Genomic DNA, 72,089 nt, shown 5'->3' with positions numbered 1-72,089 from the left:
AAAACAGAAAGAAACATCAGTTACCCAGAAGCTAAACAGATAGCTTCTGTTTCGAGTGATCCTCTAGTTTCGAACAAACCATCGTACGCCAGCAAAGTTGGCCGCTCATTCAGTCATGAGAATACACAAACTCGCATGACGTGGCCAATGGATGCTGAAACTTTTACAATGTTGCCTGTTCAATTAGAAACTTCCGGTAAATTAATTATTCTAAGAAAATCAAAGCCTTCTAAAACCAGTACTCAGTCAACTCAATCTTCCTTACAGAGCTCAATGTCATCATCTAAAACAAATGAAAAAAAGAAATCAGATAAAAAAGATGCAGTTAAATCAGACAGTTGGGGCGGTGAATCTGTCTGGGATCTTCCCAGTGACATAGATGATTCCTCCATCTCCAATAGTTTTCCTTCATCTGCATCTAAAAAGTTATCTTCTACATCCACTACAAAGTCTACTAGAGCCCCGTCTCCTCTTCGTTCTCCAGAGAAGAAGGATGTCCAAAAAAAAACAGTAAATACATCCTCTCAGAAGTCTTCTGATTCGAGGTCGCGGGGTAGTGGTCGAGGCGGAGTAAAAGCAGCCGCGTGTGGTCCTGGAGATCGACGACTCTCCTCACACAACAGATTTTCAACACTTATCGACGAAACTGAAATGGAAATCGAAAGTGTTCCGCCACCCGAAAGATCACAATCTCAGGGTGAGCGAAATAAGAATGCTGGCAAACTCGACAGCATTCGCCTTTCTATTATCAAATCATGACTAATATCATCCAATGGAATTGCCGAGGTCTTAAAATAAATCTTCTCGAGTTAACGCTTCTAGTTCAGTCATTGAAACCTTCTGCATTTTGTCTTCAAGAAACTCATTTAAAAGAAAGTGACAATGTATCTTTAAAAGGATACAACATGTATAGCACATTTTCTAAGGTAGATGAACGTGCTGCAGGCGGATCATCCATTTTTGTGAAGGACAACGTCATTCATAGCACAGTCCAACTCACCACGGATCTGCAGGCAGTTGCAATTCGTTTATCATTAGATAAAACAATTACATTATGTTCTATCTATATTCCACCCAATTCAAGTATAGATAAAGCTAAACTCAAAAACCTCACTGATCAATTACCCTCACCATTTATACTTATGGGCGATTTCAATGACCACAACCCTTTGTGGAGAAGCAAGTCTCATAATATCAAAGGTAAGATCATTGAGGACTTTGTCTCTCAAGAAGGATTATGCATTTTTAATGATGGATCTAATACTTATCTTCATCCTGGAAACGGGTCTTATTCTGCTATTGATATCACTATTTGCGATCCCTCTCTTCTTCTGGATTATTCATGGCGAGTTCATGATGATCTATGTGGAAGTGATCACTTTCCAATAGTACTTGAACATCTTTTTATTTCTGCCCAACAGAGAGTACCACGTTGGAAACTTGACAAGGCGGACTGATTCTTGTTTGAGAATCTCTGTCAAGCGGAACTTCAGTCAAAGATGTTTGAGACTGTACAAGATCCAATTTTAACTTTTAATACAGTTTTAACGTCAATTGCTGACAGAACTATTCCTAAGACCTCGGCAAATCCGAAACATCCCAGCAAAACATGGTTTGATGATGCTTGTGATCAAGCAATAGGTGACCGTAAAAAATCTGAAAGACGGTTCAATCAACAACCAACGACGGAAAACTTGAGTAATTTCCGTGTTTTTCGCGCTAAGGCACGGCGGACTTGCAGGCAAGCACGACGAAAGTCTTGGAAGAAATTTGTCTCGGAGATAACATCTCGCACTTCGATGACAAAAGTATGGAACATGATACAAAAGATAAAAGGTACAAATTCTAAAGCCGCAGTTAAACATTTAAAAAATGGCAATGATTTATTAACATCTGAAAAGGATATTGCCAACAAGCTTGGTGAAACTTTTGCGACATCTTCTTCTTCTAACAACTACAGAGAAAACTTAAAAAAGTTAAAAAAAACAAAAAGAAAAAATTAAATTAAACTTTAAATCAAAAAATGGTGAAAATTATAATAAACTCTTTTCTCTTGAAGAACTTAGAACATCTCTGTCAAAAGCCCATGATACAGCTTGTGGGCCTGATAATATTCACTACCAACTGTTAAAACACTTGCCAGATTCCTCGCTGGAAGCTCTTTTGCAGCTTATGAATAACATCTGGGAATCTGGTGATTTACCATCAATCTGGAAGCTTGCAACAGTCGTGCCTATTCCAAAACCAAGTAAAGATCACACGGATCCTATTAATTATCGGCCAATTGCTCTTACCAGTTGTGTCTTTAAAACACTAGAACGGATGGTCAATGATCGCCTTGTTTGGTTCCTGGAATCCAATGGGCTTTTAGCCAATATCCAGTGTGGATTTCGCCAAGGTCGCAGTACTCTTGACTATCTTGTTCGATTCGAATCATTTGTCCGTAATGGTTTTGCGAAAAATTAACATGTAGTGTCGGTCTTTTTCGATCTAGAAAAAGCCTATGATACTGCATGGAAGTATGGTATTTTAAAAGATCTCTTTGAAATGGGGTTGAAAGGCAATATGCCAAATTTTATTTCGAATTTTCTATCTAACAGACAATTTAATGTTAGAGTAAATTCAACCATGTCTGATCTGTATGATCAAGAGATTGGTGTCCCTCAGGGCAGTATTTTATCTGTTACATTATTTAGTCTTAAAATCAACAGCCTTGTTGAAGTTTTAAAAAGTAATATTGAAGGTTCATTGTATGTTGATGACTTTTTAATATGTTATAGAGGCAAACATATGAATAACATAGAAAGACAATTACAGTTATGTCTTGGAAGAATTGAAAAATGGGCCTCGGAAAATGGGTTTAAATTTTCCACTTCAAAAACGATCGGGATGCATTTTTGTAACAAAAGGAAATTGCATCTTGATCCAGAACTCACTTTGTACGGAAACCCAATTAAAATGGTTGATGAAACCAAATTTCTTGGGTTAATTTTTGATAAAAAGTTAACGTTTCTACCCCATATTAAAATGTTAAAATCGAGATGTTTAAAAGCATTAGATATTTTAAAAGTTGTCGGCAGCACCGACTGGGGTGCTGATCGCAACATTTTACTTAATTTATATAGATCTCTAATTAGATCTAAACTAGATTATGGCTCTATAGTTTATGGCTCTGCAAGGAAGTCCTACATACAGATTCTTCCTGCTGTGCATCACCAGGGTTTGCGTCTCTGTCATGGCGCCTTTAAAACCTCACCAGTTGAGAGTGTATGTAGAGGGTGATGAGCACTCACTCTATAACAGACGTTTGAAGCTTGGACTTATGCTGTCAAACTAAAAGCCTATTCAGATAGTCCTGCCTGCAGCTGTGTTTTTAGTCCAATTTATGAAGATATTTTTGCAAAACATGAAAATAAAATTCCTCCGTTATGTATACGTTTAAAACCACATTTAGCTACTTTTGATTTAAAATCTGTTGCTCAAGTTGAAACTTGCAAATGTCCTCCATGGGAACTTCCCAAACCAAAAATGATATTTGATCTCCGTGAACACAATAAAAATGAAACAAATCCTCTTTTAATTCAGCAACACTATGCTGAAATTAAAGCCATTTATTCAGATTTTTCAACTGTCTATACTGATGGATCAAAAGATTGTGACAGAGTTGCATCTGCTGCTGTCCTCAGGGACAGAGCTGCAACTCTCCGTTTGCCATCTGATGCATCCATCTTAACTGCTGAGGCAGAAGCAATAATTTTGGCTTTGAAACACTCTCATGCTTACAAGCTATACATAATACTAAAATTAAAAACCCAACAATTCTCAAAATTTTATATGTTATGAGAAATTTAAAAATTCTTCTTAAGGTTTCACTAAAGTCAAAATATAGGACACCTCATAAACATCTAAACTTTGCCTGTATTTTTCAACCTATAATGAGTAAAGTCCTAAACTATGAGAACATATGTTCATTTAAACATACTTAACATATACACACTGTGTAAATTGTAAATTGCAAATTTTAATTTGTTTAAAATTGGTATGGACGAATACTGTTATATCTAATGCAAGGCAAGCTCGTGTTGATTTTTCAGAAAATGTATTGATTTTAGAGTTTCAGTTAATTTCATGTATCTAGGTGAACAAATATCGAAGTTACAATACAGAGATTGGACAAATATGCAATTAAAACATATGTATGTGACAAATCAACATGCGCTTGCCCTGCATTACATGTAACAGTATTCGTTCATACCAATTTCAAGCAAATTAAGTCGTCTCGCAGGCCTCCAGACTTTTTTGAAAATTTAGTGTTCACCCCAAGAACCGGTTTGGCCACAGCATAACAATTTCAAGTCTATTTACAATTTACACAGTGTGTATATGTTAAGTATGTTTAAATGAACATATGTTCTCATAGTTTAGGACTTTACTCATTATAGGTTGAAAAATACAGGCAAAGTTTAGATGTTTATGAAGTGTCCTATATTTTGACTTTAGTGGAACCTTAAAGAAATAGTATTTCTATGGGTGCCGAGTCATGTTGGAATTCATGCAAACACAGCTGTAGACTTTGAGTCAAAGAATGCCCTGGGTGACACTTTATCCAACTATAATATACCATATACCGATTTTAAATCTAATATTAGAGAATATGTTTTTAATATTTTGAAAAATGAATGGAGTAAGAGAGATGGTAACAAATTATACTGAGCGACAAAAGAAAGGATACAGTTTTATATTTTTAATATTTTTAAAAAGAGTAAAGATATAAAAATGAAACTTGACACACGCATTAATTAGGTAAAACTATGTTCCATACATATTGATTTTTTATCTGTACAACAGGTGAGTTCTTCAATTTAAATTCTAGTTTTGGAAAATTTGCACGTGCAGAAAAATCTGTTCGCAAAATACGACTTAATTTAATGTTGTTCAACACCTGTTACTGTATCCAGTTGTAAGTTCGAAAAATTTCAAGAAAACTTTTCAAAATGCCCCGTATTACGCCCGCATTACGGGAACGTGCAATTGGCATGATTCAAGCCGGCATGGGTATGACTGCCGTGTCAAGAGCAATCGGCTGTAAACGTTTGACATTATACCGGCTACAGCAGAGATTCCAAGGGACTGGATCTACGGCGGATCGACCTCGGTCTGGGCGGCCACGGGTAACAAATATTGCTGACGACAGATTCATTCGCATACGGCATTTGCGGGATAGGTTTATGCCTCCTCGGGCATCGACTGGTGTTTATGGCAGACGTTTCAGTGCACAAGCAGTCCGTAGAAGACTCCGGTCTTTTAATCTACGTCCTAGCACGACAATGCCCGTCCCCACACTGCTCGTGTTTCAAATGCCTACTTGCAGCAACAAAACATCGATGTGTTGCCACGACCATCGAAATCTCCTTACATGAATCCCATTGAGCACATATGGGATGAACTGAACCAGAGAGTTCGCTCAAGGCAACGCAAACCTGTTACACTGCAAGAATTGTCCCAAGCATTACAATAGGAGTGGAACAACATGCCTCAGGCTACGATTTCCAAAATTGTCTTATCTATGCGACGTAGGCTTCAAGCAGTAATTAATACCAATGGTGGACACACGAGATATTGACTTTTCAAACTGTAAACTTCTGATGAAACGTACTGTTATTCGAGATTTTTTATCTCATCTGTTGTTTTTGAAATTGTGCCAAAACTGTTACTCAGCTGTACTTAATTTTTTTAGTATGCATAATTCATTGTCAGTCATTCATACATTTGTTATTGTTAATTTTATTGTAAAACCTATTTCTTGAATATCTGATAATAGATAAGTGTATCTTTTCTTTTGTCGCTCAGTATACATGAATTTAAACCTAATTTAGGTAACCTTTTAATAATAGTATATGCAGAAAAGATCAGTGTGTTATTTCTAGATGCCGTATTGGTCATACTAGAGTGACACACGAGTATCTTTTAAAAAATGATGATGAACCACAATGTGTACCTTGCAACTGCAAGTATACTATTAAACATGTTTTAATTAATTGTATTGACTTTGCTGATATTCGTAAGAAGCATTTCAATGTCAATAATATATGATTTATTTAATGATGTTCCATTTACAATAAAATTGAGAATGGAAATGGGGAATGTGTCAAAGAGACAACAACCCGACCATAGAACAGACAACAGCAGAAGGTCACCAACAGGTCTTCAATGCAGCGAGAAATTCCCGCACCCGGAGGCGTCCTTCAGCTGGCCCCTAAACAAATATATATACTAGTTCAGTGATAATGAACGCCATACTAAACTCCAAATTGTACACAAGAAACTAAAAATATTGTTTCATTCTTAAATGAAATGGAATATATTATAAAATATAAAAAATGTTGTTATATTTAAAAGGATTTTAATTTTTATCAAGTATCTTAGAGTTGATTTTTATTTGTAAATATTCAATTTGCTTTAGTCTCGAATTTTATAGTATTGAAAGACCTTTTGTCTGATTTTAAAAATTTCTTTAAATTGTAAAAATATTCGAATTTGCTCTCGCCGCGATATAGCCTTTTTGTGCTAATGCGGCGTAAAGCAACCAACAAACAATCAATCAATCAATCCAGATCATTTTCTTAGATGTACTGACAGTTGTATCAGATGTAAAAATGAACCAACCACAGCTTTGTTGAAAATTTTACCTTTTCCCTTTAATTTAACTACAGACCAAACCTGCCATCGGTTTATTGATAATTTTTTCTACATTTCACTGTAAATTTGACCACTTTTTTGATAAATGTATCTGATATTACCTTAAGTCGGTCAATTGTTTTAGATCACTTTCTAAGATGTACTGAAAGTTGTATCAGAAGTAAACATGAACCAATCACAGCTTTGTTGAAAATTTAACATTTTTCAGTTAATTTAACCACTTTTTGGATAATTGAATTAGATGAAACCTTAAATCGACAATATTTAATGTACACCAAACCTGCCATCGGTGTATTGATAATTTTTCCAAATTTGACTAAATTTGACAAATTTTTTGATAACTGTATTTGATGTTACCTTAAATCGGTCATTAGTTCTATATCATGTTCTTAGATGTACTGAAAGTTGCATCAGACGTAAATATGAACCAGCCACAGCTTTTACAAATTTTACATTTTTCAGTTTATTAACCACTTTTTGTATAATTGTATTAGATGAAACCTTATATCGACCATATTTTAAAGATATTTTTATAGAATGTTACACCAAACCTGCCATCCGTGTATTGATAATTTTTCCACATTTTACTGTAAATTTGACAACTTTTTTGATAATTGTATTTAATATTATATTAAATCGGTCATTTGTTCCAAACAATTTTCTTAGATATACTTGTAAAAGATGTAAACATGAACCAACCACAGCTTTGTTAAAAATGTTACATTTGTCAGTTAATTAACTTTTTTGATAATTGTATTAGATGTTACCTTAAATCGGTCATTTGATCAAGATAATTTTCTAATATGTATTGACAATTGTATTTGAAGTAAACTTGAACCAACCACAGTTTTATTAAAAATATTACGACATTTCTCATTAAATTTTACCCCTTTTTGGATAATTTATTAAGACGTTACATTAAATCGACCATATTCTAGAGATAGTTTTATAGAATGTAACACCACACCTGCCATCGGTTTAATAATGAGTTTTCTACATTTAACTGTAAATTTGACCATTTTTTTTATAATTGTACTTGATATTACCTTAAAGCGGTCATTTGTCCCAGATCATGTTCTTAGATGTACTGACAGTTGTATCAGATGTAAAAATGAACCAAGCAGAGCTTTGTTGAAAATTTTACCTTTTCAGTTAATTTATGTACAGACCAACCCTGCCAGAGTACATTGATAATTTTTCTACATTTCACTGTCAAATTGACCACTATTTTGATAATTGTATTTGATATCACCTTAAATCGGTCATATTCTTAAGATAATTGTATAGAATGTAACACCAAACCTGCCATCGGTGTATTGATAATTTTCCACTTTTAGGATAATTCATATTACATTAAATCGAACTTCTGCCATTGGTTTATTGATATTATTTCTACATTTCACTGTAAATTTGACCACTTTTTTGATAATTGTATTTGATATTACCTTAAAGCGGTCATTTGTTCCAGATGATTTTCTTAGATCTACTGACAGTTGTATCAGATGTACAAATGAACCAACCAGAGCTTTGTTGAAAATCTTTACCTTTTTCAGTTAATTTAACTACAGACTAAACCTGCCAACAGTTCATTGATAACTTTTCTACGTTTCACTGTAAATTTGACCACTTTTTTTATAATTGTATTTGATATTACCTTAAATCGGTCAATTGTTCTAGATCATTTTGCTTAAATGTACTAAAAGTTCTATCAGATGTAAAAATGAACCAAGCACAGCTTTTTTGAAAATTTTACACTTTTCAGTTAATTAACCTTTTTTTGTATAATTGTATTAGAAAAAACCTTAAATCGACCATATTTTATAGATATTTGTATAGAATGTACACCAAACCTGCCATCGGTGTATTGATCATTTTTCCACATTTTACTGTAAATTTGACAACGTTTTTGATACTTGTATTAGATGTTACCTTAAGTCGGTCATTTGATCAAGATAATTTTCTATTATGGATTGACAATTGTATTTGAAGAAAACTTGAACCAACCACAGCTTTATTAAAAATATAACATTTTTAAGTAAATTTTACCACTTTTTAGCTCACCTGGCCCAAAGGGCCAAGTGAGCTTTTCTCATCACTTGGCGTCCGTCGTTCGTAAACTTTTACAAAAATCTTCTCCTCTGAAACTACTGGGTCAAATTTAACCAAACTTGGCAACAATCATCATTAGAGTATCTAGTTTAAAAAAATGTGTCCGGTGACCCGGCGAACCAACCAAGATGGCCGCCATGCCTAAAAATAGAACATAGGGGTAAAATGTAGATTTTTGGCTTATATCTCTGAAACCAAAGCCTTTAGAGCAAATCTGACATGGGGTAGAATTATTATCCAAAAAAAGTTGTAAAATTTACTGAAAAATGTTGTAATATTTTTAATAAAGATGTGGTTGGTTCAGGTTTACTTCAAATACAGTTGTCAATACATATAAGAAATTTATCTCGATCAAATCACCGACTTAAGGTAACATTAAATACAATTATCAAAAAAGTTGTCAAATTAACAGTAAAATGTGGGAAAATTATCAATACACCGACGGCAGGTTTTGTGCACATTCTAGACAAATATCTATAAAAAATGATCGATTTAAGGTTTCATCTAATTCAATCATCCAAAATGTGGTTAAATTAACTGAAAAATGTAAAATTTTCAACAAAGCTGTGGTTGGTTCATCTTTTTATCTACAACAAGTGTCAGTACATCTCAGAAAATAATCTGGAACAAATGATTGGTTTAATGTATTATTAAATACAGTTATAAAAAAAGTCGTCAAATTTACAATAAAATGTAGAAAAATTATTAATACACCGATGGCAGGTTTGGTGTACATTCTATACAAATATCTATAAAATATGGTCGATTTAAGGTTTCATCTAATTTAATTATCCAAAAAGTGGTTAAATTAACTGAAAAATGTAAAATTTTCGAAAAAGCTGTGGTTGGTTCATGTTTACATCTGATACAACTTTCAGTACATCTAAGAAAATGATCTAGAACAAATGACCGCTTTAAGGTAATATCAAATACAATTATCAAAAAAATGGCCGAATTTACAGTTAAATGTTGAAAAATCATTATTAAACCGATGGCAGGTTTGGTGTTACATTCTATAAAACTGTCTCTAGAATATGGTCGATTTAATGTAACATCTTAATGAATTATCAAAAAAGTGGTAAAATTTATTCAAAAATGTTGTAATATTTTTAATAAAGCTGTGGTTGGTTCAGCTTTACTTCAAATACAATTGTTAATACATATTAGAAATTTATCTTGATCAAATGACCGACCTAAGGTAACATCTAATACAATTATCAAAAAAGTTGTCAAATTAACAGTAAAATGTGGGAAAGTTATCAAAACACTGATGGCAGGTTTTGTGCACATTCTAAACAAATATCTATAAAATATGATCGATTTAAGGTTTCATCTAATTCAATCATCCAAAATGTGGTTAAATTAACTGAAAAATGTAAAAATTTTCAACAAAGCTGTGGTTGGTTCATCTTTTTATCTACAACAAGTGTCAGTACATCTCAGAAAATAATCTGGAACAAATGATTGTTTTAATGTATTATTAAATACAGTTATCAAAAAAGTCGTCAAATTTACAGTAAAATGTAGAAAAATTATTAATACACCGATGGCAGGTTTGGTGTACATTCTATACAAATATCTATAAAATATGGTCGATTTAAGGTTTCATCTAATTTAGTTATCCAAAAAGTGGTTAAATTAACTGAAAAATGTAAAATTTTCAAAAAAGTTGTGGTAGGTTCATGTTAACATCTGATACAACTTTCAGTACATCTAAGAAAATGATCTAAAAGAAATGATCGCTTTAAGTTAATATCAAATACAATTATCAAAAAAATGGTCAAATTTACAGTTAAATGTAGAAAAATCATTATCAAAGCGATGGCAAGTTTGGTGTTACATTCTATAAAGCTATCTTTAGAATATGGTCGATTTAATGTAACATCTTAATTAATTATCCAAAAAGTGGTAAAATTTACTGAAAATGTTGTAATATTTTTAACAAAGCTGTGGTTGGTTCAGGTTTACTTCAAATACAATTGTCAATATATATTAGAAATTTATCTTGATCAAATGACCGACTTAAGGTAACATCTAATACAATTATCAAAAAAGTTGTCAAATTAACGGTAAAATGTGGGGAAATTATCAATACACCGATGGCAGGTTTTGTGCACATTCTAGACAAATATCTATAAAATATCATCGATTTAAGGTTTCATCTAATTCAATCATCCAAAATGTGGTTAAATTAACTGAAAAATAAAAAAATTTCAACAAAGCTGTTGTTGGTTCAGGCTTACTTCAAATACAATTGTTAATACATATTAGAAATTTATCTTGATCAAATGACCGACTTAAGGTAACATTTAATACAATTATCAAAAAAGTTGTCAAATTAACAGTAAAATGTGGAGAAATTATCAATACACCAATGGCAGGTTTTGTGCACATTCTAGACACATATCTATAAAATCTGGTCGATTTAAGGTTTCATCTAATTCAATCAGCCAAAAAGTAGTTAAATTAACTGAAAAATGTAAAATTTTCAACAAAGCTGTGGTTGGTTCATGTTTTTATCTACAACAAGTGTCAGTACATCTCAGAAAATAATCTGGAAAAAATGATTGTTTTAATGTATTATTAAATACAATTATCAAAAAAGTCGTCAAATTTACAGTAAAATGTAGAAAAATTATTAATACACCGATGGCAGGTTTGGTGTACATTCTATACAAATATCTATAAAATATGGTCGATTTAAGGTTTCATCTAATTTAATTATCCAAAAAGTGGTTAAATTAACTGAAAAATGTAAAATTTTCAAAAAAAGCTGTGGCTGTTAAATATAAAATGTTGGTCCTGGTATCTATGATGAGTTTATTTGAATAAAATGAACATGGCTTCAGCATTCCTGCCCAACTAAGAACCAGTTTTCAAGGATTTAATTGATTGATTGATTGTTGGTTGCCTAACGTCCAGTGGCAAATATTTCATGCATATTCAGGACGAGAACAAGTTCACAATAAATACAATAGGTAGGTTCTGTAATAGATTAAGGGATTAAGGTCGGAGAAATTTAGACTGCCACGGGAAATGAGGGCATATTGGATAGGGACAGAAATTTAGCCTTGCAACAGGTCACCTACGGACCCCTCAAAGAGTTGTTGCAAGGGTTCTTAACGTGCAAAGAGCGTGGCACTCTCTTTACACGAGGCATCGGATTTAACGTCCCCATTCTGACCGGACGTGGCTGCAAATTTGTACATCCCGCACAACCAAACGGACGCCCCACTTTAGCACGGGTTTTACTGCCGGTCGGAGGAAGACCAATGGTGACCATACTTCTATTCCCCAGTCACCCTTGGGGGGTTGTTTTATCAGGACATGTTACAGATTTAGTTCAAATCTTGTTACAGTCTGGTGATTTTTTGCAGTTATATATGGTCCTTTGACTTGTTTTTTTTTTTTGTAGTGGGAATTAAAATTTATAATTTTTGTAGCATTTATCTTTAAATTCATTTATTTTTTAGGATATCAAAGAATGGTCAAAGTATCTGTTGGTGGAGATCAGGGATCTGCTGAAAATATTGCTTAAATATCCAGTGGCCAGCCTTGTGTATAATGAACCAATAATGGAACTAGAACAGCTGGAAAATCTAGAGGATTTTGAAACCTTTGATCTGTCTCATTAACAAGAGAGAGTTTGAATTGTGTAAGTAGATCATATTGAACTATTCAGATTACAAAACTTAGCCGTATTTTGCAGAACTTTTAGGAATTTTTAGTCCTCAATGCTCTCCAACTTTATACTTTATTTAGCCTTTTAAACATTTTTTGATTCGAACGTCACTGATGAGTCTTTTGTAGACGAAACGCGTCTGGCGCAAATATAAAATGTTGGTCCTGGTATCTATGATGAGTTTATTTGAATAAAATGAACATGGCTTCAGCATTCCTGCCCAACTAAGAACCAGTTTTCAAGGATTTAATTGATTGATTGATTGTTGGTTGCTTAACGTCCAGTGACAAATATATCATGCATGTTCAGGACGAGAACAAGTTAACAATAAATACAATAGGTAGGTTTTGTTATAATAGAGGCCATGTGGGATGATGGTCGGGGAAATTTTGACTGCCACTGGAAAATGAAGGTATTTTGAATAGGGACAGTAATTTTGCCTTGCAACAGGCCAACTACGGACCCTCAAGGATACTAAATTTTTAACTTCAGATAACAGAAGTAAAAGGAAGTTTCTCCCTGAGGAGCTCATGATTTTTGGTCAACAAAAACTGAAGGAGGCAACAAGAGCAAGAACAAGATACACAACAAGTTTGTGTCCCAGACAATGTACAAGAACATTTACCAAGGTCACTGTCGTCGTTACAAAGTACCAAAACAGATTTAGACACTGTGTACAGAACATACGATAAAAATGCAAATGATTATATAGACCTTTTGTCACGTGCCAGAGACCTAGAAACGCGAACCGAACTCGAATCCTACTGCTTCAAAATGACTGATTTAAACAAAAGATGAGTCTTTTAATGAACAAAATTCAGTTTGAAAAACAAACAACATCTTAAAATATTACGAACAAAGTGCAAAAAAACTGATAATTTGAGTGAATTTTCCTATTCAAAGGATTATAACTATGCACAAAAACTTCAGATCGGAACTACATTCAAACTCGATTGATTGTTGTTTGCTTAACGTCCAGTGACAAATATTTCATACATGTTAGAACACGAACAAGTTAAAAATAAATACAATAGGTAGGTCTTGTAATAAGAGTCAATCTGGGATGATGGTTGGGGAAATTTGGACTGCCACCAGAAAACAAGGGTATATTGTATAGGGACAGATATTTTGCCTTGTAACAGACCGACTACGGACCCCTCAAAGAGTTGTTGCAAGGGTTCCTAACGTACAAAAAGGATTGCAAATTCTTTAAGAAAGGCATCGGGTTAAACGTTCCAATTCTGAGTCGGAAGACAGAATTAATGGAATACATGTATCCAATACTGTTACAACTGTACGATTTTCACTTTTTCTGTTCAGGAGTTATGGTTCTTGAAAGATTGAATAAAATGTGTTTCCTGTCATATTGTTGCATTTACTCGTGAACCATTCAACCAAAGCTTTTCAAATTTCAATATGTTGTTACTGATGACAAAATTGAGGTCAAAAAAGATATTGACGAAAAATGCAAGGACACAAATAAATGTTAATAAATCGGGTTTGCTGTCGCTCTTTTTTACAAAATGTTTTCCTTGTAGTACACATCACCATCACCAAAACTCAATTTTTTCATGAATCCATCTGTGTTCATCCTTTGTTTAAATAATCTCTCTTATACCATATATGGCGACTCGATTTTGATCCGCAATTGTGGTGTATTGTAACGCTACATGAAGGAGTTGTTGTCAGATGCTAGTACCGTTTCTTAGAATGTTTTGTTTGGAAACACGACTGTGTTCATATCGCTGATGGAGGTAGGTGATGATGTGCCTCACATCATAGAATCATTTGTCATTTCTTATGATATCACAAACTGTGCTTCTCTTCAATTTTTTTTCAAGAAAATTATGCCATACTTTAAGTGGAATCTGATGCTTATTTGTATAATATAGAGGGAAGAAAACACGTGATTACAAGATGAGAGGAAAACATTAAAAGAAAATTAGAAAGACCGGGGAAAAATTAAGAAAGAATTCTGAGTGGACAAACCAGAAGAAGATTGATTGATTGTTGGTTGCTTTACGCCGCATTAGCACAACAAGGCTATATCGCGGCGAGAGCTAATTCGAATATTTTTTACAATTTAAAGCATATTCTTAAAATCAGACAAAAGGTCCTTCAATAAACTAAAATTCTAGATTAAAGCAAATTGATTATTTACAAATAAAAATGAACATTAAGATAACGTGATAAAAATTTTAAATCGTTTTAAATATAATAACATTTTTATATTTTAGAATATATTCCAACTTCTTTTAAAAATGAAACAATATTTGTAAATGAAACATTATTAAATAAATCATACATATTATTGACATTGAAATGCTTCTTACGAATATCAGCAAAGTCAATACAATTGATTAAAACATGTTTAATAGTATACTTGCAGTTGCAAGGTATACATTGTGGTTCTACTTCATTTTTTAAAAGATATTCGTGTGTCATTCTAGTATGACCAATACGACATCTAGAAATAACACACTGATCTTTTCTGCACATAAAATTATTGAAAGGTTTACATAAATTAGGTTTAATTTCATGTAATTTATTACCATCTATTTTACTCCATTCATTTTTCAATATATTAAAAACATATTCTCTAATATTAGATTTAAAATCGGTATATGGTATATCACAGTTAGATAAAGGGTCACCCAGGGCATTCTTTGCCTCAAGGTCTACAGCTGTGTTTCCAAGGATTCCAACATGACTCGGCACCCATAGAAATAATATTTCTTTAAGGAGAATTTTTAAATTCCTCATTACATATAAAATTTTGAGAATTGTTGGGTTTTTAATTTTAGTATTTTGTATAGCTTGTAAGCATGAAAGTGAATCAGAACATATAATAAATTTGGATTTATCTGAAGAAGCAATAAATTTCAAAGCCAAAATTATTGCTTCTGCTTCAGCAGTAAAGATCGATGCATCAGATGGCAAACGGAGAGTTGCAGCTCTGTCCCTGAAGACAGCAGCAGATGCAACTCTGTCACCATCTTTTGATCCATCAGTATAGACAGTTGAAAAATCTGAATAATTGGCTTTGATTTCAGCATAGTGTTGCTGAATTAAAAGAGGAGTTGTTTTATTTTTATTGTGTTCACGTAGATCAAATATCATTTTTGGTTTGGGAAGTTCCCATGGAGGACATTTGCAAGTTTCAACTTGAGCAACAGATTTTAAATCAAAAGAAGCTAAATGTGGTTTTAAACGTATACCTAACGGAGGAATTTTATTTTCATGTTTTGCAAAAATATCTTCATAAATTGGATTAAAAACACAGCTGTAGGCAGGATTATCTGAGTAGGCTTTTAGTTTGACAGCATATTGAAGTCCAAGCTTCAAACGTCTGTTAGAGAGTGAGTGCTCATCAGCCTCTACATACAGACTCTCAACTGGTGAGGTTTTAAATGCGCCAAGACAGAGACGCAAACCCTGATGATGCACAGCATCGAGAATCTGTATGTAGGACTTCCTTGCAGAGCCATACACTATAGAGCCATAATCTAGTTTAGATCTAACTAGAGATCTATATAAATTAAGTAAAATGTTGCGATCAGCACCCCAGTCGGTGCTGCCGACAACTTTTAAAATATCTAATGCTTTTAAACATTTCGATTTTAACATTTTGATATGGGGTAGAAAGGTTAACTTTTTATCGAAAAATTACCCAAGAAATTTGGTTTCATCAACCATTTTAATTGGGTTGCCGTACAAAGTGAGTTCTGGATCAAGATGCAATTTCCTTTTGTTACAAAAATGCATCCCGACCGTTTTTGAAATGGAAAATTTAAACCCATTTTCCGAGGCCCATTTTTCAATTCTTCCAAGACATAACTGTAATTGTCTTTCTATGTTATTCATATTTTTGCCTCTATAACATATTAAAAAGTCATCAACATACAATGAACCTTCAATATTACTTTTTAAAACTTCAACAAGGCTGTTGATTTTAAGACTAAATAATGTAACAGATAAAATACTGCCCTGAGGGACACCCATCTCTTGATCATACAGATCAGACATGGTTGAATTTACTCTAACATTAAATTGTCTGTTAGATAAAAAATTCGAAATAAAATTTGGCATATTGCCTTTCAACCCCATATCAAACAGATCTTTTAAAATACCATACTTCCATGTAGTATCATAGGCTTTTTCTAGATCGAAAAAGACCGACACTACATGTTCATTTTTCGCAAAACCATTACGGACAAATGATTCGAATCGAACAAGATGGTCAAGAGTACTGCGACCTTGGCGGAATCCACACTGGATATTGGCTAAAAGCCCATTGGATTCCAGGAACCAAACAAGGCGATCATTAACCATCCGTTCTAGTGTTTTACAGACACAACTGGTAAGAGCAATTGGCCGATAATTAATAGGATCCGTGTGATCTTTACTTGGTTTTGGAATAGGCACGACGGTTGCAAGCTTCCAGATTGATGGTAAATCACCAGATTCCCAGATGTTATTCATAAGCTGCAAAAGAGCTTCCAGCGAGGAATCTGGCAAGTGTTTTAACAGTTGGTAGTGAATATTATCAGGCCCACAAGCTGTATCATGGGCTTTTGATAGAGATGTTTTAAGTTCTTCAAGAGAAAAGAGTTTATTATAATTTTCACCATTTTTTGATTTAAAGTTTAATTTAATTTTTTCTTTTTGTTTTTTAACTTTTTTAAAATCTTCCCTGTAGTTGTTAGAAGAAGAAGATTTCGCAAAAGTTTCACCAAGCTTGTTGGCAATATCCTTTTCAGATGTTAATAAATCATTGCCATTTTTTAAATGTTTAACTGTGGCTTTAGAATTTTTACCTTTTATCTTTTGTATCATGTTCCATACTTTTGTCATCGGAGTGCGAGATGTTATCTCCGAGACAAATTTCTTCCAAGACGTTCGTCGTGCTTGCCTGCAAGTCCGCCGTGCCTTAGCGCGAAAAACACGGAAATTACTCAAGTTTTCTGTCGTTGGTTGTTGGTTGAACCGTTTTTCAGATTTTTTACGGTCACCTATTGCTTGATCACAAGCATCATCAAACCATGGTTTGCTGGGATGTTTCGGATTTGCCGAGGTCTTAGGAATAGTTCTGTCAGCAATTGACGTTAAAACTGTATTAAAAGTTAAAATTGGATCTTGTACAGTCTCAAACATCTTTGACTGAAGTTCCGCTTGACAGAGATTCTCAAACAAGGACCAATCCGCCTTGTCAAGTTTCAAACGTGGTACTCTCTGTTGGGCAGAAGTAAAAAGATGTTCAAGTACTATTGGATTGATTGATTGATTGTTGGTTGCTTAACGTCCAGTGGCAAATATTTCATGCATGTTCAGGACGAGAACAAGTTCACAATAAATACAATAGGTAGGTTCTGTAATAGATTAAGGGATTAAGGTCGGAGAAATTTAGACTGCCACGGGAAATGAGCTTATATTGGATAGGGACAGAAATTTAGCCTTGCAACAGGTCACCTACGGACCCCTCAAAGAGTTGTTGCAAGGGTTCTTAACGTGCAAAGAGCGTGGCACTCTCTTTACACGAGGCATCGGATTTAACGTCCCCATTCTGACCGGACGTGGCTGCAAATTTGTACATCCCGCACAGCCAAACGGACGCCCCACTTTAGCACGGGTTTTACTGCCGGTCGGAGGAAGACCAATGGTGACCATACTTCTATTCCCCAGTCACCCTTGGGGGCCAGTACTATTGGAAAGTGATCACTTCCACATAGATCATCATGAACACGCCATGAATTTTTATGAAAAATCTGATAAAAAATCTCTTGATTCTTATTTAAATAAATGTATGAATGTGGTAGATAATAGAATATCACATTTTGATAATAATGTAGAAGTAAATAATAGAGTAGATAATACGCATATTTCCAGAATAAGAAATAAACTTGAAGAACTTTCAAAGCGGTTCGTGTTTGTACCGACCGACAAAGCAGCCAACAATGTGGTGGTGGTATACCGTAAATACTAGACGGACGTTCTTAAGAATGAAATTTTAAATTCATCTACATTCAAGTCCATGCGCTCCACAGAGAGTCAGATAGTTAACAAACATATCATAACCACATCAAAGGTTAAGGCTTCTTCTGAACATTTGAAGGTCCCTACTATGTATTGGCTTCCAAAACTACACAAAAAACCATTTAAATATCGTTTCATCTCGGCCTCTAGTAAGTGTTCTACAACTAATCTTTCAGTGCTTTTAACTAGTTCCTTAACTACTATTAAAGTGCTTATCATAAACTATTGTAATAAAATATATGAACATAGTGGAATTAACTTTTTTTGGAGTGTAAAAAATTCTTTGGATGGTCCTTTTGATTCTGTTGACAGTTTTGATTTTTCTACTCTTTACACTACACTTCCACACTATCTTATCAAACAAAAGTTTTCCTATTTGATTAAATGGTCGTTTGGTAAATCTGAATGCAAATATATTTGCTGCAACTCATTTAAAGCCTTCTTCTCTAATGAGAAAGGTAGATAAGCTAGATATACTTACTGGAGGTGTGATGAGATAATTGAAGCTGTTAATTTTCTCCTTGATAATATTTATGTACGTTTCGGCAACAAAGTTTATCGACAGGTTGTAGGTATCCCTATGGGCACTAATTGCGCCCCTTTAATAGCAGACTTGTTTTTGTACTGTTATGAATCACAGTTTATGACTAAACTCAGTAAAGACCCGTCGAAATTGCATTTGATTGATAAATTCAACAACACGTACATCAATATCTTGATGATATTTTTTCGTTAAATAATCAAGAATTTTCTCAATATACTGCTTACATTTACCCCAAGGAACTTACTTTAAATAAATCAAATTTAAACGGTAATAACTGTCCTTTCCTAGATTTAGATATTTCGGTTTTAAACGGGAAACTCCACACTAAAATTTACGACAAAAGGGACGATTTTTCGTTCCCTATTGTTAATTTTCCATTTTTAGATGGTGATGTTCCTTTGGCAACATCTTACGGTGTTTATATTTCACAGCTTGTTCGCTATGCCCGTGTCTGTTGTGACGTTTTTGATTTTAACGAACGTAATCTATGTATTACTGGTAAATTATTAAACCAGGGATTTCGTTACCATAAATTACTTAAAACCTTTACTAAATTTTTCCATAGATATAAAGATTTGGTTTTGAAGTTTGGTTGTACCTGTAGAAAACTTATTTCAAACGGGATAGCACATCCCCTTTTTTACGGAAATGTTGTTAACCGTGCCCGGAAATTTAGAAATAATTCTGGCTCCTTTAAATACTTTTTCTAAAAGGTTACCAATTCAACACTATAATAAGATCATTGAATATTGTTTTTATTGGTTTAAATATTGATTTTGTTATCAGTAAATTAAAAGCAAACTAAATATTACTAGTATGTTATATACATATACACATTCATGAATCTACAATCTGTTGATACCTGTATCTTGGCATTGCACAAGGTCATGTTTTTCTCTGACTGTTTATAACGTCTTTACACTAAATCCATTGGATGTTGGATGTGTACGGATTGATAATTTAGTATCAGATGCATGATTTTTTTAATAGTTGTTAGTGGCTTTGAACTAGTTGTCAGTTAACTGCGAGTACTCTCAGATCAGTACCTAGTGTCTTTTTGTTGTTGGGATGTACAAGTACCCGGCCACGTCCACTTGTATTTTTGTCCATCTGATGAGTTAAGCCTTTTTCAACTGATTTTTATAGTTCGTTCTTATGTAGTACTGTTATACTACTGTCCCAGGTTAGGGGGAGGGTTGGGATCCCGCTAACATGTTTAACCCCGCCACATTATGTATGTATGTATGTGCCTGTCCCAAGTCAGGAGCCTGTAATTCAGTGGTTGTCGTTTGTTAATGTGTTACATATTTGTTTTTCGTTCATTTTTTGTACATAAATAAGGCCGTTGGTTTTCTCGTTTGAATTGTTTTATATTGTCATTTCGGGGCCTTTTATAGCTGACTATGCGGTATGGGCGTTGCTCATTGTTGAAGGCCGTACGGTGACCTATAGTTCTTAATTTCTGTGTCATTTTGGTCTCTTGTGGAGAGTTGTCTCATTGGCAATCATACCACATCTTTTTTTATATTTAGAGTTGTTTGTTATACTCTAAAGACGGCTAAAATATCAAGAATCAATACCACCCGAATGGCCTCTATTATGACAAGACCTACCTATTGTATTTATTGTTAACTTGTTCTCGTCCTGAACATGCATGAAACATTTGCCACTGGACGTTTAGCAACGTCCAATCTAATCGACTTGGTAACAGAGGTAGCAGCCATTTTGCATTTTCCCTGGCATAAACATTTGCTTTTTTTTTGTACAGTCCTCGATATGTTTTAGAAATCTCTGCCACCACCTGTCCTGTATGTCAAAAACATTGTCCGAGAATAAAAATGTGTGCCTTTCCATATTTTTTCTTGTATAAAAGTTCAAATTTGGTATTATCACTTTTGGTAACTGTTTAAGCATTGGTTTTGGCCTTTTTTTCCATGGTCTATGCTTAAGGCCTTTTTTTCCATGGTCTATGCTTAAGGTCTTTGTATTCCTCTATAAGACTGTTTGTTTAATATCTGGAGAATTTGTAATGGAGCGGCCCAGTTTGTCTCGTAACTGAAGTTATATTGGGTTCTAACCATTCAAGTCATTATATAATTCTTGGGTTCGTTGACTTGATGGCAGCGTGCTCATAAGATGGACCATTGATTCTGCATCATTTTTCCTTAGGTTATCTGATAGTTTACTGAATGTAGCATCTATATCCCCATGAGTATGCCCAACCATTGAAAATAACAGATGAACTGAGAATCACAAGAGAAGTGTATTTGATTACTCTAGACTTATCTATGGCTATTCTTTTTACAAATTGTTACTATATTCCTCTAGTCTGACAGCAAACTGTTACTTAATATGGAAAGATAAATATGGACATGTATGCTAATCTATTTTTTGTATATATATATAGTAATGTAGAGGATGTTCCGATATCAAGAAATATTCACTATCAATAATACTTGAAATCAAACTGAATCAGAAGATGATGAATGAAAGCGCTGAGTTTGTTTTCCAAATCTATCTGATCTTAATATGACACAGACGACAAGATTTTAAAAAGATGTAACACACACCTAAGAAAGTAAAAAACCCTACTTTGAGAAGTGCCTGTTTAACAGTTTATAATCCTGATTCAACCAATTAATTAATATTTGTAATCAATTGTTCAAACTTAGATGAAAACTCGAATGACAAGAAAAGATATTGAGGGTTTGGGTGATAAAAAAAATGAGTAAAACCAAAACGCTGACCAAAATTAATAGAACCATACAGACTGTGATAATAAAAAAATTGAAGCGTTTATTTCAAACTTGTCATTAAGAACCCCTAGTTTAATCTGGGACTAGTTTATTTAATGTAATATATTATGTCACAAGTTTGATGATGGAAGTTTTTACGAGCTTGACTGACTTTACAAATTGTCCATAAGAAAGTTTATAAATAAATACATAAATGACCTATAAAGGTTTCAGCCATTGACTGGTTGTATTAAATACTATGTTAATATCTAGGAAAGAACAAAAAGAAATGAGGCCTCATTTCTCATTTTCAATGACGGTGTATACTAAGGGACGACATCAAAAGTTCAATGAAGGATAAAAAACTTAATTCACATAGTTTTTTCACTTACCCCCCTCCCCCCTCTTGGCTTAATTTGAAAAAAATTGATTGACCAATATGTATATATGTAAAAATCAATGTCGGATAAACAAAAATTGCAGCAGTTTTAACCATCCCCCTCAAACTATTTGGTTTAAGTTTTTTATCTTACATTGATCTTTTGATATCGTCCCTAATTGTAAATGAAGAACTAAATAAATATAAAAAACAACATTTTGGATTCCTTAAGGATGATATACCCTTGTGTTGATATCCCCCAAGGGTGACTGGGGAAACGAAATATGGTCATTGGGTCTTTTCCCGACCGGCAGTAAAACGCTTGCCGAAGTGGGGCGTCCGTGTGGCTGTGCGTCCGCTCAGAATGGGGACGTTAAACCCGATGCCTCATGTAAAGAGTGTGTCACGCTCTTTGCACGTTAAAAAACACTGCAACAACTCTTTGAGGGGTCCGTAGGTGGCCTGTTGCAAGGAAAAAATTTCTCACCCTATCCAATATACCCTCATTTTCGAGTAGCAGTCCAAATTTCCCTGACCATCATCCCGAATGGCCTCTATTATGACAAGACCTACTCTACCTATTGTATTTATTGTTAACTTGTTCTCGTCCTGAACATGCATGAAATATTTGCCACTGGACGTTAAGCAACCAACAACCAACCTTGTGTTGATTCAATGTAAACAAATGTAAATTTTATAGAAAGCCCAGAGCATTTCCCCTTGTACTCTCATAGTTTGCAATTCGGTGCTTGATAGATAAAGGATTATTGCCCCCAGTGCTAGCATTAATTTCCTTTAAACAAGTTAATAAATTTAGATATTGGTGTAAACAAATGTAAATATGGCCCAATTAAAGTCCACCTTCACGGGTGCGCTCGACTTAAGTGTCTCAGCGCGTGGTTCAAGAAAATCAAGTGAGCAATCTATAGATATAGAAAGATGTGGTATGAGTGCCAATGCGACAACTCTCCATCCAAATTACAATTTATAAAAGTATATCATTATAGGTCAAGGTACGGTCCTCAACAGGGAGCCTTGGCTCACACTGAACAGCAAGCTATAAAGGGCCCCATAAATTACTAGTGTAAAACCATTCAAACGGGAAAACCAATGGTATAATCTGTATAAAAACGAGAAACACTTGTGAAGTACGTAAATAAACGACAACCACTTAACATCAGATTCCTGACTTAGGACAGGTGCAAACATTTGAAGCGGGATTAAACGTTTTAATGGTACCAAACCTTCTACCTTTTACAGAAACAATAATATAACATCACAACATAGAAAGACACACTATAAAATATCAATTGGAAAGCGTAACTCAATCAAATGCGTAGTGACACAAAGTAACTCGTCTACGTCAAATTTTATAACAAAACTCTCCGTGTTTAAAGTCTGTATTTTCTACAAAAATCTTGGTTTATTTGCCTCAAAATCCCGTTTAACTATTAAATTCAATGAGACTATAAATAATATTGCTTTGCTCAAAGTTTCCCCTTTGTGTATGAACAAAATGGCCAATCTCTATGGTTCATTATATTTGCTGTTTTTATACTATCGCAGTTTGAAAATGTCCTAATTCAAAGGCTACAGAAGGGGTTATAAACCTTAACTTGTTTTTTTTTCTGTTCGACATTTCTTCTTACTTTGCGTTTTTTGTCCATGGAATTTTGTCCTTAGTCCAGGAAGCTTGGGAATTTGTTATTGAAGAAATGAATTAACATTCATCAGCATATTATGAACGTTCTGCAGAGTTTATGGTGAAGAAACACTATACACTGTATTTGTAATGTCTCTTATGCATTTTTTCCTTTGCCATTTCTGTCAATTCTGTTTAACATTCTTCCTGTATCAATTCTGAAATTCAAAATGGTCTTCTGTTTCTGAGGTAATACATTCTTGAATGTTGTTAACTTATTGTCTGAGGAGACTGCTTTTCCCGTTATATCACTATCCAGATTAATTAAAGGTAATGTTTGTACTCTGATGGTAAGAAATCCCATGCATAAGCAGGGTATTCCGTGAATAAGGCCAGCAGATTTTTGCAATGCCACTGAAAGCAACACTTCCTTTTTACTTTTTCAGTTATTAAGATAATATAATGACATAGCTCTAGAATTGTACAGAATGTTTATGGTTTACAGGTTTCTGCTTGCATGTACAAGAGTGTGAATATTTGTTTCAGATTTTATAGTTGAGGCATCTTTGAAAGCTCTCACATCCACTTTATTTGATTTTTGGTAGATAGTTGTCTCATTGGCAAATTCATTTAGGTAATAGCAAGTTTGTTGTCCCTTAAATACCTACTATTGCCCTCATGTTTTGCTTCAATCAAAAGTGGATAACCCAGGACACTTATGATAACAAAATGCTTTCTTGTGATGAATGCCGCATATAAGCAGTATAAGTCTTGAATAGTAATCACCTTATTGCAACATAAACAATGCTGTCACCCAACCAATGACCTTTTGACAGTCTATTGATGTCTTCCTGCCAGATTTCATGGCCATATCGCCCAAAAACTCTGTTCCAATAAAATAATAATGACATTGTTGTTGAACTCTCTTAGCCAACACTATTTTTTCCACAGGATCAAAAGTCGTAAATACCTCTCTTACAATTGTCACAGTCAATGTCTTATGTTCAAGTGTGAATTTTACTTCTACTGAATCAGTGTTAAGTTTTGTTACAGTACCACAAAGTCCTTTGACTAATATGTCATTTAAATTTTTAATCAACATAACAGGACAACCAAGCTTAAGTCCAAGATTTTTAAGTGCAAGAAATTTGCTTAAATAATGTTGTGAATCCTCATCTTGAGACGCATACACTTTGAGATCTCCTTGTAGTGACTGTATTTTATAGTAATTGAATACATCTACACCATAATTTCTGGCAAACAGGTGAACACATTTATTTAATCGCTCATTCTGTAATTGCCTATCAAGTGATTTCAAGAAAGCTACACTGTCATCTGAAATATCTCCAATTTCAAGTTCATTTATAATTGATAAGGCTTTGGTCATCTTGTCGATGTATAATATTTAAGTTAATTTTATGCGAAAAAAATGTATAAAACCATGGTACAGAAAAACAGTGCTTGCCAGGATCTCCATACAGCTCATATGAAACTGGCGGAAGTTGTAAAAAATATCAACCAAAATAACTTGTATGTTTCCAAATAGGTCTGTTGAATTTCTGATACTTTTACATAAAACTTGTACCTGATTGAAAATTTTAGCACTGATCATAGATGATTCATTATTGAAAGGAAAGAAGTCAATGCCATGAAAGGTAGGGTCGTTTATTAATATTATTTTTAAGGTGATTACTAATTGGTAACTCAAGTAAACAAAATCAGAGTGACTTACCTTCTCTCTATATACATATCAGTCGACCGGCAAAAATCTCAAATGCTGTTTGTCAGAAACTTCGACATATATTACAAGTAAAAACAATTAAATTAAACGTTTAATTAAAAATAAATAAAAATTAAACTACATGGAGGTCATTCGGGATATTCCCACTCAGGGGGCACCCAAAGGGTATCCTGTCCACAAGTACCTGTTATACAGATACAGTGACATTTATATAAAGTTTAAATATATATCACAAATAGGCAAGCTGGTCTATAATATAAAATACTAAATTAAGCGACTGAATAAAACACAGTTAAAAAGTTTGACTGTAACATAGTGTTTCCAATCTTATTGCTGTTCTACATTCAATTTAGTGACACATAAATCCATGCTGGACATCTCTTTGTTTTCCATTTATTTATCGTTTGAATGCTGAAGTTTTTCAATCATTTAGTTAAAAGTTTTCATGTTAAAGGTGGCATATATCCAGCATTTCCTGTTTTTCCTTACTTTTGTGAGGTCCAATAGCATGGTGTATTTGCTGTGTGCCACTTTTCATTAACTTTCCCAGTTCCCTTAAATGATCTGTTGAATTATGGAAAAAGTTTCATGTTCAGATGGATTTCTTTTTTTTGTTTTTTTGTTTTTTTCTTTTTTTTTGTATTTTCTTCAGGGACAGAGCTGCAACTCTTCGTTTGCCATCTGATGCATCGATTTTTACTGCTGAAGCAGAAGCAATAATTTTGGCTTTGAAATTTATTGCTTCTTCCGATAAATCCAAATTTATTATATGTTCTGATTCACTTTCATGCTTACAAGCTATACAAAATACTAAAATTAAAAACCCAACAATTCTCAAAATTTTATATGTAATGAGGAATTTAAAAATTCTTCTTAAAGAAATATTATTTCTATGGGTGCCGAGTGATGTTGGAATCCTTGGAAACACAGCTGTAGACCTTGAGGCAAAGAATGCCCTGGGTGACCCTTTATCTAACTGTGATATACCATATACCGATTTTAAATCTAATATTAGAGAATATGTTTTTAATATATTGAAAAATGAATGGAGTAAAAAAGATGGTAATAAATTACATGAAATTAAACCTAATTTATGTAAACCTTTCAATAATTTTATGTGCAGAAAAGATCAGTGTGTTATTTCTAGATGTCGTATTGGTCATACTAGAATAACACACGAATATCTTTTAAAAAATGAAGTAGAACCACAATGTATACCTTGTAACTGCAAGTATACTATTAAACATGTTTTAATCAATTGTATTGACTCTGCTGATATTCGGAAGAAGCATTTCAATGTCAATAATATGTATGATTTATTTAATAATATTCCATTTACAAATATTGTTTCATTCTTAAAAGAAATTGGAATATATTATAAAATATAAAAATGTTGTTATATTTAAAACGATTTTAATTTTTATCACGTTATCTTAGTGTTGATTTTTATTTGTAAATAATCAATTTGCTTTAGTCTAGAATTTTAGTTTATTGAAAGACCTTTTGTCTGATTTTAAAAATATACCTTAAACTGTTATAATATTCGAATTAGCTCTCGCCGCAATATAGCCTTTCTGTGCTAATGCGGCGTAAAGCAATCAACAATCAATCAATCAATTTTTTTGTATTTTGGCTATGGAGCAATGTTACTGGATGACAATTACCTCTTCAGATGTCTTCCTCGGATTTTCAACTGATATGTCCATATTTATACAGAAAATAATGATATGTTAATTTGATTTTAACTTTAAATGATTAAAAGACCTGGCCTTATCTTAGGAAACAAAATTTAAATACACAGGTATACTACATTTTCACTTCATTTTTTATATGTTCTTGCAGTCCTTTATCGCTACAGAGTAATATGTAAGAGTAATCAAGCGAACCAATATTCTAGTAAAAATCAAAAGATTGCAATCCAGGGACCAAGACCAGACTTGAAAAACAGACAACAAAAAAGAACCATAAAATAACCAAAATAATACAAACAAAGTAACACAAGTAAATGAACAATTTTGATTCCACTAAAGGCTGTGAGCATGGACAAGATGCACCGGTAGGGTAAGCGTCCTTTGCTTTTCTAGAAATACCCGCCGAGTTGCTCATAAATAGTAAAAAGTAATATTATATTTTTTTACATGAACGTCCCAGGACGGATCACCTGTAATGACCGTCACTATTTCGTCATCTTCTCTACTATATATTTCATTACTTTGTCAGTTTCTGCTATACAATACTAAACAATCATATATTTCTTTAACTTATATATGCATTTCCGAAGGTAGAAACTGATATTTTGTATAATGATTACTGTAAGTCTTAAAGGACACAATGTGCATGTAATATATTTATCTAATGATTAAATGTATTTTTAAAATGCATTTCATGCATTGTTATTTTTTTTTCTAAACTCGGCAACTCTTGAGTAGATTCAACGTTAATATACACCGTTAACTGTTTACGTTTTCGTACGAAGCTGAAAGATGTGTATACACTTTTGTTGTTTTATAATGGTTCTTAAATATGTTAAGGTGAACACATCTAAAGATTCAAAATACATGTTGCCAAGTTATGTTATCAAGCTGTTTATGATGATTATTTTATTCGGTTTTCGCCGCTGATTCTTCGTGTTTTATTTGAAATATTGATTCCAAATTAACCTGTTACTGCAGTATTGTTATAACAACACAATCAGTAATGTTAATCCAAATATGAAAAGAAAAGATATCACACTTGAAAGGCTAACAAATGTTTAATTAAATGAGAATGTTTCACTATTTACAAAGATGATTAATCGCAAATCACTGCGACATTCGTCCCCGCCATTTCCCCCAATCTATGTCAGTTGAGCTAGAAAATAAGTAATATTTTGTTCTAGCTTTAAAACTCGGAGTATAAAATGGCAACATTTCCTATATTCAGAAAGTGAATGCTATTTCTTCGTATGGGTTGAAACAGTTAAAAATGATGATATCGGATGTTGTTCATTCCTCATATCGTTTTTCATTAACCATGTTAACTATGTTTTTTTTTTCAGATACATTTTGTACTATAAGGGCTATTCCAGTAAAACGCTTGCCAAAGTGGAGCATCTGTTTGGCTGTGAGGGATTTATCATGTTTGCAGCCAAGTCCGGTCAGAATGAGGACGTTAAATCCGATGCCTTCGTTTAAAGAGAGTGCCACGCTCTTTGAACGTTTAGAAACCTTGTAACAACTTTTTGAGGGGTCCGTAGGTGGCCTGTTGCAACATATTTGTTGAATTTGGAGTCAAGACTCTGTCAACAAATTGTCGGAATTCCTATAAGAACAATATGCGCCCGTCCTTGCTGACCTCTTCTAATTTTCATATGAATCGGAGTTCCGTCAGACACTTGTCAAAAACAAGAAGATCAAAGAAGCCAGATTATTTAATTACACTTTCAGATGTAATGATGATGTTCGTCCATTAACAATCCAAATTTTCTGATTGGGTTCCATTAAAATATACCCCCAGAACTAAAAATTAAAGAAACAACAGACACGACTTCCTCTGCCTCATTTTTTTTATTTATACCTCGAATTTGACATACACAGTCATCTCAGTACAAGAATCTATGACAAACGAGACGATTTTAGTTTTGAAATTATCAAATTTCCCCAACTAAATAGCAATATATCAACTTCACCTACGTATGGGATATAAATTAACCATCTTATACGATATTCCCGAGCTTACATCTCCTATTCAGACTTTTTCAAACGTCACCACTGTATGAGCAGAAAGTTGATGAACAAGGGGCATGTTAAAGACCGTCTCGTCCTTTTTTAAAATAGTTTATCGGAAGGTATCAAGACTTTGTTGATAAGTTAATTGATTGATTGTTTGTTGCTTAACGTCTAGTGGCAAATATTCATGCATGTTCAGGACGAGTACAAGTTAACAATAAATACAGTAGGTAGGTCTTGGCATAATAGAGGCAATCCGGGATGATGGTCGGGGAAATGTGGACTGCCACTGGGAAATGAGGGTATGTTGAATAGGGATAGAAATTTTGCCTTGCAACAGGCCACCTACGGACCCTTCAAAGAGTTGATGCAAGGGTTCTTGATGCAAGGGTTCTTAACGTTCAAAGAGCGTAGCACTCTTTACACGAGGAATCAAATTTAACGCCCCCATTCTGACCGGACGTGACTGCTAACTTGATACATCCCGCAGAGACAAACGGACGCCCCACTTCGGCAAGCGTTACTGCCGGTCAGGAGAAGACCAAGTGACCATATTTCTATTCCCAAGTCACCCTTGGGGGTCTTGAAAATAGATATTCCGTATCAACTTCACAAATTATACATGATGGTCTAGGTGTATAGATTTTCTGTACTGGCGTTGTTTATCATATTAATTACGTGTTATATAGATCTTTTATTTGTCTTTGTTTTATTATCAAAATTAATTTTATTGTTCGGTCTGTTTTCAGTAATACTCATTTGACGTCGCTCGGTACTTATACAGCCCGTCAATGTGTTTGTATTATCTTTCTTTATTCGCTGGTGTGCTTTGAACGAGTGACTTTTCGTGTCATTACGTTTTTTGTTCTATCAAAACGGTACGTCTAAACACAACATAGGCCGCCTTGGTGCACTAATGTCCTGAAACTGCACTAAGGCCATGATAGAACAGTCATATAAGCACCAAGGTTATTCAGTACGATGAAGTTTTACATAAAGAGCATATATTTAACTTTTAATGTAAATATATTCAGAAATTAAAGACTTGTTACCATTTTACGTGGCACGCGCCAACTAGTGTGTAATGTGTCCAGTTATCATAGTGTTGATTGAATCCACTGAAGCTTGACGAATTCATAAAAACTGCACTAAGGAGTTGAATGAAAGGTTAAATATGCACCAGTATCATTAATAAAAATTTATTATAACACTCAAATAATTGTGTTCAAAATTGGTTCGAATTAGCTTGTGTATTGCATTAGCTTGTGTTTCTTATAAGCTTTATTGTGATATTTTAAACGAAAGGCTAACGCAATGGATAGATGACAATAATATTTTCGTCGACGAACAAAATGGTTTCCGTCAAAATCGAAGCACTATAGATCAATTGTCTTCTCTTACAAACATAATTGAAGTCCGAAAGATGCTTCGTAGATCTACTGCGTTTATTGATTTTAAAAAGGCATATGATACCATCAATAGAAATATACTATGGTCCAAGTTGAATGTGATGGGTGTTGCAGAAAATTTTTGTGCTGCTTTACAGTCTATTTACTCAAATGTATTATATTCAGTACGATTGAGCGGCCATTTAACAGTGGTCTCAAACAAGGATGTCCATTATCGCCTCTGTTATTTAATCTTGAAATCATATGAGTGTGGTATTGATATTAATGATGAAAAAGTTTGTGTGTGTATTTTGCTTTATGCTGATTTTACTAGCAAACGACGAAAAAGAATTACAAACTCTGTTAAATGCATTAAATATATGGTGTGGATATAATTGTATGACCATTAATTCCAAAAAGTGTAATATTGTGCATTTTAGAACACCTTCTGTTAATAAGTCACATGTTGAATTTAAATGTGGGAATGATATCATTGAATATTCTACTACTTATACATATTTAGGTTTAGTTTTAAGTGAATTTTGAGATTATAATGTAACTGCTAAAGCAGTTGCAGCTTCTGCAAATAGAGCACTTGGCCTTGTTATAGCTAAATGCAAAATCTTAGGTGGTGTTACTCATATTGTCTTTTCAAAATTATATGAGAGTTTGGTGCTTCCAATTGTTGAATATGGAGCTGGTATTTGGGGTTGCAAAAACTTTTCTTTTATTAATGCCATCCATAATAGAGTTTGCATATTTTTTCTTGGAGTGGGTAAATATACTCCAAATGCTGCAATTGCATGGGATATGGGGTGGATACCTATCTTTAAAAGTAGACTATCCTGGAATAGACCTATTGTCATCAACTCCTTATTCAGGAAATGTTTTTTTTTTGTTTTTTTTTTTAGAAATCTTTGATATTACTTGATTACCTTATTACAGTTAAGATAGATGTGGTTTGTGAGTTTGAAAGAAGATATTTTTAAAGTTTCTATGCTTATTCAAAATATGCTTATATTTTAAAGGACTCGACACACATCAAGTCTTAGGTCTTCTAGAAAGGAAGAAAATGGAACAAAGGTGAGGGGTCTACTTTCTGGGCAAGTAAGACCCCTGACAGTAATTGGATTGAGAAACCTGCTGAACTTCAAATACAGTGAAGGCAACAGCAGGCTTGGTGAGATAAAAACTTGTCATGCAGCAGGCAGCAAGCAAGAAAACAGGTTGGATATGATAAAATTATCTTTCACAGCAATGCATGCTTTAAAATTTTATGATGTGTCCATTGTTTAATGTTGAATAAAGCTATAGATATATTTCTAGAAAATTCTTATTCGAAGTATTTGATTTAATATTAACTTGATGATATGCTTGTGTATTAGAAGAATTACAATTCCTGTAAAACAAGTATAACAATGCACATAGCAACTTCTCGTTAAAGGAAAACAATGCAGGAAGAAAAGAACGAAGAATGTTTGCAGAAAAAAAATACTTGTCATGGTGCATATTGAGGACTTTAATATTCATGATACACATTTGGTATAATTATCACACATCTCTATACCACACACTACAAACCAGTAAAGTCTGAAATGGCCTATATCTGTACTCGACTGTACTGATTTTTACTCGACCAGTCTGAATCTGTCTGAATCGTACTTGATATTACTCGACCCCAGTCTTAACCATACTCGACTGTACTGATTTGTACTAAACCCTTATCTTTGCCATTGAAAACAGTCTGAACTAGTACTCGACCAGTCTTAAACAGTCTTAACCCATTCTCGACCTGTACTCGACCAGTACTCGACCTATTTTTTCAGTCTGAACCATACTCGACCAAAGGTCTGAACCATACTCGACCAAAGTCTGAACAATACTCGACCAGTCTGAACCAAACTCGACCAAAAAACCCTACTTATATTAATTTTAACTGTTTACTAATATAAATCAAAAATTACTTCAATTATTTTAAATTGAGTTACATCCCTTTGCATCAAATATGTCATACCTTTAATTGAGATGATAAGTATAAACAAAACATTTTCAAATAAATAATGATTTTATTGTACAAGATATTTCAACAAAAATACATAAATGTAATACAGAAATTAAAATGTCACTTATATTTAGGATTTGATGAAATGCAAATATATACATAATATGTGTAAATTATACTAAGCTTATAAAAACGGATATTTCTAGCAGTAACATGTTCATTATATAAATTAATAAACATGCAAGTAAATATCTTTTAAAGATGAAATCTCCCACATTTTAAGAATTAAAAGTATGTTAATGACAGATTAATTTATCAATATACATTGTAGATATATATCTTTTTCTGAAAATTAAAATATTTTGATAAATAGTGTATACTAGTATATGCTGAATAGAGAATGGAAAAGACAATATTGTTTATATACACACACATACATACACACATATTGGCTGAAACGTATGGAAAATTGTGTTTTTATATTATATATATATATATATATATTGAAGAGAATGGAAATGACATTCACAGTGTATATACATATATATTCATGAATAGAGAATGGATTGACATTGTGTATATACACACCTATAATATATACATGTAACATATATTCATGAATAGAGAATGTCAATTAATGAGTTAAAACCATAGGTTAATTATAATACCGAGCAAAAATATTTACCTCACCAAAAATTTTTCAATCTCGTAGTTAAAAAAGAACTTTCTTTTAAATATAACAGTTAATTATCTACACATGAAATTTAATTTCAGATTTATTTCTGCAATTATTAAAATTTATCAGAGTTTTATTCATTACAAAAAAATGGTGCAACGATTACTAATCCATTTAGTTATTAGACACTTTTAAAAAAGTAGACTGGCTCTTAACCGGGCAATTTGACTTTGGTCATTGGAAAGTATATAAAAGTTAACTTGTTATGTAGATTTTTTTTTTAAATAACTATTTATATCAAAAGCTAAACCTAAAAACAAATGAAATAAATAGATTTGAAAAGCATATATACATGTATTACACAAATTGCACAAGGAAAATTAGCTCTTTCCACTTCCTCTTTATTGGCAATAAAAATCAATGTCCATCTTATGGGACACAACTCTTCCTAATTGTGTAATTTTCATTGTCAAAATAGGGAACTTGGAAACCAGTATTTGGCAAATTAATTCCTATATATTGAATAAGATGTATAATTACTAGACAAAATGTTATTAACAAGTATAGTCCCTTACCAACTGAATATTCCTTGGAGCTGAACAAAATGCAAACTTAATTTGTAATATTTTCTGAATAAAAAAAAAATAATACACTATATCTGTTTAAACTAAAATTATGAACAATATTCTTGTGAATAAAGTTTTTACTGAAGGAATTGCATCAACAACATAAATAGACAGATTGACAGACAGTATAATCCTAAATTATGGGACCTGTGCAAAAATTCAAGCTTGATCTATGACCTATAATTAAATCATAAACCAAATATCAAATCAATATCCTCAAGCATGATGTAAAACTTACTATTAGTATAAATTAAAACGTACTATTAAAGGACCATAACTCTGGGAATAAAAATCATTTGGTCGGAACACAATTTAGACGTGACATGTAAATTGTAATGATAAAACTATACATATACCAAATATCAAAATAAAATATTCAAGGATGATGAAAAAAATTGGAAAATTGACTTTCCAGGCTGACAGATTGGACAGACAGAGTGGAAACCTATTGTTCCCTTTGGCATTTCTTGTAGGGGACTAGCAAGTTACATATGCATACATTTTCAACAATATAATATGATTAATAATATTCTAAAAAAGTTTTGAAAGTTTTTCTTTGATGACTTGGTGGTTCTCTTGGCTAAATTCTGTCTTTCCTAATGAATAAAAAATGGAATTTATGTGTACACTATCATTGTACGGTACATTTGCTGAAAGCATCCAACTGGTTAGTCCCTTAGAAGTCTTTTTTAAATATTTTATGTCCACTTTGGTCTTCCAGACTCGTGTGACTTCGGCATAGTCACAGTGTGTTTTGGAAATTGCAATACACACCACATCTTTGTTCCTGAAAGTGACACCATTTGCTGTTTTGAATTCCTACTCGGTTCTCTTTGATGACACTGAAGACATGGTGCCTGATGAAGTTGGAGAAACAACTGGTGTGATGGCAGGTGTGATTGCAGGTGAAACATTAGGTGAAACAGCAGGTGAAACAGCAGGTGTGACGGCAGGTGACACAATAGGTGTGACGGCAGGTGACACAATAGGTGTGACGGCAGGTGAAACAACAGGTGTGTTGATAGGTGAAACTACTGGTGAGATGGAAGGTGAAACAGTTTCTGGTCCAGTTGACACAGGTGAGTTATTTGTGTTTTGGTAAGTTTTGCTGCTGGCTCATGTGTAAAGGGTAAACTGCGCTTAACAGTTGCGGACTGACATTTCTTCACACTCATCCCATTCATTTGTGCAAGATGTCTGAAAAAATTAAAAAAAAATATTAACTTATTTTTACCTTAGAGAATCATGCATGCAATCTTTTTGAGTCAGAGTCTAATACATGTAGTTGTACAAGTAAGAACATACACCTCTCATTGGCAATCATACCATATCTCCTTTTTGTAGTTAAGAGGCAAACATATAATTACCCTCTAATATACAATTGTTTTCAGTAAATTTGTTTATCAAATCAAAATTGTTCAATTAAAAAGCATAAGACTCTATTTGTAAACTTAACTGCTTTTATAATACTAAAGTATTTGAACTATTCACATCTATTTTGAATTTCACATTTTACAAACATCGGCTGTGTATTGCGAAAGTTCAGTCTTTTTCAACTGTTACACCTTGAAATAATTGATGTATTTTCCCATAAGAAAAATTTATAGATTTTCTTTCTTTATTAAGGATGTACTTAGGTGAGGTTTAGGAATTTGTGTCAGATGTCAGACTTCTCGTTTTTTTCCATTGATACAGGTAAAATATTTTGCCCCATTACACCTATTCTTCTTTTAATATAAGACTTCAATTGCTCATAAAAGGTAATTTTTAAAAAAGTAGACTGGCTCTTAACCGGGCAATTTGACTTTGGTCATTGGAAAGTATATAAAAGTTAACTTGTTATGTAGATTTTTTTTTTAAATAACTATTTATATCAAAAGCTAAACCTAAAAACAAATGAAATAAATAGATTTGAAAAGCATATATACATGTATTACACAAATTGCACAAGGAAAATTAGCTCTTTCCACTTCCTCTTTATTGGCAATAAAAATCAATGTCCATCTTATGGGACACAACTCTTCCTAATTGTGTAATTTTCATTGTCAAAATAGGGAACTTGGAAACCAGTATTTGGCAAATTAATTCCTATATATTGAATAAGATGTATAATTACTAGACAAAATGTTATTAACAAGTATAGTCCCTTACCAACTGAATATTCCTTGGAGCTGAACAAAATGCAAACTTAATTTGTAATATTTTCTGAATAAAAAAAAAATAATACACTATATCTGTTTAAACTAAAATTATGAACAATATTCTTGTGAATAAAGTTTTTACTGAAGGAATTGCATCAACAACATAAATAGACAGATTGACAGACAGTATAATCCTAAATTATGGGACCTGTGCAAAAATTCAAGCTTGATCTATGACCTATAATTAAATCATAAACCAAATATCAAATCAATATCCTCAAGCATGATGTAAAACTTACTATTAGTATAAATTAAAACGTACTATTAAAGGACCATAACTCTGGGAATAAAAATCATTTGGTCGGAACACAATTTAGACGTGACATGTAAATTGTAATGATAAAACTATACATATACCAAATATCAAAATAAAATATTCAAGGATGATGAAAAAAATTGGAAAATTGACTTTCCAGGCTGACAGATTGGACAGACAGAGTGGAAACCTATTGTTCCCTTTGGCATTTCTTGTAGGGGACTAGCAAGTTACATATGCATACATTTTCAACAATATAATATGATTAATAATATTCTAAAAAAGTTTTGAAAGTTTTTCTTTGATGACTTGGTGGTTCTCTTGGCTAAATTCTGTCTTTCCTAATGAATAAAAAATGGAATTTATGTGTACACTATCATTGTACGGTACATTTGCTGAAAGCATCCAACTGGTTAGTCCCTTAGAAGTCTTTTTTAAATATTTTATGTCCACTTTGGTCTTCCAGACTCGTGTGACTTCGGCATAGTCACAGTGTGTTTTGGAAATTGCAATACACACCACATCTTTGTTCCTGAAAGTGACACCATTTGCTGTTTTGAATTCCTACTCGGTTCTCTTTGATGACACTGAAGACATGGTGCCTGATGAAGTTGGAGAAACAACTGGTGTGATGGCAGGTGTGATTGCAGGTGAAACATTAGGTGAAACAGCAGGTGAAACAGCAGGTGTGACGGCAGGTGACACAATAGGTGTGACGGCAGGTGACACAATAGGTGTGACGGCAGGTGAAACAACAGGTGTGTTGATAGGTGAAACTACTGGTGAGATGGAAGGTGAAACAGTTTCTGGTCCAGTTGACACAGGTGAGTTATTTGTGTTTTGGTAAGTTTTGCTGCTGGCTCATGTGTAAAGGGTAAACTGCGCTTAACAGTTGCGGACTGACATTTCTTCACACTCATCCCATTCATTTGTGCAAGATGTCTGAAAAAATTAAAAAAAAATATTAACTTATTTTTACCTTAGAGAATCATGCATGCAATCTTTTTGAGTCAGAGTCTAATACATGTAGTTGTACAAGTAAGAACATACACCTCTCATTGGCAATCATACCATATCTCCTTTTTGTAGTTAAGAGGCAAACATATAATTACCCTCTAATATACAATTGTTTTCAGTAAATTTGTTTATCAAATCAAAATTGTTCAATTAAAAAGCATAAGACTCTATTTGTAAACTTAACTGCTTTTATAATACTAAAGTATTTGAACTATTCACATCTATTTTGAATTTCACATTTTACAAACATCGGCTGTGTATTGCGAAAGTTCAGTCTTTTTCAACTGTTACACCTTGAAATAATTGATGTATTTTCCCATAAGAAAAATTTATAGGTTTTCTTTCTTTATTAAGGATGTACTTAGGTGAGGTTTAGGAATTTGTGTCAGATGTCAGACTTCTCGTTTTTTTCCATTGATACAGGTAAAATATTTTGCCCCATTACACCTATTCTTCTTTTAATATAAGACTTCAATTGCTCATAAAAGGTAATTTTTAAAAAAGTAGACTGGCTCTTAACCGGGCAATTTGACTTTGGTCATTGGAAAGTATATAAAAGTTAACTTGTTATGTAGATTTTTTTTTTAAATAACTATTTATATCAAAAGCTAAACCTAAAAACAAATGAAATAAATAGATTTGAAAAGCATATATACATGTATTACACAAATTGCACAAGGAAAATTAGCTCTTTCCACTTCCTCTTTATTGGCAATAAAAATCAATGTCCATCTTATGGGACACAACTCTTCCTAATTGTGTAATTTTCATTGTCAAAATAGGGAACTTGGAAACCAGTATTTGGCAAATTAATTCCTATATATTGAATAAGATGTATAATTACTAGACAAAATGTTATTAACAAGTATAGTCCCTTACCAACTGAATATTCCTTGGAGCTGAACAAAATGCAAACTTAATTTGTAATATTTTCTGAATAAAAAAAAAATAATACACTATATCTGTTTAAACTAAAATTATGAACAATATTCTTGTGAATAAAGTTTTTACTGAAGGAATTGCATCAACAACATAAATAGACAGATTGACAGACAGTATAATCCTAAATTATGGGACCTGTGCAAAAATTCAAGCTTGATCTATGACCTATAATTAAATCATAAACCAAATATCAAATCAATATCCTCAAGCATGATGTAAAACTTACTATTAGTATAAATTAAAACGTACTATTAAAGGACCATAACTCTGGGAATAAAAATCATTTGGTCGGAACACAATTTAGACGTGACATGTAAATTGTAATGATAAAACTATACATATACCAAATATCAAAATAAAATATTCAAGGATGATGAAAAAAATTGGAAAATTGACTTTCCAGGCTGACAGATTGGACAGACAGAGTGGAAACCTATTGTTCCCTTTGGCATTTCTTGTAGGGGACTAGCAAGTTACATATGCATACATTTTCAACAATATAATATGATTAATAATATTCTAAAAAAGTTTTGAAAGTTTTTCTTTGATGACTTGGTGGTTCTCTTGGCTAAATTCTGTCTTTCCTAATGAATAAAAAATGGAATTTATGTGTACACTATCATTGTACGGTACATTTGCTGAAAGCATCCAACTGGTTAGTCCCTTAGAAGTCTTTTTTAAATATTTTATGTCCACTTTGGTCTTCCAGACTCGTGTGACTTCGGCATAGTCACAGTGTGTTTTGGAAATTGCAATACACACCACATCTTTGTTCCTGAAAGTGACACCATTTGCTGTTTTGAATTCCTACTCGGTTCTCTTTGATGACACTGAAGACATGGTGCCTGATGAAGTTGGAGAAACAACTGGTGTGATGGCAGGTGTGATTGCAGGTGAAACATTAGGTGAAACAGCAGGTGAAACAGCAGGTGTGACGGCAGGTGACACAATAGGTGTGACGGCAGGTGACACAATAGGTGTGACGGCAGGTGAAACAACAGGTGTGTTGATAGGTGAAACTACTGGTGAGATGGAAGGTGAAACAGTTTCTGGTCCAGTTGACACAGGTGAGTTATTTGTGTTTTGGTAAGTTTTGCTGCTGGCTCATGTGTAAAGGGTAAACTGCGCTTAACAGTTGCGGACTGACATTTCTTCACACTCATCCCATTCATTTGTGCAAGATGTCTGAAAAAATTAAAAAAAAATATTAACTTATTTTTACCTTAGAGAATCATGCATGCAATCTTTTTGAGTCAGAGTCTAATACATGTAGTTGTACAAGTAAGAACATACACCTCTCATTGGCAATCATACCATATCTCCTTTTTGTAGTTAAGAGGCAAACATATAATTACCCTCTAATATACAATTGTTTTCAGTAAATTTGTTTATCAAATCAAAATTGTTCAATTAAAAAGCATAAGACTCTATTTGTAAACTTAACTGCTTTTATAATACTAAAGTATTTGAACTATTCACATCTATTTTGAATTTCACATTTTACAAACATCGGCTGTGTATTGCGAAAGTTCAGTCTTTTTCAACTGTTACACCTTGAAATAATTGATGTATTTTCCCATAAGAAAAATTTATAGGTTTTCTTTCTTTATTAAGGATGTACTTAGGTGAGGTTTAGGAATTTGTGTCAGATGTCAGACTTCTCGTTTTTTTCCATTGATACAGGTAAAATATTTTGCCCCATTACACCTATTCTTCTTTTAATATAAGACTTCAATTGCTCATAAAAGGTAATTTACCAAATAAGAGATTCTTGCTTTCTTACTTTCGATTTCAGACATACCAATACAAAGAGGTGGTCGGACACTGTTTGTTTTCTTTTTGGAACCATGATGCCCAGTGATAGAGTGGCCCCTTAGTTCCTCAGTTGTGAATATACGCCTAAGGAGCCATTTACTATCCTGCTTCCAACCACGCCCAGGCAAGTCATGGTTTAGTTGGGCCTGTCAACAGAAAATTATATCAAATATGTATATGTTATACTGAATAAAGAACTAAAGTTGGCAGTTATTATTTTATTATCCAAAAGTAAATTTTATCTTTGATTTAAACTGGCTTTTATTTTCAGTATCACTAGATTGGCCATGATAAAAAAATATTGGGTCAGTTCTCTAATCTCACATTATGCAAATAATTTTGAAGGGATCCAAGTTCCATTTCATTCACAAAAGATTGGTAGTGCTTTTTTCCATGTCTTTTTTCAGTGAAATGTACATATATGTTCTATGAATGAAATATTTTCGTCTCACATTGAATTTGAAAAATACAAAATCTCTTGCTAATCATTTACTTGCTGGAATATCAAATGACCATTTGTTGTTTTGATGTTTCATCTATTTTCTTTGTTGCATTGATTAACCTGTCCAGTCACTATGAAGTGTTACATTTTTATATTAATAAGCAACACAAACATGGTTACTGGAGAGGTACTTCTTTTCCGTCACTGAAAAACTATAAGAAAATTTTAAAATTGCATATTCAATATGTATTTTACTTTAACATGTACAAATTCATAAGTGTCAGTAAATCTGAAATGACCTGGATGAAAAAGACAAAATACAAATAAAATTGCTATTAAAACCAAAAGCAAGGGAAAGATTTAAAGTAACAATGGAGAGTAGCATTTTAAACTTTGTTAATGTAAGTTAAATTTAGAACTGAAATGAAAAGCTATGTTTAAAGTAAGAATAAACAGTCATGATGCAAAGTATATACTAGATTACCTTTGTAAATCCATTATAAAGATAGAGATGCCAGGCCTATATTATTACAGGGAATATATTGTATTATTTGCATTTCTTTGAAAGATCTTGTCAAGAAGAACATTTTAAGCCCTTGTTTTTTTAAATCCAATGTAGGGTTACAAAGTTATGAACAATTTAAAGTTGTCATTCGGTCCCCCTTTTTTCTCCAAGATGGCCGCCACTAAAATTGTGTTGATTTGAGATTTTATAGGCATATTTTGAGGCAAGTAGCAAGCACTGTGCCCTAAAATACTCTAATCTAGCAGAACACACTACACTCTTTAGGGAAAATCAATAATATTCAGCAACATATGTTATTAAAAGAATTTTTATCAGCATCAAACAACCTTGAATCGTCCATTCTGATATTACCGAAAGGTATTGATAGCCATGTTGAAGCATAATTTTCTACTAAATGACCCACACAAAGACAGAACTGTACTAAATTCACTATATTATTTTGCCTGGTCTGTTTAAATCTGCAATCTTGGTATAACAAAGTAGAAAAAACAAATAATTTCTTGGTCTCTAAATATGCTGTCGCACTAATTTTTGCTAAGAAATCTGAATGGCACCAATTAACTAAGACCTGAATTAGCTTTTTTTTGTACCAAAAAACAACAAAATCTGTCATTTCTTTAAAATTGTGCAAGGTATCAAGATGAAAATTGAGATACAACATCGTGAAATATCACTAGATATGATTTTGATAAATGTATATGTTTGAAAGGAAAAATGGCCGCCATTTTGAATCAAAATGGCCGACATTTTGACATTTTTTTCCTCGTAAAATCACATTTTCACTCACTGCTCGCTCATTTCTCAACCGATTTTAAAAATCTTGGTACCAAAATGTTTGTCTTGCATCCACCTTTTCATTTTATTGATTGTATTCTGTGAGTTTAGAGCTCTCACTGATTTATTTGTAGCAAGGATAGTGATTTACAGCTGTGTATTTAAATTTTCGGGTACATTTGTTGAAATAGATCATTTTGTTGCGATATGATTATATGTTGTACCAAGACATAATAACCTGATCTTATTAATATGTTAATTCACAAGATAACACTTCACACAACTTTTAGACACTCTTCTCTGGCAGTACATCAGTAACTGACTGGCTCAAAAATCCTTTGCTCTTAATATTGAATACAGTGTTCAAAGTAAATCTTATTGTAGTAAAACTAATACCAATTTTCAAGTCTAAGATTTGACCTGTCTTTTTGATACAACCAAAGACATCTTGCACTTGTGATAAGCACAATCAATGAGACTTCCAAGATGGACACCTTATTTGTATTCACAAATAAATAAAACATAAAACTAATTCCTGAATCTTGCTTCATATTTTTATTAACAAGAAACCATCACCAAGTAAGACCTTTACACAATACATGTACATCATAACATGCAACCACATAATACAAAGTTGAGTACAATTACCACATAAAACTTGCAACAAGTAGAAACAAAGTCATGAGTACCATCACCACAAAACATGCAACAAGTAAATACAAAGTTATTAGTACCATACCACCACATCAAAAAACCAAGCAAATCCAAAGTTATGAATACATTCAACACATAAAACATACAACAAGTAAATACAAAGTTATGAGTACCATCACCACATAAAACATACAACAAGTAAATACAAAGTTATGAGTACCATCACCACATAAAACATACAACAAGTAAATACAAAGTTATGAGTACCATCACCACATAAAACATACAACAAGTAAATACAAAGTTATGAGTACCATACCACCACATCAAAAAACCAAGCAAATCCAAAGTTATGAGTACCATCAACACATAAAACAAGTAAATACAAAGTTATGAGTACCATCACCACATAAAACTGCAACAATAAAATAAAAAGTTATGAGTACTATCACCACAAAAAACATACAACAAGTAAATACAAATGAGTACAATCACCACATAAAACATACAGCAGTTAAATACAAAGTTATGAGTACCATCACCACATAAAAAGTGCAACAAGTAGATATGAAGTTATTGGTACCATCACCACAAAAATCATGCAACAAGCATTATTTGTATCGCTCAGCTACAGATTTATGCAATTTATAGAGGACATCATTAAAGATTTATACAAATTATGAGCATCTTTCTTTAATTTGTAAAAGCACATGTACATGCGAACATTTTCACCAATATTTAATAAAATATGAACTTGAAAAGTCAAAGGTTGATTCTTGGTCTGGATAACTTATTCTTGCACGAAACGACGAATGCCAAGTAAAGATTTAGATGTTTATACATGCATTGTTAAATGCTGCTATGCTGCTTTTAGACTAATTTATTTAGTAATTAGTCAAAATATTTTCTACAGTACTGTTCGTACTCATATTGAATTTTGTGATAATTGGTTAAATACCAAGTTCTACCACCAGAGTCCTTTGATAAAATTTCAAAATCTAAATAAAAAATAAACATTTCATCAATTTCACTAATATCCTCTTTTTCAGGCCATTTAAAAAAATTCTGTACAGATTTTGCAGGATGCAAAAATTTTACTTTGAAAATAGTGTTTTCCTGGGCTATAACTTGTCCAGGATACCATGTATCCATATAGGCCACAACAACATTTTACCAACTGGACATTCATTTAATCCAGTCATTATCATATCATGATCAAAAGACTGAGAAGAACTTTCAACATTCATATTTAATATCAGAGTTATTTTCAACAGTATTCTTTGAAGTGTTTTCAACTATAGACACAGTTTTCTTCCTTTTAGGAACTGGTTCTTTGAAAACTTTGTTAGCTTCAATACATTTTTTTAATTTAATATTTTCTATTTTTTTCAATACAATTTCCCTCTGTTTTTGCATAATTTCATCTCTTTCATTTTTGGATTTAATAACAAAAAACACCATACTGTTAGGGGGGACTGATTGTGTATAGTCAGCTGCCAACACAACTTTAAGATGGGAAACAAGTTCATGCAAGGGAAACTGAATACCATTGGCAGAAAATTGCAATAAAAATTTGTCTTCTGGATTGCATTTTAATACTTTTTTTCTAAATTTTAACTGTAATTTAACTGCTTCCATTTTTTCAGTTTCATTAAGTTTTTTTAAGTGTTTATTTATGTCTTGTGAAGTTACCCATAAACCTCCTATTTTTTCAATGTCCTTGGTTAAAGATTGAAGTTCTTGTTGCTTTGAATTTTCTTTTCTGAGTTTTTCCTCTCTTTTGTTTTTCAATAATAAAATGTATTGATTTTTAATATGTTCTTTTCTCAGTTTAAATTGTTTTAACATTGCAGGTGCCCTTTCTCTTGCTATTTTAAAAATTTGTGTTTTCTTTTCTGTCTCTATTTGATCAAGCCAATGTAATGTTTTGTTGTTGGTAAATAAAATTAAACCTTCCAATGCTACTATGTTAGCATTGGGTTTTTCCCTTTTTAATCTGTCTAAATTTGCAAAATCTCGCTCTGAAACTATATTTGTCGGTTTAACAGTCGTCGATTCGTCTCTTAGTTCTTTCCCATTAACCCCTTCTGTTTCTTCATTTAAACTGCCACCTGGCAAATTATCAAATAGTTGCCTTTCTATTATAATACAAAAATTTAACAAAACAATTTGTAAAGCTTCTGTGGTTAAAATGTTTAAATCTTCATTATCAATTAAAAATAAACTTTCAAAAACTTTATCTTGAACGGTATATTCAGGATATAAGACTTTCCCTTCAACAAGTTCTGTGGCATCTACTGAATATTTTTCTAAAATCTTTTTAAAATCAAACCAAACTTTATTCAAATCTAAAATATGTGAGGTGCTTTCAATTATACGCCAAATAGGACCTGTTAAAATTTTGTCAACTATTCTAAATGCCCTACAACCAGCAAGATAGACTGGATTATCTACATAGTAATAGACTGAAGTTATTAATGAATTCCTTTCTGTAATGCTGAAAAATGAATCAATAAATTCTTTGATGTGTTCTCTATGAAAAAAAACTGCTGCTCCCATGGAAAATAATAAATTTATTCTGTGACCATGAAAAGTACTCATTTTTAAATCAACTGGACTTTCAAGCTGTTTTAAAAAGGTTAAAAAAAGTTGACCGTACCCAGATTTTTCATCAGCACCTGGCACACACAGCTTTGTACTTGCACGAATAAAATCAGAAGTGTTTTGGTTGTATGTGAACTGATGAAAACTTTCAGATTCAAGTACACTCTGCTCCCATAACTTTAAGCCAGATTCAGCCTGTGACGCTAAATTTACTAGAATGTGCAGGTTACATTTAAAACCATTTAATTTTGATATTTATTTACGTATTTCTGCAGAATTGTCAGAGCTGTTTGGTATACATTCTAGTTTAATTTTTTCCAGTGATGTTTTAAGACATGTATTAACTATGTGTCTGTCTGTCATTGTATTTTTTATTGACAACAACAATTCATTTTTTTTTCAGTGTAATTTTCATGTAAAAGTTTTGCCATATCTGTAATAACTAAATCAATAATTTCTAAAAAGTTTTCTGTATCCCCACGCAACATTTCAACCAAACCGATACTGTACTGACCACTATCAGTTCCTATTTGCAGCCCCCCAAATTCACGACCATCCCTTTTTGTGCCATCTGTGTGTAGAGTGTTATTTTTGCTATTTAGCATTGCTTCTGTTGCCTGCAATTGTGCTATGATTTTTGCTTCTATTAGCATAGTTTCTGCAAATGTTTTTTTTGGTAAACGTTCAACCTTTAACCCCCCCCCCCCATTTTTTCTAAAACAGTTCGAACAATTTTTTCGACATTACATACTCCAACGTTCATGGATAGAAGTGAAGCATATACCTCCCTTATAGTGTCATTATATTTTCCCCCATGAAATGTTTGAACTATTTGTGATTTCATTAAGTCTTCAATATTTTCTTTTAATATTTCATTTTCATTTTCCAAATATTTCATTCTGTTTTCCATATCTGAATCCGTCCTTATACCTGATTTTTTTATTGAGTCAACAGTTTCATTACTATTTTCTTTTTTGAGGTTTTTGTTCCGGTAATATCTCAGAAGTGCTGATTGTCCTTTATACTTTCTTTTTATGTTCTTATTTCTTTGTCTTAAATATTTTATTTCCTTTTCATGTTTGTTTTTTTCGGATGTTAGTTGTGAAATACTTGTTTGCTTACGTTTCAGTCTTTTGTTTACATTTCTTGTTGATAATTCAGACATTTTTGATAGACTATCAGTGTATTTAGCTGTTACTTTTTTATGTTCTTTTCTAATTTTGAATAACTTCAAGTTTGCACTAAATTTCTGTTGTCTTGTTTTTTCCAGTTTTTTTTCCAGGTCAATAATAATATTTTTTTGTTCGGCAAACTTATGAGAAGCGTTATTGATGTAGTCTTGAAACCTTTTATTGTCAACCTTTTCTGAACTATTCCTTTTTTCATTTGAGTCAGAATTACACAAGGTATTTCCTTTCTGAGGGGGGATATATTGTTCTGTCAAGTAGGCACTGACATTTTGCCTATCATGTAAAGAAATCTTTGACAATTTTTTGTAAACTAATTCAATATTGCATTTTAACCCATCAGAGTCAGGGGTGTAATTTAAATGACATAAAAATTGAACCCACAATGCAACTGTTTTGTGTAATATACTATGTTGCATTCTTACTTTTCTCAATTCAACAATAAGACCATTTGTTACATCAATTTTATTTGGTATAGGAGATGGATTTTTCAACCAATCCAAACTGATACCCTCTTTTTCACATATGGGACCAACATCTTTGAAAGCAATCCCTATGGCTTGCTCTTTACCAATAGATAGATCTTTTTTCTTAAAAACCGATTTCATTTTGTTTCGATTTTTTCTTAGAAATACCGACACATTTACACTACTATAATTAAGATTTTCAAAAATAATAGGCATATTTTCCTTAAAAGAGAGTTCTACACTTTCTTCAACTACCGCTATCACACAATGCCAAAACAGATATTCTTGCCATACATTCTGCTTTAACTTTTCTAAACTCCAACCATCTAAAAAAAAAAAAGGCACCAAAATTTCATGAGTTTCAAATGTACAAATGTACATGTAATATTGGTGTGCTTCTTATTCATGTTATTAATTGTTTGAAACGTTGACCAGCAAAATTTTTAAAATGACTAGGGACCTTTGAGTTGATTGCATTTCTGATAAAGTTTTTTAAATTACATATCATTATATGCAATTTTTTAAATTACATATCATTATATGCAACAATCGCAAGAGTCACCTATTAGTTGGCACTTATTTTTAAGATGCCTTAGTTGTTAAGATAAAACTTAAAAGGAAAGTTACTTGTTTATTTTTAAACACCATAAACATATAGGATTAGGCATCAAAGTATTGTTCCATAGAGACCACAATCGTCCAGCGATGTCTTCAATCCATCTCACCACTGACCAGCAATGTGCAGAGATCATATACTGAAAAAAAAATAGAGGGACCACAAAGAAACAGTTCTAGTTAACATGTTGAAAAGTTGTGTATATATATTTACACATTTATATATGACGTAATGAATCTGCATATTACTAAATACAGGAAAATTTTAAAAATAAAAGAGATGTTGAAAAGTACAGTATTTATAGCTCTTTTCTTTTCATGAAATCTGTCTTTGCTTAATAGCGAAAGCATTTTTCATCGAATTAAATTTTGCATACATATATAATATATATTAAAATGTTTTTGGTGAATATATGTACATGTACATGGTGTAAACAAGCGAAAAAAAGTCATTGATTATAAATATAAAGATTTATTTAATTAATATATTTGAAGCCGATAATGTTTTCAGTATAATGCTGTCATTTACCGACTAATAAATCTGATTACGAAATGCAAATTAAAGTTAAATTTATAATTAAATGTAGCTAATCTTACTATATAAAATACTAACCGGTATACATGCAATTGATGAGAAGAGAATGAATCATGTGTCTGTCAACTCCCATGCAGGATAAGTAATTCCAAACATCTGTCTCTTCTATCAGTTGGGCCACAGGCACAGGAGATGGGGATCCTGAATTTAAATTAAAACAGTCTTTAAAAGAAGTTGATACTTATGTTTCAAATCTGTGTTTCTGTACTTACAACGGTTTGGCCACATTTACTATTTCTCATTTATGTAATTTATGACAATTTTGACTTGCTTTTATAACATAAAAGGTGGGGTTCTTACAATTCATGAATGTCACGTACATCTACAATTGTATGCAAGTAAAACACTAGAAACATATAAAAAAAAACTTAAATTTCAATTAAAATAGTCTCGGATATACGGTAATAATATTTATACTAACCGATATTTACACGATCGCTGATTTCGAACGATGTCTGTTGACGCTGCTCTGTCATGGTGAGGGGCAGTTAAAAATGCCTGAAATTAGATATGTTCCTGGTCATAAATCGTTTTAAAATAACTTTAACTAGACTAAAATGCCATCGAGGAATTTAAAAATCGTAGTCGTTTTAAAAAAATATCAATATTTCTACTTGAAAATTATCTTTGAAGTTTTGTTAAATTCTTTTGCTGGTGAGCGTAAACAGGAACCGGAAAGCAACCTCGATTTCGCAGTAGATAGGAATCTCCGCTTTCATTGGATAATAATTATATAAACGTATGACGTCAGGAACATATTTATTTTTAACTCCAAACTAGATATCCCCAGAAAAAAAACCGTGCCGCGCAGTTCAAAAAGTCGTTCACGTAGGTTTTCTTTCGACTCGATAAAATAAAAACGAAACGATGTTCAGTAAAAACAAAGATAGTAAAAGAAATAAAAATAATTTATTACAAAAAGAAATGCTACATAGGAAAGATAAAAGATTAGCAAAAGGGGGAAATCTGACAACAACAATGGTCATTTTCCAGTGATATCAGTCACCGGAAAACAAAATGGCGGCCAAATAACGTTAAACTGGCATCTCTAATAAAGAACTTGAGTTGGGACACCAGGCTCACATCTCTCTGTCGAACCAAGTTGAGATGGTGACTTTGGAGTCTAAAAGTGATAAAGAATGATACATAAGGGTAATTTGTTTTTATTTTGAATATCAGGTGCAATGTCAGGGGGTACTAATTAAACAAGTGCTAATGTAAATTGTCAAAGAATTCAATGACACCAAATCTTAAAACATCTTGTATAAGAAATTCAAAGCATTCTATTAGTATTGCATGGCAATACAATTAGGCCCCAACCGTTTAAAAATTCACTGTATTGGAACAAAATTCTAACTTAATCTATAACTTGTCATGGTGTAAACTTTTTAACAAATATCAAGTAAATATCTTCAACCAGAACTCAGCAATGTCAGGCCTTAAACCAATAGCTGTATGCTGGTTTCTGATAAGCATAACCCATTGGAATTTTCTGTGTTGGTTAAATAAGGGACGACATCAAAAAATCAATGAAGGATAAAAAACTTAGATCAAATAGTTTGGGGATGGGGGTCAAAATTGCTGCAAGTTTTGTTTAATTGACATCGATTTTATATATATCTTTAATGGTCGATCAATTTTTCACAAATTAAGTTAAGAGTGGGGATAGGGTAGTTAGTGAAAAAACTATATGAATTTAGTTTTTTTATCCTACATTGAACTTTTGATGTCGTCCCTAATGGATAGTAAGACTAGTATTTTCACATACCACTAACATTCTCTGCGTTTCATTGGCCTGATTATTGGTCTGCGAGATGTAGCTTTGACCATTTTGATTCTGGGTGTTATGGCTCTGGGAATTATATTGATATTGTTCCATCTGTAAAATATATGATAAGTCAAGCTATGTCCAGTCCCAAATCTTAATCATTTAATCTAGGGATGTCAACTCGGTGATGATTTACTAATCGATTACTCGTTGGATTTACCGAGCTATACTCGAGTACTCGCTTGGAAAAACATTCTCAAAACGGAACACAAAATTATACCATTTGATGTACTGTGGGTCGTTTTCTTATCGTAAAACCGTCCACATCATTACCTACATATAGGACTAGATAATAGTCAAAACAAATTTTATACCATAATTAATTGCTCATTTACTACAATAATCAGGTAAACTGGTAATATTCTAATCAAGTAATTTGATAAATATCTGTAGAAAAATTATTACTCAAATAACAGTATTTGTGAACCGTAAAAAACACCTTTGATATATATAATCAACAAAAGGGGTGATAATTAATACTTACTGATGAAATTAATCATTTTCTGAGGATTGACACAGGGTGCAACGAATTTTTTCTTATCTAAAAAATATTATCTTGTCAACTTTTACTAGGACGTAGCGATTTCTCAGATTTGTTTGGTAACTGCTGATGAACATACATACTCTGATGGTACAGAGTTTTGGAATTGACTAAGATAAGCTTAAAGTGTAAGCCTTTGAATGTGCTCTTTTTCGTATATCCTCTATGTACATTTGTTTGAAGGAATTCTAAATGACAGTTAAATGCAAACATTCGAATTGTATCTTAATTTTTATTAATATTAATTAAGACGTTATTTCCCATAAGGCGCTCTCAATAAAAATATATTTTGTTTAAACTTGAGAAAGCAACAACATTCTTACAGGAAACCGATTAGTCGAGTATCATTTTGGTAATCGATACTTGGTACTACTGAGGGATACTTGAGTACTCTTTGACATCCGTAATTTAATCAAATCCTATCCACTAATTTGCACATAGATGTACATGTATATACAGTGATCACTTGTTATTGGTCAAAAATGGATTCCAAAAAAAAACATTATCTTTTCTCTCTTGTTGGTAAACATCTCCCCCATATAAGAGAAAAATAACAAAATGCAATTTATACTCATTGTGACATTTAGTATCAATGAAAAAAATATAAAACAATATTGCACAACTGTTATCTACCAATTAAAATGTAATTTAAATGCATGTATACCTGGTAAAGCCGTAAATGTAGCTGGTACATGTTGTTGTTCTGGTCAAGAATCTGTTTTTGCAGATTCTCAACAGTAACCGCCAAACGGTCACATTTACTGCAGCCTTGATGTTCACTGTTCAAGGGATACCTTGGGAGGGGTTTCAGAACTTCTGGTGGCTCTGATCTCGAGTGGACAGGAGTGGATGAACATGGTAGAGGTACAGGTGTAACATCATCTGTATCATCGGTATCATCATTCACATCCACATCCACTGACATGGAGACAGCCTCACCTATGACACTCAAGGTTGATGTTTCTTGAATTTGACCCAATTGTTGGTCTTCATCTTCTAAGTCCTTAAGCAAAGACTCCATCAACATGTCTGAAACACGTGATAAGTCTTTGCTCTAAAAATATAAAATTATAAAAATATAGCCCTAAACAAAATCAGCAACATCAAGTAAAATGGGGGATATTAATGTTGCTTTAACAACCCATTATAAAATACAAATACAAAATAACAATAATTGTACATTGAAGACAAAGCAATCACCTTTCAATGACTTTTTAATTTCTTTTCTTTAAATAGTTAAAGACAAAGTTGATGCATTTTTAGAATTGAAGAAACTAATATCATTCACCTATTTCTATTAACATAATCATGATAATTGCTAGGCTATTCAGTTGATAAGGGGATTGATAAGCTTTAATGTTAGAACAATCGAAATTGAACATTTAACTGGCATGATTCAAAGAAAGTATGTTTAAGAAATTGGTCTTATATATTATTGCCTGAAATCTCATTAAACATGATATAAATTAAAGAACCTTTGAGAAAAAACTCACTCCCCCCCCCCCCCCTCTCCCCAAGACCATGACTGACGGACAGACCAAATAAAAACATTATATCCTACAGAACTTTGTTTCTTGTGGTATAAAAATACCATGTTTTGGACAATTGTCACTACATAATCAATTATTTCTAGTAACAGACTCGTAGCTTTTGGTAAAGACGGTATTCAATTGGCGTAGCTTGGCAAATTACAACAATGAATGCAATAACTGACAAAAGACCCTATCAGTTTTACTAAAAGGTAATTACTCACAGTGGATGGTCTTTCAGTATCAACAGTTTCATTCTTTTTCCTTTTTTTCACCTCACAACAGAAATGAATAAAAATAAAACTTTTTTGTGAAATGACAATATAGAAAGACATCCACTTAACCACTTCATATAGTATGTATACTATTGAAAAATTGCGTAATGTAGCTATATATGTGAAAATATTATTAAAACTTTAGGCTTTGTGTTGAAGGCCATACTTTGACCTATAATGGTTTACTTTTACACCTTGTGATTTGGATGGAGAGTTGTCTCGTTGGCACTCATACATTAAATTAAATTTTTAAGTGGAACCAATTTTCATTCTTAAATCTTACAAAGCTGGTCCAAGTTGTGTGCTAAAGAGAAGTAACAAATACCAATTTTCAGGGTTTTGGTTTAACTCAGTTTGGCAATGATGGCTTTTTGCACTTGATTTGAGCATCCTATCACAAGACCATGTGTCCATGGTGACTGTTTACATCTAAATAATCTGTTTAACTTTGGCTAAAAAACTTCATTCATGTGATATGAGGGAAAATTAAAGGGTATATCCCTTTAAAGCTTCCTTTTTTTGGAAAACAGAAGTAATCCTTTGTGAAAACTGGACATCAATGTATTTGATGAGTAAATGTACATATCAAAATTTATTTAGTACTTGACTTACAGATTTACTTTCATTGGTTTTTGAGGTACTATTCTCTTGGCTGCTTCCCTTCTTCTTCTTTAGATTAACCTAAAATGTTTTAATATAACAAAAGGTGAATGACAGTAAAACCAATAACTTAACTGGGACAATTTTAATTTTTAGTTGTTTTTCAACTTTGTTAATTGTGCTGCTTTAAATCATTTACAAATAATATGAAAATGAGATATAATGAGACTTAGTGTAGCCGGATCATATATGGACTTTTTTAGTTTTGAAGTGTTGTCTAATTGCATAAACAACTTAAAACAGAAAAACAGAAATATTGAGAAAATAAAGTAAGTTCACTCGTTGTGTTTTGGGATTTTTGTCGGATTTTTGAAATCCTCTTGTTTTATCCATTTGAATGCTCTAAAAAAATTGCCCATTGACACCCATTTTAAAAAAAAATCTTTTAACATGTATAAGGCAAAAAAATTATATATGTCTGTTTACGGTTACCCGACCTTCCCTACTTTAGAGCGCCAACCCTAAGTCATTTTATTTCCGTCGTAAAGTGAAAAATAAACTGAGCTCGTGTCAAAAGTGAAGTTAGTGTTGCCAATAGTATAAATCAATTGCCTGATACATCCTAATGTTCACAATCATGAATATGACAGCTGTTTTAAGGAAATTCGCGACTCGTGTGATGAAATAAACACTTTGCCGCCATTTTTTCCCAACCAATATCAAAGGGAAATAATCCAATTATTAAATATTAGGGTAACTCTGCCCATGTTTAATTCGGACCATGACAAGACGAAACCACATGACTCAAATCATGACACAAAAAAATAAAATGAAAAAGTAAAATAAAATGGAAATACCGACCTACCTACCCTATTTATTTGAAGTATGTGACCTTAAACATTAATTTCAATTAGTTTTTTTTGTAACATAATAAATTAGCTTTGGAATATAAGAGGAACTTCAATGCTGTCACTGTCAGAGTGGGTCAGATTAAATGTAAATTATCAAATAATTTTACAAAATGAAGTCCCAGATTATTGATTGATTGATGGTTGCTTAACGTCCAGTGGCAAATATTTCATGCAAATTCAGGACGAGAACAAATTAACAATAAATACAATAGGTAGGTTCTGTAATAGAGGCGTCCGGGATTAAGGTCGAAGAAATTTAGACTGCCACGGGAAATGAGGGTATATTGGATAGGGACAGAAATTTAGCCTTGCAACAGGTCACCTACGGACCCCTCAATGAGTTGTTGCAAAGGTTCTTAACGTGCAAAGAGCGTGGCACTCTCTTTACACGAGGCATCGGATTTAACGTCCCCATTCTGACCGGACGTGGCTGCCAATTTGTACATCCCGCACAGCCAAACGGACGCCCCACTTTAGCGAGGGTTTTACCGCCGGTCGGAGGAAGACCAATGGTGACCATACTTCTATTCCCCAGTCACCCTTGGGGAAGATATGCAGAGTGGAAAATCGCATCCAATGTGACTGTTGTAATTGTAGATTGGTGACTCTTATCAAATTCAGTAGCAGTAATTTGGTCTTGAAGGACCTCACCATCTTGGATTTTGTGTCGAAAAGCTCTAAATAAAAAGAATCATAGAATTCTGATGTGAAAGAATGAATTCAAATAATTAAAAACAAATGAAATGATTCACATGATATGTATATAATAACTGTATCAAGTTGGGTATAGGAATATATTTTATTTGTAAACAGCAGCAGGTGGATTGTTGACCCTAATGGCCTTTTGTATGAATGAAGGAGTTTAATTTTATGCTACATTACAACCGATTTTTTTAATTATTTTTGGTGTTAAGACAATGAATCAGCCAGAGTTCTTCATTATTAATATGTTGTTTTCGTACATCTTGCCCTAGGTTAACATTATACAGATAATTTAATTTTACAGTCTTCACCAGTGGCTTATGAGTTAATATATTTTATTGTGTAATCTAGTTCATGTATATATGTTTTTATAATTTTGTTCATGTATGTACATTTTTAAGTCTAAATATAGGTATTTTTTATTGAGTGCTTGATTTTTTTCATTAAAGATGTATGAATAACTTACGAAATTTACATTGACAACTAATGTCATGACAATATTGTTCAAATAGATGGTTCAATTTCATGGGATGTCGTATTGGTCATACTAGAATAACACACGAATATCTTTTAAAAAATGAAGTAGAACCACAATGTATACCTTGTAACTGCAAGTATACTATTAAACATGTTTTAATCAATTGTATTGACTTTGCTGATATTCGTAAGAAGCATTTCAATGTCAATAATATGTATGATTTATTTAATAATGTTTCATTTACAAATATTGTTTCATTTTTAAAAGAAGTTGGAATATATTCTAAAATATAAAAATGTTATTATATTTAAAACGATTTTAAATTTTATCACGTTATCTTAATGTTCATTTTTATTTGTAAATAATCAATTTGCTTTAATCTAGAATTTTAGTTCATTGAAGGGCCTTTTGTCTGATTTTAAGAATATGCTTTAAATTGTTAAAAATATTCGAATTAGCTCTCGCCGCGATATAGCCTTGTTGTGCTAATGCGGCGTAAAGCAACCAACAATCAATCAATCAATCAATCAATTTCATGGACATAGTAAATGTTGTTTGTTTTTTTCTGTAAATTTTACGTATTAACATACTGCCATCATGAAATATTTTTAAAGCTTCAACTTGCACAATTAATGTGAAGAAGCAGTAACATGATGTGAGAATAAAGTGCAGTTAATAAGGCATGTATTATTTTGTCCCCGTTAAGGCAAGATCATACTAAACTGATAGATTGGAGGGAAAACAACAATTTTTACAGGAAGTATCAATTTAAAATCTATTTAAAAATTAGACTGCAAAACGTCAGTGAATATTTGTTTTCAATGTACGTACTGGGTGTAAATAAATTAATTTTTAGGCATAAATTTAAACAAACATTTAAATATAGTCACAAGATGACTGACCACAAACAGTTAAACTATGTCCGGTTTTTTTCACATGCTAATAAAGACCAGATCAGTTTTGGTAGTAACTACCACATACAGAACACTGGTACTTATCTCGGTTAAGGTTACTTTTTTGGTGCTATTTTTAATATTTGATGAATTTGAAAACAATGTTTACTCGGATATTTTTCCTGCAACTTTGGAAATTACTAGTATATATATATATAAATCTGGTTAACTTATATGTTGAGAAACTTAGTAAAATAAGGCCGAACTTTCCTCGTGAATTTCATTTACCTTATTTTTACAACGTAGACACGGCAGAAATATTCTTTTCTTTTTGGTAGGTATATAAGCCTTCCTTTTTAAGAAGCAGTTCAATCGACGGTATGTCAAGTTCGAAACAGCAAGCCCAAATTAACAAGTGCCAAAAAGGTTAGTATTTTTCAATGTGAAGATAAAGACTTAGACTATTTGAACTATTTTAAAACTCAAATTATTCAGTTAGATATACTGATGGATAAAACGGGAAAAAGCTGACAAAAAATCTTTGGACTCTTTTTTTAAATCAGTAATGAACATAGTTGATATACGTATTCAACATTTTAAAGAACATTTTACTCTTAACAATAACCACAATAAACCTATTTCTCGTATCAAACATAAACTAAAAGAACTAGCCAAGGAATTTGTTTTTGTCCCGGCCGATAAAGCTGCTAATAATATTATTATTGTTTGACGTAAATTTTACATTGAGGTTCTGAAAAAAGAAATCACCAATTCACCAACATTCCAACTGACTCCATTTTCAGAAAACGACATCTGTAACAAACATAAACTTTTAGCTACCGCTTTACAAGCAGAACCAAATACAATGAAAGTCCCAACTATGTATTGGCTTCCGAAGCTACACAAAACACCTTACAAATATAGATTCATTTCGTCTTCAAGCCATTGTTCCACTACTAAATTGTCTATTCTTCTTACCAGTACACTTGGTACAATCAAAAACCTGATAATAAATTGTTCAAATAAGGCCTTCGAAAATAGTGGAATTAATTACTTTTGGAGTGTCAAGAACTCGTTGGAAGTACTTGATAAATTGCATGCATATATTGGTGATTTTGAATCTGTTCAAAGTTTTGATTTTTCTACCCTATATACCACATTGCCTCACATTCTCATTAAGAAAAAATTCACACACCTAATTAAATGGGCATTTAAAAAGTCAGAATGTGAATATATATGTTCAAACTCTTTTAGGTCATTTTTTAGTAGCAATAAACAAAAAAACTATGTCAATTGGACATGCTTTGATACTATATATGCCCTTGAATTTTTACTAGATAACATTTTTGTTCGCTTTGGAGATTCCGTATATCGTCAGGTTATCGGAATTCCAATGGGGACTAACTGTGCACCACTTATTGCGGACCTTTTTTTGTATTGCTATGAGTTACAATTTATGACAAAAATCAGTAAAGACCCATCGAAACAACATCTGATACACAAATTTAATAATACTTTTAGATATTTGGATGATATTTTGGCTCTCAATAATGACGACTTCAGTATGTATACTAAAGAAATTTATCCTGTTGAACTTACTTTAAATAAAGCTAATACTAACAATGACCACTGCCCTTTCCTCGATCTTGATATCTATATCATTAACGGAAAGCTTAATACTAAAATATATGATAAAAGAGATGATTTTTCATTTCCTATCGTTAATTATCCATTTTTAGATGGTGACGTTCCCTTGTCACCATCTTACGGTGTTTATATATCTCAACTTGTACGATTCGCTCGTGTATGTAACAATGTTTTAGATTTTAACGAGAGAAATGTATGTATTACTGAAAAATTATTACACCAGGGTTTTCGATATCACAAACTAGTCAAAACATTTACTAAATTTTATCATCGGTATAAGGACATCATTCGTAAATATAGCTCAACATGCAGACTTCTTATACGTTCAGGTATTTCACATCCAATTTTTTATGGAAATATTCTTTATAAAGCACAAAAATGTCAGTATTCACCTCTGAAACTAACAAAACCTTTAAATAGACTTATTAAGAAGGGATATAGTTACGATACTGTTGTCAGGTCATTAAAGATTGCATATTTTGGCGTTGATATTGATTCACTTATAGGGTCTTTGCATCTGCACTAAACACATTTATTTAAAAACCAGTTGTTGGCATGACACGGGTTATGTTCTTCTCATATATGTTATGATGGTATGATACTAAACCCCTAACGGGAAGGATTGTGCCTGATATTCATATGATGAAGACATAATCTTTCAATCAGTTTAATTGAAGTCTGGAGCTGGCATGTCAGTTAACTGCTAGTAGTCTGTTGTTATTTATGTATTATTGTCATTTTGTTTATTTTCTTTGGTTACATCTTCTGACATCAGACTCGGACTTCTCTTGAACTGAATTTTAATGTGCGTATTGTTATGCGTTTACTTTTCTACATTGGCTAGAGGTATAGGGGGAGGGTTGAGATCTCATAAACATGTTTAACCCCGCCGCATTTTTGCGCCTGTCCCAAGTCAGGAGCCTCTAGCCTTTGTTAGTCTTGTATTATTTTTAATTTTAGTTTCTTGTGTACAATTTGGAGTTTAGTATGGCGTTCATTATCACTGAACTAGTATATATATTTGTTTAGGGGCCAGCTGAAGGACGCCTCCGGGTGCGGGAATTTCTCGCTGCATTGAAGACCTGTTGGTGGCCTTCTGCTGTTGTCTGTTCTGTGGTCGGGTTGTTGTCTCTTTGACACATTCCCCATTTCCATTCTCAATTTTATGATATATTTCAAGTAAAGTTGTATGCTTCTTAAATCAACATCTGTGAGAAAACTGCTTCAATGTATAGTTAACAATTTGCAAATAGATTCGTTTCATATTCTTTCAAAAATTGAAATAACTAATTCATATTCCACTACGAATAAAGATCTCTATAGAATTAAAAGTTTTGCTGGTCAAATAGTTCAGCGTATAAAAAAGCACTTAAAAAAAAATGGGTGTTAGAGGAAAATGATCATTCGTACAACAAACCTGAAAATGATGCTCCTAGTAGCATAAATGAGCATTCCTATTCCAAGATTACTTCCGATTGTGTAGACAGACCACATGACAATTAGAGTCCTGCATATAGGTTCAACCTCCTTAGATTTGCAGCTAAAAGGAATGGACATGACTCAAGACCATCAGAATATACTCAAACATTATGTCCAATTAATGGCTGTAAAGGATCCAGTCAACTGTGAGCATCTGTGCGACAAATTTCAAATAGAGAATCTGGAGGATGTTGTCAATAATGGCTGTAAAGGATCCAGTCAACTGTGAGCATCTGTCCGACACATTTCAAATAGAGAATCTGGAGGATGTTGTCAATAATGGCTGTAAAGGATCCAGTCAACTGTGAGCATCTGTCCGACACATTTCAAATAGAGAATCTGGAGGATGTTGTCAATAATGGCTGTAAAGGATCGAGTCAACTGTGAGCATCTGCCCGACATATTTCAAATAGAGAATCTGGAGGATGTTGTCAATAATGGCTGTAAAGGATCCAGTCAACTGTGAGCATCTGTCCGACACATTTCAAATAGAGAATCTGGAGGATGTTGTCAATAATGGCTGTAAAGGATCCAGTCAACTGTGAGCATCTGTCCGACACATTTCAATTAGAGAATCTGGAGGATGTTGTCAATAATGGCTGTAAAGGATCCAGTCAACTGTGAGCATCTGTCCGACATATTACAAATAGAGAATCTTGAGGATGTTGTCAATCATGGCTGTAAAGGAGCCAGTCAACTGTGAGCATCTGCCCGACACATTTCAAATAGAGAATCTGGAGGATGTTGTCAATAATGGCTGTAAAGGATCCAGTCAACTGTGAGCATCTGTCCGACATATTACAAATAGAGAATCTGGAGGATGTTGTCAATAATGGCTGTAAAGGATCCAGTCAACTCTGAGCATCTGTCCGACACATTTCAAATAGAGAATCTGGAGGATGTTGTCAATAATGGCTGTAAAGGATCGAGTCAACTGTGAGCATCTGCCCGACACATTTCAAATAGAGAATCTGGAGGATGTTGTCAATAATGGCTGTAAAGGATCGAGTCAACTGTGAGCATCTGTCCGACACATTTCAAATAGAGAATCTGGAGGATGTTGTCAATAATGGCTGTAAAGGATCGAGTCAACTGTGAGCATCTGCCCGACACATTTCAAATAGAGAATCTGGAGGATGTTGTCAATAATGGCTGGAAAGGATCCAGTCAACTGTGAGCATCTGTCCGACACATTTCAAATAGAGAATCTGGAGGATGTTGTCAATAATGGCTGTAAAGGATCCAGTCAACTGTGAGCATCTGTCCGACACATTTCAATTAGAGAATCTGGAGGATGTTGTCAATAATGGCTGTAAAGGATCAAGTCAACTGTGAGCATCTGTCCGACATATTACAAATAGAGAATCTGGAGGATGTTGTCAATAATGGCTGTAAAGGATCCAGTCAACTGTGAGCATCTGTGCGACAAATTTCAAATAGAGAATCTGGAGGATGTTGTCAATAATGGCTGTAAAGGATCCAGTCAACTGTGAGCATCTGTCCGACACATTTCAAATAGAGAATCTGGAGGATGTTGTCAATAATGGCTGTAAAGGATCCAGTCAACTGTGAGCATCTGTCCGACACATTTCAAATAGAGAATCTGGAGGATGTTGTCAATAATGGCTGTAAAGGATCGAGTCAACTGTGAGCATCTGCCCGACATATTTCAAATAGAGAATCTGGAGGATGTTGTCAATAATGGCTGTAAAGGATCCAGTCAACTGTGAGCATCTGTCCGACACATTTCAAATAGAGAATCTGGAGGATGTTGTCAATAATGGCTGTAAAGGATCCAGTCAACTGTGAGCATCTGTCCGACACATTTCAATTAGAGAATCTGGAGGATGTTGTCAATAATGGCTGTAAAGGATCCAGTCAACTGTGAGCATCTGTCCGACATATTACAAATAGAGAATCTTGAGGATGTTGTCAATCATGGCTGTAAAGGAGCCAGTCAATTGTGAGCATCTGCCCGACACATTTCAAATAGAGAATCTGGAGGATGTTGTCAATAATGGCTGTAAAGGATCCAGTCAACTGTGAGCATCTGTCCGACATATTACAAATAGAGAATCTGGAGGATGTTGTCAATAATGGCTGTAAAGGATCCAGTCAACTCTGAGCATCTGTCCGACACATTTCAAATAGAGAATCTGGAGGATGTTGTCAATAATGGCTGTAAAGGATCGAGTCAACTGTGAGCATCTGCCCGACACATTTCAAATAGAGAATCTGGAGGATGTTGTCAATAATGGCTGTAAAGGATCCAGTCAACTGTGAGCATCTGTCCGACACATTTCAAATAGAGAATCTGGAGGATGTTGTCAATAATGGCTGTAAAGGATCGAGTCAACTGTGAGCATCTGCCCGACACATTTCAAATAGAGAATCTGGAGGATGTTGTCAATAATGGCTGGAAAGGATCCAGTCAACTGTGAGCATCTGTCCGACACATTTCAAATAGAGAATCTGGAGGATGTTGTCAATAATGGCTGTAAAGGATCCAGTCAACTGTGAGCATCTGTCCGACACATTTCAATTAGAGAATCTGGAGGATGTTGTCAATAATGGCTGTAAAGGATCAAGTCAACTGTGAGCATCTGTCCGACATATTACAAATAGAGAATCTGGAGGATGTTGTCAATAATGGCTGTAAAGGATCCAGTCAACTGTGAGCATCTGTCCGACACATTTCAATTAGAGAATCTGGAGGATGTTGTCAATAATGGCTGTAAAGGATCCAGTCAACTGTGAGCATCTGTCCGACATATTACAAATAGAGAATCTGGAGGATGTTGTCAATCATGGCTGTAAAGGATCCAGTCAACTGTGAGCATCTGCCAGACACATTTCAAATAGAGAATCTGGAGGATGTTGTCAATAATGGCTGTAAAGGATCCAGTCAACTGTGAGCATCTGCCCGACACATTTCAAATAGAGAATCTGGAGGATGTTGTCAATAATGGCTGTAAAGGATCCAGTCAACTGTGAGCATCTGCCCGACACATTTCAAATAGAGAATCTGGAGGATGTTGTCAATAATGGCTGTAAAGGATCCAGTCAACTGTGAGCATCTGTCCGACACATTTCAAATAGAGAATCTGGAGGATGTTGTCAATAATGGCTGTAAAGGATCGAATCAACTGTGAACATCTGCCAGACACATTTAAAATAGAGAATCTGGAGGATGTTGTCAATCATGAATTGTTATCTAATGTAGAGGATATATCAGGTTTACGGGAGTCATTACTGATGTTACAGCTTCTGTGTTTGTCTTCCATCTAAAACCGATGGAAGGAACAAGTCAGCATCATCAACTATATATGTAACCGTTCAATTTAGACTGTCAATATCTGGAGACATTAGGCCATTTAATGATGCAAAATACCATGCAGTCAGAGAGAATGGAGTAAATTAATTTATAACACATTTGCCATACAGCACTGACAGATTAAAGTTAAATTAAGATGCCTAAGATATTTTTCATACAGCCTGGCAGATGGCGACAGTCAGTTGTTCAATATATTCATGATCTTGTGTTAAGCCAATTTCAAATTTATGAAATTGTCAGTTGAGGATTTTTCCTGTCTACTCTGATGTATCAGGTTCTCATTTACAAGCCATTCATATCGACACTTTGATTATCAATTGTAACCTTCAATTTCCCAAAAGTTTAAAAATTTCAAACACATCAATAGTTTCTTCCACGACAAAATTAACTGCTATCAACTTCTATCTGCTCTAAATAAAGACTGTTGATAAAAACACATTTGAAGATGCGAAAATAATCTGTGAAAATCGTGAGTCAAATTATGGTCAATGTAGTTAAAACTTAAATTGAAAATATCCTGCCATATCACTAAAATGTACATTGTTAACGAAATAATTTTAACTTTGCTAATTATTAAATAGGAAAAGAACGTGCGAGCATTTGGCAAACTGAAGACTTTGACTCAAGATTTACCAAAAAAAAAATAAATTAGCAGAAGATTTTAAATGGAAGCTTTATTTTAACGAAGAAAAAAATAATCAAGATTGGATAAATATGCCCTTGATATTAGATGATTTTTCATTGCTTTAAAACATTTTAAAAGTTGTGGATTAAGTGCCTATTGGTAATTCCATTTCCATTGATACATGCTTTGAAAAAGGAATTTTAATTTTAAAAACTCAGAAATCATTGCCTTAGCAGATGGAAATGATATAAGAACATTAACATGCTATCTTTTAGTTTCAACACTAGGGACTTTAATTTATTTTAATTGTAATAATTAAAGGAATGTTTTTTTTTATAAAAAGGATCTTTTTTTCTACAACAAAAGTTATTACTCATCTTAATAAGACTGCCCACAAATACACAGGTGAGGATCAGTTGAGTAAAGATTTCGTAGCTTTAATTGAAAAATATAAGTGCCTGCAGGAAAAAATGGATAAGATGTCTGCAAAAAACAAAGAAACCAATAATTTTTAAATTATGATGAGAAAGAATTAACAAAAATGTTCACAAAATGTGAAAAAGGGAATAATTGTTATCAATGAAAATGCCAATAACCCAACTTGCTTTTTGGGAATCATGTCATCACGAACTTTGTACTTGTTTGGCTTTATAACTATTTTGAGATGAGCGTCACTGATGAGTCTTATGTAGACGAAACGCGTACTAAATTATAATCCTGGTACCTTTGATAACTATTTTGACAATCTTTACAACTAATTCAACACGTAGATGAGTATCAGGTCTCTCAAAGGGATCAAAGTACTCTTCCCCCTTCCCCAAAAAAATAGTTGCAAGTGAAAAGACTACACCCAAGACCAAGAATTAAACAAAGTACCTTCTGAAAAATCATGTTCATAGTCATACTGGACAAGAAAGAGGCATCTTCCACAATTATTTTTACAAGATCAAGCAAAGGCAATTAGCACTTCCCCAATGGCATGATATATCCAGATGTTGTACATTTTGCTTAGCAAGTTATCATTCAAACAAATGGTATAACCAATGGGCATTATCTGGTATCCTAAATCTGCCCAGTAACACGATTTTACAAATTGACAAACAAACATCAGGTTATTGCTATCAAAGTTTTGACCAGAGCAGAAAACCTCTTGCAAATAAAATTGGAATTCTGATTTTTGATGAAATGAAATTTAAAGGTTGTTTAGTGTGGTCTGCCGAAACGAAGCTGCTTGATTTCATAGATATTGAACCTGCAGAGGGGGTGTAAGAGCAACAAACATTATACAATCCCTATTTAAGAGCTTATTTTCAGACCTTGCATACACCTGTGCGTACTTCGCTGATAAAACTTGACCAGAGCTCAAGTATATAATGGCTTCTGGGAAGGGATTTACTTGTTGCATTGCTTTGTGTTCACCATTTTATTGTCAATCTGGGTGGCGCTTCTGAAAAATGAAATTTTATTAAAACTTGTGCCGAATCATTTCCAGGTTACCAACAATCTCAAAATTTGTGCATCAACCCAGTGAATTGGAAAAATACTTAACTCCGGGGGGAATTCAAAAAGGAAAGTCCCTAATCATATGGCAAAATCAAAAGGTCAAACGAATGTATATCAACTAAATTGCTGTGCTGTATGTTTTAAATGTATATTTGACTTGTTTAAACACATCGACAATGCCCTCGTCATCTGGTTTTCCTATCTCAAAGTACATGCATGGCATACATCTTGCCTAGACAGGTAACACTGGAACACGATAAGTGGAACAGCAAGAACTATATCTTATGTATGGAACAAAGTATAAACTAAAATAAATTAACTTGGAGGGAAATTCAAACATAATAGTCCTTTTAACAATGGCAAAATCAGACATTCAAACACATTACACGAATGGATGACAACTGCCATATTCCTGGAATTAGGAAATCAGAATCACTATTAAGAGGGTAGAGTCCGGAAAAACTGACGATATCTACTATTAGCAATCAATGGATCTACTGAATTATTAAGAAGACAATGGTGTGTTAAACTTGGTGAGATATATAACCGGTTTATTTTTTAGTACTTGGAATCTTGATCTTTATACAATTTATAGAAATTAGCACTAATTTAAATCGCAATTTTGTTTCAGTTCTAGAGTGTCATAAGAACAAACTTATTTCATAACAATTGGAAGACATGTTGCATCGATATAATTGTTCAATTTCACGAATAACCCATTTGGACGTGTCGAGTAATTGGACCGAATCGTACTTTTTCAATAATGTGGCCGATACATGCCTACGTTCTCCAATCGGACCCGAAATTTATTTCTATGATTATTACAAACTCTTTGTTTCATTTAGAATTATTGCTAAATAAAGAACATGTTGCAGTGAGAATCGTCTCTTAAATGTTTGTAACAATAAGAAATGACTTTCAATCTATGATGATATGGCAGAATAATATGTTTGGTCCCTGTAAAGTGAGAAACAAAACATGTGAATGTAGAAACGAAACAACGACGAAACGAAACAACATCTGTTTAAAAAAATTTCCTTACGAAATATGTGCAGAGCCGAAGATACCTAGATTTTTGGCATTGCACAAAATTGTCTTTTCAGTTATATGAAGATGTGGTAAGAGTGTCTCAATGACACAACTCTCCATCCAATTCACAATTTATAAAAGTAAAATATTTAAAACACACCATGTCACAATTTATAGAAGTAAACCATTAGTAAAGTCTTCAACACGGAACCTTGGCTCAAACTGAACAGCAAGCTATAAAGGACCCACAAATATCTAGTGTATGTTTATCTTACGCCCCTTTCCTTTAGCCCTGGATCTGTCCATGTTTTTATTGACTAAAGATCTCGTTTAAAGTAAAAAAGAAAGTGTGATTAACGGTTTATTCGAACAGACATTACATACATGTCCTGGGCTTAGGGATGTATTCTTCTGACTTTAAAGTCTCGTTGAAATCTCGTTTTCAAAACATTTGGTACAAGTCCAGTTTTCAAATTTTACGATCAATCAAGGCAGTCTTTTTAGACACAATTTTGAGAAAATGGGTGAGAGGTACAAAAAATTATTTTACAATACAATTTGAAAAAAATAGGCAGGACAGGAGTTTTGAGTAAAAAAAAAAAGGCAGGATAAGACACTTTGCAAAAAAAAAAGGCAGGATGAAAAAAAAAGTCAGGATACACTAAAAAAATAAAGGCAGGACCGAATAGAGTGAAAAATAAAAAGGCAGGACAGAGATTACAACTAAATAAAAATGCAGGACAAAATTTTTCATCCTAACCCCCCCCCTCCCCCCCCCCCCCCCATAAAAATCAAATGACAGCTCCCTTAATGTACATCCCATATCATTTTTGTCTTTTCAAATTTCTTAGATATGTATTTTTCAATCATTTATAACTAAAAAATTGAAATAATATGCATTTTGTTTTTAAAAGTGAGAAAAAGCACAAATTAACAAAAATTGACAGCATGGTAAATTTGACAAAAAAAAGGCATCAAAATATGATAAAACTTTCTTATATTAACACCTACCAATTGTTTTTTTTTTTCACCATTTTTACATATATTTTACACTAGTGTTCTACTTTCTTCTTTAAACTAACCCAAAACAAAGCCATTACATTGTATTTTTGTTATTCGCCATTAATGAGGGTGGTAAAGGGGGGGTGCTTGCACGGAAAAAACGTGAAATAAGACATAATTTCACGTTGAACGTGAAATAATTTCTGTCATGAACGTTGCACGAAAAATAAAGACTGTTGTGAACCTTTTGTGACTGAGTCACTGTCTTCTTGTATATATAAACTCTCGGTTTTACCTGTTATTCCCGATTTAATATACACATTTATGATGTAAATGGTTTACGGCTTTTAAAAAAGTATTTCTTGACGATCCCTGCCAAGTATTTGAATTTTATTTGAAAAATACCGAGCACGCAAAATAAGCATTTGAAAATCACGATGCACGTAAAATTAATTAAGCAGAACACGTTGAACGAGGCACCTGTCTTGCACGACTGAACGTTAAATAAAAAAGTAAAAACACGTTGAACGTGAAATAAAAAACGGCGATCACGTTGCACTAAAATAACCCTTTACCACCCTCATTAATTTTGAAGACGCGTGATACCTGCCAGTATCTAATACATTTTCAAAAGAGAAGCTACGAAGTACAAAAGGCATCTACTTAAAGTAGAAGTCTGTGGTACCCGTTGCAAGTAGGTTAATGTGAATTGACCATGTAACAAAATGAAAGATTGCCGTAATAAAAATCTAAAACCAAAAGAAAAAAAACAGGGAAACAAAACAAGAATATGTATCCATAGGCCAGTATGACCTGCATAATATATCACATTGGCATGTTCATTGAATCGCAAGTTATGGTTTTAATATCTAATTAACCATATGTATCAAATAGGCCATGTCATAAAACAACATGTTTGTACCTGTTCTAAGTCAGGAATCTGATGTTCAGTAGTTGTGGTTCATTAGTGTTTCTCGTTTTTTGTATAGATTAGACCGTTTGAAAATTGTTTCACTAGTTATTTTTTGGCCCTTTATAGCTTGTTGTTCGGTGTGAACCAAGGCTCTGTGTTGAGAACCGTACTCTGACCTATAATGTTTTACTTTTATTAATTGTGACTTGGATAAAGAGTCGTCTCATTGGACTCGAAAAATGTTATTGGCCCCTAATTTCTAAACTGTTAGTACCATAACCCCCAAAATCAATCCTAAACTTCCTCTAGTTGTATTGTACCTTCTTGATAAATTATATTTTTTCACTTTAACGAAAGTTGTTGTTCTGAAACCGAATGTGTCTTCGGACGACAACATCATAGCATTATACGAACCAAAAAAATGCGCATTAACCGAACTTGCTTTTCGGTGAGGCAAATGACCAGAAAAGGATCGAGGCCAACATATTGTATACTAGCATATCTGTGGATTTTTTTTGCTCTCGTCTACTTCGGCCAAAACATTTTTCGCCAACAGGACGTTTTTAATTTCGTCATATTTTTCTTGCATTTAAGTAAAAAAAAATCGATATTGTCTATGACTTTTTGTATTCTCATGATGTCATTTATCGAACTGTGCATTCTCTTGGCATTTTTAGTTATCTTTATATCATCATTACTATCACTACAAAAGTCGCTTAGATCTTTTGCTGATGCGTGAATCTGTGTAAAACAATTCCTGGTATCCGGTATATAATTTACATTGTTATTCTTTAAATCATCGTCATCGCCACTTTTTTTAGAATCGGTAGCAATTAAATAACAGTGTCATATCTGTGTGGATAATCCGCATTTGTTACTTGCCCTTCATCACACTGGCTAGAATCATTATCCAACTCCTTACTTTTATTTTCTTGTCATCTTCATCTTTTGCGACATCACCTTTTTTTGTGCCATTTATGAATCAATTATTTCAGGTAAAAAGATTGAATGTTGAAAACGAACGTCAAATGTTGAAAATTGAATGTTGAATGTTGAAAAAAGAACAATAAAAAAATTGAATGTTGAAATTGATATCTTAATGTTGATGATGTATGCTTTTAAATAATAAATTTATATTGAACCAATTTGACATCTGTCATTAAATCGGCCACCCCCCGGTGGATCGCTATCCTTGCCGTGGTCGGGGGGCTTGCGTGTCTCAGTGACCCCACGAGCTATGCCAGTTGGAGCTTCGTCTCCTGGTAGGGTTACCCATGCTGGACAGGTCGAAGGGTAGAGACCAGACTAAAGTGATCCGAACATCGTATGAGTTGCCCGATGTTTTAAATAAAATAGGCTCTCCAACCCGTTGGCCGTAGGTTGCTACCCGTGTCGGTGGTTGACGAGATCCTTGCGGATGAGGGCTGTAGCCAGACTTCTTACGGTCAGAAAAATACCCGGACGGACGAGACTATAGTTCAATAAGCTGCTTTGGCTCCAATATCATCTAAACGGGAGGTCGGATGGACCCGGTTCGATCAATCGGCTGGTCATGTCGAGCCCTTCAGTTAATCCTCAACAATAAGCTTTCTTGTAACAATTTTCATTATATACACATGTGTTTTAAATTAAGCTATTTATATTTCGGATAACTGAAGAAGGCGATGGCTCATGGGTCAATCAAGTGGTACGCTTTCTATTTCGCTTGATGGATACGCTCTGCTTGAGTATACTATTCTTGGAACATCTGGTGCTTTCCGCAGTGGATCTTGGGTGCCAATTTTGGGGACCAGCTACGTTATACATGTTATACTTGGAGCTCGTTTTCAGCATTAGCACTTGACCCCGGCTCGCCACGGAAACACAGCATCGCCCTTGTAGGCACTCCGAGGTGGGTGGATGACAAGAATGGTGAATCTTTCTCATTTCCTATGGCACAACAAAACCAACCCTCTAAATCAGCTTTAATACATAAAAAAAGAAAATGTGATGATTCAGTGCCCTGTCAGGAAGATGACAGTTGGCCCAGATTTATTGTAATAAAAGGAACAGATGAAAAACCAATTTCCAAAATATCTCCCTTTGTGATTCACAAACAAATTCAAAGCGTTGCTGGTACTGTAAAAAAAGTTTCAAAAATGAGATCAGGCAATTTGTTGGTTGAATGTTCCAACAAAAGTCAGTCAACAAATTTGCTTACACTGACAACAATTACAAACTTTCCTGTTTCTGCCTCTCCTCACAACAGTTTGAACAGCTGTAAGGGGATCATTCGAGACAGAAGTCAATACCTTGGTGACCTTACCAGGGAAGAAATCTGTGAGGAACTTTCAAGCCAAGGTGTAACTGATGTTGTTAGATTTCAAATAAAAAAGAATGGAAATATAATCAAATTAAATACATATCTTTTGACATTTAGAACTCCAACTCCTCCTCCATCTATTACTTTAGGTTGCTTCGGAATCAGAGTTGACAGGTTTATCCCTAACCCAATTCGATGCTTCACTTGTCAAAAGTTTGGTCATGGAAGCAAACAATGTCGTGGTACGCAGAGATGCTTCAAGTGTTCTGACGAAGGACACGAGGGAACAACCTGTAGCTCTGAATCTTCTAAATGCGTAAACTGTGGTGAATCCCATTTTTCATCATCTAGGGACTGCCCTGTTTACCTTAAAGAAAAAAATATTATCAAAATTAAAACAGAAAGAAACATCAGTTACCCAGAAGCTAAACAGATAGCTTCTGTTTCGAATGATCTCCTTGTTTCGAACAGACCATCGTACGCCAGCAAAGTTGTCCGCTCATTCAGTCACGAGCATACACAAACTCGCATGACCTGGCCAATTGATGCTGAGACATTTACAATGCTGCCTGTTGAAACAGAACCTAACGATAAAATATTAGTTCCAAGAAAACCAACACCTTCTAAAACCAGTACTCAGTCAACTCAATCTTCCTTACAGAGCTCAATGTCATCATCTAAAAATAAAGAAAAAAAGAAATCAAATAAAAAAGATACAGTTAAATCAGACAGTTGGGGCGGTGAATCTGTCTGGGATCTTCCCAGTGACATAGATGATTCTTCCATCTCCAATAGTCCTCCTTCATCTGCATCTAATAAAACTAATTTATCTTCTGCATCTAGTACAAAGTCTTCTAAAGCCCCGTCTCCTCTTCGTTCTCCAGAACAGAAGGATGTCCCAAAGAAGCCAGCAAATACATCCTCTCAGAAGTCTTCTGATTCGAGGTCGCGGGGTAGGGGTCGAGGCGGAGCAAAACCAGCTGCGCATGGTCCTGGAGATCGACGACTCTCCTCACACAACAGATTTTCAACACTTAACGACGAATCAGAAATGGAAATCGAAAGTGTTCCGCCACCCGAAAGATTACAATCTCAGGGTGAGCGAAATAAGAATGCTGGCAAACTCGATAGCATTCGCCCGTCTATTAACAAATCATGACTAATATCATCCAATGGAATTGCCGAGGTCTTAAAATAAATCTTCTCGAGTTAACGCTTCTAGTTCAGTCATTTTTACCTACTGCATTTTGTCTTCAAGAAACTCATTTAAAAGAAAGTGACAATGTATCTTTAAAAGGATACAACATGTATAGCACATTTTCTAAGGTAGATGAACGTGCTGCAGGCGGATCATCCATTTTTGTGAAGGACAACGTCATTCATAGCACAGTCCAACTCAACACGGATCTGCAGGCAGTTGCAATTCGTTTATCATTAGATAAAACAATTACATTATGTTCTATATATATTCCACCCAATTCAATTATAGATAAAGCTAAACTCAAAAACCTCACTGATCAATTACCCTCACCATTTATACTTATGGGCGACTTCAATGCACACAACCCCTTGTGGGGAAGCAAGTCTCATAATATCAAAGGTAAGATCATTGAGGACTTTGTCTCTCAAGAAGGATTATGCATTTTTAATAATGGATCTAATACTTATCTTCATCCTGGAAACGGGTCTTATTCTGCTATTGATATCACTATTTGCGATCCCTCTCTTCTTCTGGATTATTCATGGCGTGTTCATGATGATCTATGTGGAAGTGATCACTTTCCAATAGTACTTGAACATCTTTTTACTTCTGCCCAACAGAGAGTACCACGTTTGAAACTTGACAAGGCGGATTGGTCCTTGTTTGAGAATCTCTGTCAAGCGGAACTTCAGTCAAAGATGTTTGAGACTGTACAAGATCCAATTTTAACTTTTAATACAGTTTTAACGTCAATTGCTGACAGAACTATTCCTAAGACCTCGGCAAATCCGAAACATCCCAGCAAACCATGGTTTGATGATGCTTGTGATCAAGCAATAGGTGACCGTAAAAAATCTGAAAGACGGTTCAACCAACAACCAACGACAGAAAACTTGAGTAATTTCCGTGTTTTTCGCGCTAAGGCACGGCGGACGTGCAGGCAAGCACGACGAACGTCTTGGAAGAAATTTGTCTCGGAGATAACATCTCGCACTCCGATGACAAAAGTATGGAACATGATACAAAAGATAAAAGGTAAAAATTCTAAAGCCACAGTTAAACATTTAAAAAATGGCAATGATTTATTAACATCTGAAAAGGACATTGCCAACAAGCTTGGTGAAACTTTTGCGAAATCTTCTTCTTCTAACAACTACAGGGAAGATTTTAAAAAAGTTAAAAAACAAAAAGAAAAAATTAAATTAAACTTTAAATCAAAAAATGGTGAAAATTATAATA

General features: G+C 33.4%; 1 protein-coding gene and 2 long non-coding RNA genes across 4 annotated transcripts; 1 reads left to right on the top strand and 2 right to left on the bottom strand.

Annotated features, from left to right (window-relative positions):
- The first annotated feature begins 34,101 nt into the window (after window positions 1-34,101).
- On the top strand, window positions 34,102-39,446 carry LOC127713907 (uncharacterized). Its single transcript, XR_007987530.1, has 3 exons — window positions 34,102-34,844; window positions 37,059-37,166; window positions 39,345-39,446. It is a non-coding gene; the product is annotated as an uncharacterized LOC127713907 (long non-coding RNA).
- Window positions 39,447-44,809: 5,363 nt separating this feature from the next.
- On the bottom strand, window positions 44,810-48,748 carry LOC127713909 (uncharacterized). 2 transcript variants are annotated; one of them, XM_052219862.1, is made up of 3 exons: window positions 48,480-48,748; window positions 48,077-48,199; window positions 44,810-47,603 (listed from the first exon to the last, which is right to left on the bottom strand). In XM_052219862.1, exon 3 carries the CDS (start codon window positions 47,227-47,229, stop codon window positions 45,886-45,888), a length of 1,344 nt encoding a protein of 447 aa, XP_052075822.1. In that variant the 5' UTR covers window positions 47,230-47,603; window positions 48,077-48,199; window positions 48,480-48,748; the 3' UTR covers window positions 44,810-45,885. The 2 variants fall into 2 exon arrangements, with proteins under 2 accessions (XP_052075822.1, XP_052075821.1); XM_052219861.1 differs by having other exon boundaries at window positions 44,810-48,199.
- Window positions 48,749-49,102: 354 nt separating this feature from the next.
- On the bottom strand, window positions 49,103-51,563 carry LOC127713908 (uncharacterized). Its single transcript, XR_007987531.1, has 3 exons — window positions 51,092-51,563; window positions 49,827-49,937; window positions 49,103-49,181 (listed from the first exon to the last, which is right to left on the bottom strand). It is a non-coding gene; the product is annotated as an uncharacterized LOC127713908 (long non-coding RNA).
- Window positions 51,564-72,089: the final 20,526 nt, after the last annotated feature.

Source organism: Mytilus californianus, unplaced genomic scaffold (genome assembly GCF_021869535.1).
Source record: "Mytilus californianus isolate M0D057914Y unplaced genomic scaffold, xbMytCali1.0.p SCAF_87, whole genome shotgun sequence".
Classification (NCBI taxonomy): domain Eukaryota; kingdom Metazoa; phylum Mollusca; class Bivalvia; order Mytilida; family Mytilidae; genus Mytilus; species Mytilus californianus.
This window is presented reverse-complemented; position numbering and strand designations above follow the sequence as displayed.

Coding starts and splice junctions, on each gene's coding strand:
- LOC127713909 (XM_052219861.1), bottom strand. CDS start 47,229: ATGTACATTTGTACATTTGAAACTCATGAAATTTTGGTGCCTTTTTTT.